Here is a 72,089-nt window from a genome sequence, read left to right on the forward strand (position 1 = left end):
ACTGGATTGTGGTTTTTAATTTGTGTTATCAGAAAGGTGAATAGTATTGTTAATAATGCCACATTTGGGGGAAATGTCTGTTTGAATGGGACAAATTTACCCATCAAGGAACACAGAAGTTTGGTTAAGTAGCCCAAAAGAGTATATCACTTGAGTATAAGTTTAATATATATATACTGAGAATATTATTTGAATTTTAATGTCTCTCCATTTATGTACAGTAGTTGCTATACAGTATTGATGCCCTGAGTTATATTTTCCACTCAAATGATTGGAAGGTTGCTTTGATTCTTTGGAGACAATCTGATCCCTAACCCTAAACTACCCAAACCCTGATGGCATGGTTGTGTTCTAATACAGAAATTTAATTTAGGAAAAGTGATTGTTCAATGTTATCTTCAAGTTGTTTTTTTCTTGCCTTTTGACCATGCAACCCTCCCACAGTACAATCTGTTGAGACCACTTCCGAGCAGTTTCCAAAAATGAAACAGTCCGCCATCAAAAAGTCTAAAATGGCCTCCATTTATTTAAATAATAGTTGCTGCAACAAAAAATAACAACAGAGCCACGTTCCTCTTTCAGCTCCCAACTGAAAACTGACTCACAAGCTTATCCTCTGCCTTTAATTAAAGAGGGTTCTCCCCTTTTAAACACCCACAACACTCTTAAAGAACCCCTCTACATAACAGTCACATTCACCTCAATAAAAACACAAACATTAAAACAAACATCCATTACCAAAGTCAATTATATTTCACATTTCCCTGAACAATATTTGAATTCCTTATTGAAACATGGGGGTTATTATTTTAAAACACTAGTGTTCAAAAATGGATGGGAAGACCAGCTCCCCTCCAGTCCACAAGAGGGCACAATGGAAAACATGCCGGTGGCCATCTGGTTATTGCTTCAAAGGCTTTAAATCAGGCCCTGCCCCTGAATGTGGTTTTGACTGGTAAACCAAAATGAGGTGAAGTAGCTGCAGCCAACAAATAACCAATAAACCATTCACAAAAAGGTAAGAATTATATTTACTTCAAAATTATAATGTAGGGGAGCAGGCCCATCACATGCCTATATGGCTCTATAACCTGCATTGCTCTAAATTGGAATGTTGACTTAATTGCCCTAAAAGCAAAAGATTGAAAGAAATGGCATCAGCTTTTCAAACTGTTGCATTTGTTATTTAATACACTGGAATTTTAACAGATACAGCTACAATGTATTGGCTAGTCCTGACCCTTAACCTATTAAACCCTGAAACCATGCAAATTGAGGACACCATTCAACATGAACTTTCTAATGACAGGATACTTGTCAAAAAATAATATTGCACCATAGGTCACACATTTTCTTTGGGTTGGCAAGATTATTGAGTGTTTTAAAGTTAATATATTGTTGCCCTGAGGTATATTTTCAGCTCAAATGAGTGGAAGGTTGCATTGATTCTTTGGAAACAATCTGAACCCTAACCTACCCAAACACTTAGCTGAGGTTAGGGTTAGGAGTATTGGAAAACATTGAGGATGTTTGATGGCATGGTTGTGTTCTAGGCCAGAAAGGAAATTTAGAAACAGTCATATTTCAATGCTATCTTGATATTTTTTTTCTTGCCTATATGGCTCTATACCCTGCATTGCCCTAAATGGGAATGTTGACTTAATTGCCCTAAAAGGAAAAGGTTGTAAGAAAGGGCTTCAGCTTTTCAAACTATTGCATTTGGCATTTAATGCACTGGCATTTTAATAGTCACAGCTACAATGTATTGGCTATTCCTGACTCTTAAGAGTCAGGAATAGCCAATACATTGTAGCTGTAACATTGAAATATGACTGTTCCTAAATTTCCTTTCTGGCCTAAAACACAACCATGCCATCAAACATCCTCAATGTTTTCTAATAATCCTAACCATAACCCCAGCTAAGGGTAATGGGTAGGTTAGGGTTCAGATTGTTTCCAAAGAATCTATGTAACCTTCCACTCATTCGAGTCGAAAATATACCTCAGGGCAACAATATATTAGCTTTAAAACACTCAATAATCTTGCCAAACCAAAGAAAATGTATGAATTGTGCTACAATTTTATATTTTGACAAAACTCCTGTCAATCGAAATTTTGTGATGAATGGTGTTCTCAATGAGCATGGTTTCAGGGTTAAATAGGTTAACCTGTTTAACCCTGAAACCATGCTTATTGAGAACACCATTCAACACGACATTTCTAATGACAAGATACTTGTCAAAAAATAAAATTGTACCACAGGTCATACATTTTCTTTGGTTTGGCAAGATTGTTGAGTGTTTTAAAGCTAATATATGTTACTGTATATATATACAAGTTGTGTTTGGCATTTAATGCACTGGCATTTTAACAGATACAGTTACAATCTATTGGCTATTCCTGAATCTTAACCTGCAGTGAGATGGACGCATCTTATAATTTTGAATTTTACCCTTATACATTGATCTTACAGTATATCTAAAAAATATTTTTGTTTCACCATCAAGCGATTTGTATTTGTTATGTATTTGTATGTGTTAAATGTGGTCATATATTATACAATGCACACTATAATATATGTTTTATCTGGATCATTACATAATGTACATACATTTAATAATATTGGAACATATTTAATATCAATATTAATATTAATCCTGGTCAGCTCAGAGATTTCAAGATAATTGGTTATTGAATTAACCAAACATATAAGGATACATTTACTTGAAGTAGATTTCAGAGTGGGATTGTATTTGGTTATGTTTTTCTTTAAGGCAATAACTGGATTATGTTAGCAACCTATTGACATCACCAAAATCTGTAATTATTTGAGATGCTTAGCCAAGTCTTTGGTGCAATTTTTTAATTTTTATATTTTTTATTTTTTATTCAGCATGTAAAATGTTTGCCAGTCTAAGGTTTTCTACCATTTTTTCCAGATGAACTCCTTGGTTGCACTTGCTGTATGTTTGAGGTTATTGTAATGAAGCACAGCCCAATGAGTGGATGCATTTTCTTCTGCATAATGAGGCATTTTTTCAGAAACTTCAGAATTTATTCTGATTCTTCCATCCTTAGTTACCTGACCAATAAAAATGTTTGAACTAGTTCCACTTACGATGCTATTTTACGATTTAAAACCAACCTAACCCTGCCAGGTGCTTCTTATAAGATATACATTGCACATATATGTTTTATGTATGTGCTGTACTGTATATATTTGTCCTGTGGATAAGTTGTGTGTACAGTGACAGGCAGAGCACTGAATCTGTTGCTGCATGATGCTGAATTCCTTGAAATCCACAACCAACCATATAATAATAACTGCACAGAGAATGATCAAGGCAGGGAATTATTCTGGAAGATACTCCTGTCAGAGTCTGTCGTTGTCAGCTGGCTCCTGTCTGCCCACGTCAGAGGGTGTCAGTGTGTCAGAGAAAGAGGGACTGACTGGGCTCGCCTGCGTCATGGAGATCAAGCTGTGATCTGTGTGCCTGACGGTCGTGCCCAGTGACAATTCAATCTGCGCTTCTCAGAGAATGCCACTTGAGTCTCATTTGGAGACGGCTGGGGTGCAGTGTGCTGTAAATTTCATTTTCCGGCTAGTGACAGCTGATTCTCTCAATGTGTCCTTTTTGTGCTAAGAGCAGTTAAGCACTTAACTGCTTAAGGCTATTTCAGCACTAGAGTCCCTTGGTATTTGGTATGGAAGGTGCTTTCACAGGGCAGCAGGCATCAGGCTGAAGAACACAGCCTGATCTCTCATCAACTCAACTGTCCTCAGTCAATTTGTGTCACTCCCAGCTGTGGCAAATGCTGTCTTAGCACTCATAATGGGAGATAGAACTGTGCAGGAAGTTTGCATTATAACCTTCTTGAAAGGAATTTTGCTTTCATAAAATCAAAAGCACAGGATGACAATGACTAGGACACTTTGTGCAGCTTAAAATTTGAATAGGAAGTCCACATTTTCCTGTTTTTTTTCTGTACTGTCTTTCAGGACCCAAAACACGTGCTGGTTGAGAGTGTTTTGTTCTGTTTGTGCTCAGTTTTTTTTGACTCCCTAGCATGATGGAGTAGATGTCTCAGTGTGGAAAGAACACCTTGTTTATTTTGGAATCATACACTGGCAAATTGCTCGAGAGGGAGTTATGCTTTCTGGTGCTCCTTTTGCTTTAAACAAAGGTAGAAATAAATGCTAAGATGGATTTTCTGAAAAGATCAACAGTTCTTATCTGTGGGGATAAAATGGTTCATTCCCGGCATAGTTTCTATAAGAGGGAGTTTCGGGAAAATGTCTTCAATGGGATACTGTTTTAGCGACTGCATGGGAATATTTCATGTGCTCAAAGTAGTTGCCAGTGTTTGGGACAGTTGGCTATTTGATGTGTATTGCAATTTAGGCCATTTGTTAGCAAATGTTAGTCTGTGAAAGTGCTTTAGCATTTGAAAAACCCCTTAAAACTATTGTGGCAATGTGGGGCCAAAAACATCATAAATGAGAATGACTGAAGGAAACAAATTCAATTCAATTCATGGTACGGTATAAATAGTTGTGAAGTACAAATGTTAAAACTGTTCTCTCTGCAATTCAAAAACCCTGTAGTGTAAGACATTCATCGACTGATTAATCAACACAATATCTGTGCATATAATGCTTTGTCATCAATTTAGCTGATGTCTTTATCCAAGGCAAACAAATGTACATATAATAATAAATACATCAATAATGATAATAACCTAGTGATTTATAAGTATAATAAATATTGAATGTTCCAGGAACAGTAATGTTAATCAGAATATATGAAATACAGATTGACGCAGTGGTGTGGAGTTTAACACTGCAGCCTTCCTGCTCTTGGGTCCTGAGATTGATTCCAGACTGGGGTTCCTTGTGTGAATTTTGCAAGTTCTCAATGTGGCTCTGTAGATTCGACCTGGGCAATCAGATTTTTACAACAATCCAAATGCATGCTGTGTAGTTAATTTGTCGTGTCTAAAGACCTGTTCCCTGTGCCTATGTGTCCAGTGATCGATTGGCATCCCAGCCAGGGTGTATCCCGCCCTTTTCTGTCTGTCTGCCAGGCTGGGCATATGTGAGGTAGTTTATGTTTTCCACTTGTTTTCTGTGTGCACTGTGGCTGGCAGTGCTTGATTTTTTTAAACTTGTTTTGAAGGTTGCGTGCTTGTTTTGATCAGTTACATAATGACATTAACAAAGCTTTCTTTCACTGTGGTCTTTTTATGTACTTAAATTGAGAAGATCTTTAACAGATCTTTTGTATTAATTTTGATTTGATGCATAGCCCCCACAGAGGTGAAATGAACTTGCGCATTGTAGGATTTTGCTTATAGTGCTTCGGAAATGTTCAAATACTTTTTATTTAACAAACAAATACCTGTAGTTCAGAATTTCCAAATATAAAATGCAAATAAAAACATACTGCACTTGAGACACTCACATTTCTCTCTCCATCTCCAAAACCACATGCAACACAGAAAATTAGGTCATCACACCATTGTTGTAACTTCTGTTGCTGCTAGTCAGGAAGCCCTTTCAGTGTATGGAATGTTCTTACACTGTTCTTACACGCTTGTAAAAGCAAGCCAGTCAACACTTTCCACTTGTGTCTAGTGCAGAGTGCCAGTAATGGCCTTTGATCTCACAGACCAGGGTTACAGATTATCAGGTACTGCGTAGGCACTTTGCTGACTTTAGTAGATGGACAGTGACCCCTCTCAAGTTTTTGCTCTTCTGTTTTTAATTCCAGAACAAACATACCCCTTCCAAATGTCAGTGTTTATTTCCATGTCATGCCTCAAGATACACTGCTCTGTACGTTCTCTCTTCAATCGATTTATATTTTATAACTACTAGATATGGAAGCTGGTTACAACTGCAGAACCCTGAATTGTTGCAGGATAATGCAGAGCAGCTGCTGTACGGTGCTGTAGAAAGATAAGCAGGATCTGAGGAAAAGTCCTCTTTATTCTCTGTTATGAGCTCTTTGATCTCCTGCAGTGGCTCAAGCATGTGAGAGGGGGTGTGAGGCAATGTGGCTTGGACAGCTGTGTGGAACAGTTCTATGTTGTGTTCTTAGCCTAGTCAGAACAGTATGAAGCTCCATGCTGCTTTATGAGCAAGGGAACCTTGAGAGGGATTTTTACAAGACCAGCCTGATGAGAAACACCCCTTTATGCCACGTATGTCTTCTGAATCCTTAATATTCCTCCAAAGCAGGTTTGCAGGCATGACTGTTTTTGAACTGATATGACCCACAAAACAGACTGTGTATCATTCTTATACTGTACCTTACACAATAGACCACAGTGCTTTTAACTTCATTTCTCTAAGTACTTCACATCGATCCCTTTTCTGCATGTGCAATAGTATTGGAGCAGAGATCTCATGGCACCTTGGCAGCAATGCTTTGCAAGACAATATCTAGCTCAGCAGAGGCATTTAATTAGGAAGCAAAGGTTCCTGTACATATACAGAAAGTACTGTTTGGAAATTGTAATTGTCTGACTTTATATTCAAGAAGTTTTGACAATGGCTTTATGGTACATAAAATAATTACTTCATAGGTCTCACATTTTCCAGTTCTTTCATCTCACACTTTGAACCACGTATTTGTAAAGAAGAGAGACTGCTTCTTCATTCCTCAAGCATTTTTTTAAATGTGCTTCTAGGAAAAAATATTTTAAAGCAATAGAAGGTGTGTGACTGTAATACGCATGTTCATATTAAACTACATCTATATATTTCAAACACTTTCATTTCTGCTGCATGAAATATAATAGATTTTATGTACTGTAAACCTAATCTAAGCATTGTCCATTATTAGCATGTGTTTTTTAAAAAAATAAACTATAAATTGCAAACTGTAAATAAGAGCCTACCAAAAACAAATGGATGTGGCAATAAATGTAGCAATATCTGATAGCAGGAAGTGTCTCCAGAAACATTCATTCAGAGAAATGAGGTTTAAAAACAAAACTCACCAGTCAGGGGAAACCGTTTCCATTGACAGGAATGAGGAAGGACTTGAGCTGGTTACTGGAAAGGCCGTAGCTGCTTCTCGGAATCTGGAACTTCAGAGATTACACAAAAATGCAATTAAGTTCCGAACCCTGAGCAGAAGTGTAACAGTGAAAGTGAAAGTTACAAAACTTTCACTACTGCAGGCCCCTATGATTTTGCACCAAAACATGAGCACTAAAGAAAACCATGAAATACAATAGAAATCAATTGTCAAGAGTGCAAGTATAGAATTGCTTTCTCTTCATGAAGTTTCCTTAGCATTCCAAAAAGACCCACCAGTGTCAGTCACTTGTAAGCTTGTTAATACCTGCCCATGTCATATCTAATCAAGCCAACATTGAGAGCAAGCTTTCAAATCAAGGTTTAATTTAGCAATCTTAGATTAAGCTTGACTTCAACGGTAAATAAATTAAATTATCCAGTTAATTTCAATGTTATTGAGCATATATTGAAGGAAGTATAAGAGGGTCCTGGGGCTGACTCTGAGCAATCTGAGAAGAGATCTCTGTGATCTTCTCCCCTACATTGGCTACATTGTGCTCTGTTTGAAATCCAGGGATCGCCTCCGTTCCTCAGTCCTTTTTGGGACTTGAATGGATCGGTTTGTCTTGGAGATGATACATGTGGCATTTGCACCATCTTACTGACAGCGTTCGTTTAACTGAATTTCCCCTTTTTTCTATACAGTTTAATGCCAAGCACTTATAATGTTAGGCGCAGAAATATGCAGCACATAAGAAGTCAATTATGAATTAAAAGCCATCCTCTCTGCATCAACACAGAGCTCTGGCACCTCCAGTCTGGTATTAAATATGACTGGCCAAGCAGTCCACACTGAGCTGCTGTGAGCACTTCAGGCAAGAGCTGCTACGCTAATGTTTTTGTAGTAATCTGGTTCACCTGTAGGGGGCGCTGTGTATTGCATAATCGAGATCAGGCCATTAGGGCAGTCTCTTGCTGATAGGAATGCTCCTCACTCATCCCTTGCACAGAGGATATTAAAAGAGGTATAAGCTCACTGAGCTCTTTTTTTTTAGTTACTCATATGTTTCCCTATATGTATAAAAATACAAGATGTGACATTATATGAAAATGTGCTGCATATTAGAAGGAGTGACCCAATGTAAATAATTTGAACAGGTACTAAAATGGAAGACAGTTCATTTTACAGTATATATCTATACACCTTCACAAATATGCTAGGCAGATCTGTTTTAAAATAACATACCCCTGACAATCTTGTTTAAACAAGACTTAGCTGCCCTTGCCTATAGCTGTGCTGCCTTGCAGCAGCTATAGTGCATCAGCAGCTTCAAACCAGTTTCCCCATGATTGAGGCTCCTCGGTGCACTGTAGACATGTCCTGACTGAATTCCTGTCATTAGATATCCCCCATTCAGGGCGAGAGTGATTTGCAGTTACTGGTGTTTTGCATGTGGTTTAATGAAAAAAAAATAGTTTGATCTAAATTTTATTAATATTTCACCTTGACAGTTATGTTATAATTGACTTATTTAGTTCACACTTTGTAACATACAGTGTGTAACAGCTAAGAGCAGGGAGCCTGCACTTATCACAGTAAGATTCAAAATCTGGAAATTTCTGGTAGGGCGGTGATCTGAGAATCGGAGTCAGACTTCTCAAATTTTTAGTCACAAAGAATGCAAGGAAAGATCAGACACCTCACTGTCTTTCTTTAAGAGGGTTAATCTCCTGGGTATTTTTCACTATGTACAGTACTGTGCCTACATTTGTGTGGTGCTCAAGGCCAGACCTTTCTGTGCATATACTTCTTTAGTTCAAATACTTGTGTTTATATGCACTTTGTACTTATTATTCATTTGTTTGATCATTTAATCGAGAAAGATTTAATTGTATCAATTTACTGTTTATACTGAAGCTGGTATAGCTCATTTATTTACTAAAACAGTCTGAGCAAAGTACAGTGCTAAAGAATACAACAGCAATGCCACACATTTTACACAGTTCCCTGGTTTTGAGTCCTGTGTCCTGACCCCTCCTCCACATTGTTGCTTCTTGAACATTTTATAGAATATTTCTCAGTGGTTTGTAAAACCCATCCCTCTCAACTGAAAATTAAAGGAGGAGAGAGGGGGTGGGAGCTAGACAAGGAGAATTACAGACTGGTGTAAAAAGCCTGGGGAAATTTTCACTTAATTTCCAGAGCTGTTTTCCACTGAGGGTGTCCCACAGCTACTCATCCAGATGGCATCTGAGTGAAATGTAATAACCTGACACTTTAAATCACAGAGGACACTTAACTCAGTTTATGCATGAGGCTGTGATGTTTTTCCCATAGAAATGGCTGTGCATGCTTGAGCATTTATTCCTAGCTAATTGCACTTCTGAAAAGACATACTGTAGTATCAGTGCCAGCATGTGCGATAAATAATTCTGATCAAACAAATCTTGAAACATGAAGGATACTTAGTTTATTTTTCTTAAGGCATGTTCACTGATGCTAACACATTTTTGATTTGAACATGATTTTGCCTTTCTGTTGGGAAAATGTTACTATTCATGTCATCTTGATTTCTTGAACCCTTTCACATTTATTTTTGCCCTTTGAGCTCTAGTTCTGTTGATTCTGTCTGGCCACGGTACAGTTTGTTCAGTTGTAAACCATTTTCTGTGGATTAGCATGATAATAGCAAACCAAAGAGTGGTCATTTCAGCATGAAAAAAATGGTAAAATCGTAGTAAAGCACAGAGAGGTAGGGTAAAGCAAGTTATGAGCTATGCTGAAGAGAGTAAATGCATTGTTTGACCTGTGAAATTGTATTCATTTATCATATAGACATCTCTCTCTCTCCCTGGAAAACAGTTCATTCTTTAACAGAAAAAGACATTTGGAATAATAATGTAATTTGTTAAATATTGCTGACAGTGGATTTACCAAGGGCTTAATCTTCTCAGAATAATTGCAAAACTCAGTGTGACTGTTGTCTTTACGATTTAACTGTTCAAGTGGTTTAATCATCTCAGACGATCTGCCTTAAAATAAGTGCAGCATAATATTATGAAACAAGCATAATTCTATAGAAAGCGGCACTGACCAGTTCTTTCACATATTCAGCAGACTGGAAAGAAATCTTTATCCTTCAGGAAGCCATAGAAGAGAGGGTATATGACAAATATCCATACAACTAAAAAGTTTAGTAAAGGAATTACTACTGATAAATGCTGCTGAAAACACCCCAGAGGTCTTGGCATTTTTTGATATTCAGGTGCTACCTAAATGAAGACTCAAACTCATATATCAGGCAATTGCTGCACACAGACCTTTACATACGTTTTCTAGTTTTTAGAAGTATCTATGTAGGTAGTAAAAGATTTAACATTGAAAAGGCAAGTCAACATTTCTTGTTTTTAGTAAATTGTTGATGTTGGCTCAGATGTTTACTAATCGTTTTTTTCTTTATTTTACCCATACTTGAATCTTTTGTTTATTTTCGAGTGTATCTGTATAACCGCACTCTGCATTTTTTTACTATATGATTTCCAACTAGGATCTTGTTGCAGTCATCCTTAAGGTCTTGAAAGAATATTCAGCTTGTTCATGTAATTGTCATGTGAGATGTCTGCTATGAGTGTGCACAGATTTAGTAAGGAGGCGCAAACTCCATGTACTGTAAATGTACAAGATACACTTTCTTTAGCTGCGCGTAAATATTTTTGATAATCTTTCAAAATCACACAGAAACTCATGGTCTCCATAAGATCACTGTCAATATAATGTTACTGAGGAAATCCCAAGTAAATATGGTCCTGTGACTGAGAAGCTCAGTTGTCATGGCCAACCTCATTTCTAAACGTACCTGGACCAGTAAGTGACATGGTCAGCAGTGCCATATCCCTTCTTTGGAGTTAGGGAGCATTGCATTGCATTCGTCTGAGCTGGCTTGAGATGTTCCAACCATTTTGATTGAAAATCACATTGTCATAGGCAATCGGGCAAAATCACTTCTTGCCACATTTGCAGGTGTGAGGGAAATCTTATGTCAAATGGATAAATGCAAATATATATTGCCCGGTCACTTGCTGACTGCATTTGACACAAGATAGTTACTGGAGCCAGTCATGGAATAAGGTGAAGATAGGTGAAGTCTGGAATTGTCTGTGCATTCTTAGATCACACAAATTCATGAAGAATTACATGTTTTTTAAGGATCTGAACAGGGCAGTGCAGTGGCTCTGTGGCTAAGGTTCTGAGCCTGTGGCTGGAAGGTTGCCGGTTTGTATCCTGCAGCCGGCAGAGGAATCCTACTCTGTTGGGCCCCTGAGCAGTTGTATAAATGGCTGACCTGTGCTCTGACCCCAAGCTTCTCTCCCTGTCTGTGTGTCTCATGGAGAGTAAGTTGGGCTATGCAAAAAGACAAATTCCTAATACAAGAAATTGTATATAGCCAATAAATGGATCTTTTCAAATGTAGATCTTTGTGATTATATCATAATCTAGCCAGGACACATTTCAATAGCATACTGGTTAACTAAGACCCCATTCTCCCGAACTGGCAAAGAAAAAAAGATAAGACTTGGAAAAACCTAGAAACTGAGTTAGACTAGTTCCACAGCTGATAAGGCCATTGTGTTCATTTTGTCACTGCAGAACATCAGCAGTGGGAGAGCTCTCACAAAGGGACACCACTGGAGCTGTGAACAGTAAGTGATGGACAGAAAGAAGCCTGATGTATCATCTGGCAGCTGGAACAAGTTCTGTATTCTGTGCCATCTGCACTTAAGCCAGGGTCTGCCCAGCCTTGACCGCTGTTTTGTGTGAAATGCCCTAACAGACCTGTGAAAGACCTGTGTGGGTCTAATAAAACCCAATCTTTTGGGGCTTAGACCTTAGGCTGTGAATTGAAACAGTGTCATTTTCTAGAATGGCGTGGCAAAGCTACGGATCAGATTTAGCACTGGGTAAATATTAGCAATAATTGGTTAGACAACTAAGGATTCCTAGCTGCCCTCACCAGTGTAAAAGGGATGTGGGCTGTGCTAAACATCAAGCCAGACAGAGGTGAAATAACATTGCTCAAGGACATGTAGCCTAATAGATGGCGATGTCATGCATTACAGGGCTCCTCCACAGAGACATGCGAAAACTGTTATGGCACCATAACCAGAAATTAGTAGCACTGATGTCATCTTCTCGGCCATTCGGCTGAGTACAAGTGATGAAGAAGGAAATATCCGCGCCGTGGAAGGGCACTGTGTCACTTCTCATTAGTGGGTGCGAGTGGTCCCTTGATAGGTTTTGGAGAGTCTGTGTGATTCTGTTGATGAGACAGCGTCCTCTAATTCCCATAGCGACCAAGAAGGAGAGGGAGGGAATACAAAAGCCTTCATTCAGAGCATGTTTAAAAAACCCTGCTGTATGTTTGCCTAAGAGTCAAGGTCCTGTTGACCTTGTTTCTCTGCTCTACCTTCTAAATTATTAGAAAAGTCTAGCATTAGTTATAACATACATCAAAATGACCATTTAAACAAAGTAGAAATCCATTATTTTCAATTAAAAACAGTTGTTTTTATTTTAAGAGACCTGCAACTAAATACCTATACTGGAGAAAAACTTATGAAAATAACCTAAAGGTTTCTACAGAAATGTTGCAATTCTTTGTGTATTTAAGCAAATATGTTCCTTTCTATAAATAGAAATGTAGGTCATCTATAAGTTATTTTTGTAAAGTTAATAGGTGGCATTCTCCTTTTGCCTATTTCTTTGTCCAGTTAGGTGACAAACAAAGCTTTTGTTGAATTATTAACCAACCTGTCCTTGCTGTATTGCTCTCCCTCACTCTCCATCTCTCTCTCCCTGTCATTTCCAATGTCTTTGACATGGACTACAGCCAAGCGACTGTGTAATGCAGTCCTCTCCAGTACCCCAGCATTGCCAGACACTTCTGATCTTACAGGTTGGGACTGAAAGACGGAATGTCTGCAGTACAAAAAAAGTCTTTCAGCTGAACCCATTGACAGTAAAAAAAAAACTGAAGTTTTGAAAAGAGAGTGCATTCTTATTGGCAGGAGAATGCCTGTAATTGCTTATCCACATCTCTGCAGGTAACTGAAACGACAGATTGGATGGCTGCTTTGCTGCATTACAAAAAGTGTACTGGGGGGATTCATTTTTTTAATTACAGTCTGTAATAAAGCTAATCAAAGTTCTCATTAAAAGGAATTCTGCTATCACAATATTCCGGAAATCCAAAATATAAGATAATGTGCCCCCAGTACACTCAACTGTACTCTTACATTTAGGAAAAATAAAAGGCAACAATGGATTATTTTTTAATAATGTTGCTCCATACTGTACTTCACCAGATTTATTTCTTGTTGAATTTGCCTTTACCTTAAGGAAGGGCTGTTTTATGCCTCTACCTGGAATCCTTTCAGGGATGCTTGCCAGTGCTCCCCTTTTAAAAACATGAATCCTTACTAGGAAAACCACTTTCTTCAGGCCAATTTTGGAAGAAGTGTTAGTGGAACCAGTGGTTTATGTAGATGCTTATACCCTATTATAGTGACGGGGACACTATACTGTAAAAGGTGCTGTCATTCAGATAAGATGTAAAACCAAGGTTCTGACTCCCTGTGGTCATTAAAAATCCCAGGGCGTTTCTTGAAGAGAGTAGGGGTGTCACCTCGGCACCCTGGTCAAATTTCCCCCTGGCCTTTACCATTCATGGCCTCCTAAGAATCCCCATCTATGAACTGGCTTCATCATTCTGTTCTCTTCCCCACTGATGGCTGGTGTTTTGGGAGTGTACTGGCGCACTATGGCTGCTTTGCCAGGTGGATGCTGCACATTAGTGGTGGTGGAGGGGTGTCCCTATTACCTGTACAGCACTTTGAGTCGAGTGTCCAGAAAAGCGCTGTGTATGTGAAAATATTATTATTAAGGTGCTACTTTGACAATCTATGTGTCTGCCCAGGGCCTGTAGTGCCTGGGAGGCCTGTTGTGTTCAAACACAACGGGGTGCATCTGATATCAGCTTGGCACTAAGCCCCTACTCTTCTCCATGGAGGCGCAGTTCATTGATCCCCACCTCTCTCTGAAGGAAAAGCCTTCGCCGCACTGCTAACCTCTCTTCTAAAAAAAAAGATTGTCTGTCTGAAGCTAATCAGCTTATAAAGCTATAGAGGCCACTTCAGAGTCTTTGCCAGCTCTCCAGTGCCAGCCTCCCTGGACAAACATGATGGCGGACTGCCTGGGCCGTGTTTCACAAAAATGTCCTCTGCGTCAAATAATCTATTTGTTTTGATGAAATGACTTTGAGGTATTTTGCAGAATGCAATTTAATGCTATCTTGAATTGTTTCACCTGAACAACATGCAGGCACCTAGCTGCAGGTGATCCTCATGTGACCAGCTTGGTGCAAGACGCCTGACATGCTGACGTAACAAAGGACATTTGCTGCATGAGTACACCGAGCTTCAGGGAAACTGTGTGACTTCTTACGGTGCGTTAATGTTTGTGCACATGGCCTCATGTGAACGATGACTTGTCTGATTGAATGCTTGATAGTGTGGGTGCGTGATTTTGAGTAATTCCATTGCAGTGCGTGGGTCAGGTGATCCGTTACATTGTAAATAGTTGAAAAAAAGTTAAATAGGGTTACTCTTCTGACATCAAGCTCTAGTAAATGGTTTCCAAGGTAACGGCGCCAGCAGCCGGCTCAGCAGCAGAGTGAAGCTGAGGCTCGCTGGCTGGCAGCCAACACCTTGCAGTGCAGAGAAGCACCTCCGGGGAACGGAGAGCGCCTAAAAATATCCACACTAACGCTGCGCTTGCTGAGTACCTGTGATCACGCAGGCAAACACACACATGCGCAAGCCAGGATGCTGCAGGTTGGGTTCATCTGAGGACAGTGCAGAGACAGGGATGGGCCGGCAGTGGTCAGGAGTCTGGGAGGAAAATCAGACCTGCGTTTTGCCTGAAATACGGGTTAGTATACAATGGAGCACAGAGCCCTGCTTTAATAAGCAAACAGCCTTGAGAGGGCATTTAGTGCGACACAACACGAAGCCCCAAAGCGGCGACACTGCAATGTCTGTGCAGTTTGGCCTTGTGAATCAAATAAACTCGTGGGCAGAATCTCAGGCACAACACAGGTCTTTATACCGGGATATAGAAGCATGGAAAAATGACACATTACATTAGAAAATGATATGAATAATGAAAAGATATTTGTTTAGATTTTAATACGGACGAGCTCTCCATTAATCCTCCTCCCACCCAGCTTATTAGAACCAGGATCTAAATGGCTTTTTTCCTGGTGATTCATAGAAATGGGATGGAGTTAATTACCAGTTGTAGTTGTACTCTCTTTTGTTGGCAGTCCCACTGGGTACTGCAAGCAGCACATGCAGCATGAAAACCATGCATTCAAATAGCAGGCACAGTTAAATAAGTGAAAGGTCTATGAGTTGAAGAGTGTATCTCCTTGGAGGGTGTCGATGATGGAAGGCCACTCCAGATTCTCATTCACCGCTCTCTCAATTGTTCTGCAGACTGATAACACCTCTCTCTCTTAGGAAGTTCATAAAGGCCTCTGTAATGGATGCCGGGAACAGTGGCTTTTCAACTTCATGCCTTTGACCCTGAACACTTGGGCTCCTTACTCCCTGAAGATGATCGTGTTCTTGTTACATGGATGCTTTCAAGTTCTTCCCTCCCTTAAAATCTCAGAGACGAGAAGCCTCACATCTCACTTCCATTGGCTTCAATGTGCATGACCATTGACCTTAGAGGTGGATGGGCTGGATGGGAATCTGAGTTGCTTGAGTGCCATTTTAAGCCTGGGCTAGTATTTCAAGGTGATCCTGTCACCCATAAGGCTGTTGAGTCTTTTACAGATGTTGAGTGGCAAGGGAAGAGAGAAATGGTACTGCTGGAGAAGCTGCCCTATAGATATATATATTGAAGTCATGGCTATATAATAAGCTGGGGATGACATTATTTGTCTGCATTGTGTAGTACTCCCCAACAAATAAACATAACTCTACATAACATTTATCTTGTTCAGTTTTACCTATCTTCTTTCTCTTTAATAAGTAAACATCATAGTCGCGGGGTCTCTCTAACGAGTGCTGAAAGCTGTGATGGCATGCGCTGGCAGCAAAGATGTAAAGGTTAATTCTGTGCTGAAGGTTAGAAAAAAAAAGCAAAATGTGTTGTATTTCACCCAAACCCCGCATTTTTATTCTTTCTACTTTTCAGTGTGAAGTTAACCTTTGTCTCTCAAATGCCTTTTGGGCTGTTAGCTTGAAAATTCTTTTTGGCAGTTTTGGGAAGGTGTGGATCAAGGGAATTATTTTGCTTTTGCTTTCAAAAATGTGAACAAACTGCTTTTCAAAGCCCCAGCAGAAAATGTTGCGTGATTCCAGCTCTTGTAAAAGCTTAAAGATTGACTTAATATCATCACTTCCTGTTTTGGTAATTTCGTGACCTGGAGTCATTTGCTTACTGTTGGTTAATTTATTGATGCATTGGTTAGAAATTCACAGCCTGAACCTTCGTCCCTATTGCAAAACATACACTGAGGACTCCAACCCCGTTCCATGTGCCCCTCATTAATGTGATTTATCTCTGCAATGTGAGCTCATCCATGTGGCCATGCCCACTCAGAGGCAAGGATCACTTGAAGAGAGACGTGAAGGTGATGAAAGACAGTCAAATATTAGTTGTATCTGATGCCGTGGCTGTGATGAGAAAAGGTTGAGTAGGAGGGTAAAAAAGAAAAAGGTGGAATAAACTGTTTCAATGCATTTTTAGACAGTGTCATCATTCCACAACAGTACGCTATCAGCAACGTGGCGCGGAGTTGGGACGAATAGTTCACAAGACCACTACTGGACCACAAAGCTTGTAGTTGCAAGGGCTGCCTACAGGGGGCACTAGGATTCCTTTTGAGACTTGGTCATGATAAGACCTGCATAGCAAGTATTAAAAAAGCAGCAGTCACACAGTCTGCTTGCAGAATTCACCTATCCTGTCCTCTTTTATCACAGAGAAAAATTCTGATGATGATGCCTAAAAATCATTGGAAAACATTGTGGGGTCTGTGGATTACTCATGAAATTCGTGACTCAGTAAGGTTATGCTGACCTATCCTATCAGTTGGAGAGTGTATTTGCGTGTATATGTTGGGGGGGGGGGGGCGGTGTGCTGGCAGGGAGATTCTGGAACAAATAGTCATCGTCATTTGACATTTATTTTCATAGCATACACTGGCTGGAGAAATCTGTACGGATCTTAAATCAACCATGCTCCTGTTCTTCAGCTTCAAAACGTTTACATTGCTATGCTATACCTTGCTAAGCTTGTACTTTACTATGCCTAATCTTGTGGGGTGCTCCTCAGCTATTTATAACTGCATGGGATTTCACAAAGCCTTATAAGGATTCCACTGTTTCCCAGATGGGTGCTGCTGCTTCTTTGTCAGTTTGCACTCACACACAGCAATTTAGAGCAAATGTGTGTGAATTCTGTCAAGCGTCCCTGTCAGTTCACTGTAGGCAGGCCCCAATTTAATTGCAATCACATGTCCAGCTGGCATAGTTTGCTTTTTTCTCTTGAATCAATGAAAGTTAAAGTGTAGTTCATGATGCCCCTTTAACAGCTTACATCAGGTCAGTTCTAGTGGGGTCATGATAGCCCAGGGCAATGTTGAAAACAAAGTTTAAACTAGTAACATGTTCACTCTTCAATGCTTACACCTCAGCGCTAGAAGCATTAAACATAAAATGTAAGAACTCGTTGCTACTACATTAACAGCGTATGCCATTGTATGAATAACCGAAACAAGGCTAAGGAAGGATGATGACTTCCTTCAATGGATACACATTGTTTTCAGAATGATAGGCAGAATAGAAGGGGTAGTGGGACAGGACTGTAAATCTAAAATAACCTGCAACTTAGAGAACTAAAGCTAGAAGGAGCAGGCATTTTAGAATCTACATAGGTTAAACATACTGTAGCTGTGTACAATAGAATGCTTAATGTAGACATGGTTGCAAGTATCTTATTATATAATGAGCTCAGGATCTGTGTTGCAAAGGTGATATTAAGAGATTTCACACAGAAACTGAGAGATTGTGATGAATAATACAAAAGCTGAAATTGGAAATATGGTTAAAAATGGTTTATGAGGGCTTCTTAACCCAATTTGTGAAGGTACCTACAAGGGAAGATACTCTTATTGACCTGATCTTTTCATACACTAAGGATATAATAAGGGGAATAAATGTGATGGAACCACTGGGAAATTGTGACCATGATATGGTTGCTTTTGATGCATAGTTTCAATTTCTCAACCTTCCATCTAACATTAGGGTTTATAATTTTAGAAAAGCTGATGTTGAAGGAACCAAGCAGAGCTTACAAGAGGTGAAATAAGAGCAGGTGTGTTCAGAATCAGTAGAAGGATGGTTATACCTCAAAAACAGAATGTTAAATGCTCAAAACATGTTAATCTGTAAATAAAAAATTAGGAAAAGTATCAGAGGATACCACGGTAACGTTAAGAAGGGTATACTTTCAGCTGAGACTGAAGAAACACTCAGCCTATGGTCCCTGAGCAGGCTTGTCAATATGAAGTGGTGCATGAAACAAATGTTTTCCATATTTCTTTCTCTCTTAACTATTAGGCCTGCCTGGCTCTACACTGTAGAGATTGTAACAGTTACCAAATAACAAACATGGAGAATCTGACTTATTGTAATCAGAAAAGATTCATAAGAAACCAAAAAAAAATATTTAAAGTAACCATCAGGTCATGCTGCCTCACTCATTGTATCTATATCAGATGAATTCAATCTGTTTTTTGGTTCCTTCTAACTGCTGTTTTATCTCTTCATGCTCTCTGTTGGGAGTCTCCTAGAATCCATTCAGGCCCAGCTATTCATTCCTGAAGCGGCTGCGCACTGTGAACATCTGTGTAAAGGAAATTAGTCAGAAATTCCACAAATACAGACCAAGGAAATAGTCCAAGGTGTATTGTAACTGTGTGCAGCTCCCACTGTATGGTTTTAAACCCTAAACATGACCCAGATTCTCGCCACCCTCCTGTAGCCTCAGTTTCCTTTGAGAACTACTTCCACTAACAGTAATCGCTCCTGACTGGTATTCTTTTCAGTGAGTGGCAGTGTGGGGGCCCGGTGGGGTCCGAGCGACCCTTGGGACCATGGGAAGCTGCCTGATGCCCATCTCTGAATGAGGCCCCAGGCGCCTTTGATCTCTCTCTGAGAGGTCTGGATCCCCCCAGTGAAGGAATGCTGCCGGCAACAATGTCCCGCCCACCCGTCAGGCTTTTCCTACAAGGCATTGTGGGTGGGATTCAAAAGGGTCAGAGCCTAGGAAATGAACTAGGAAGTTTTCTCAAGAGTTTAGCTTTTAGTGTTTACCGGGATCTCTTTATACGACTTGAGGGGGCCTCTGCCCTGCCACTGTGGATTTATTTCAGCAGAACAAAGTCTGGAGCAGTCTTTTAAAAGCAAATAAAAGGAAGACAGGGGGACACTTGTCTTTATTTGCTGCCTGAATACTTATTAACTGCTATTAGAGCTTTCCAATATTGTGAGTTATCTTTTCAAACAGTGTTTTAGTGTAAGTATTGGCAAATATGTTGGATAGAAAGATGTGGAATGGAAAAGATTTTAAAGCAATCAGTTCTGTTTCCAGTTTTATTTTTGCTAATTGCATGTACTGCTATTTTGAGGAACTGAATATAATAAGGGTTGACAGGTTAAAAACACCATTAGTTGTTTTCTTTCGACAACGTGATTTTAAATATTAACATACAGTACCATTGAAACATTATTTTACTCATAAGTCCTTTGTTTATTCTCTATGCGTTACACAGAATTCATTTTATGTGGTCCAGTATGTGCATGATAATGCCTCTGACCCTTTATGAAAATTGGAAACCTCTGAAAATTTGCGAAAAGGGGGGATGATTAACAACAAATTTAACATCCTGCCGTCCTTCCAATCCATTTACAGCTCCTGTCACAGCTGTAAAGAGCTACGACATTTGGAATTAAAATCTTTACATGCAAATGCAGAAACATGGGCCCTGCATCTAGTGACTTATAGCTTCTATTGGCAGTATATCACCTTGCATTAAAAGGGGGGAAAAAAGAGCACTGTGAGTTCATATTGGCTTCCAGCGCCTTGGAACTGATTAATGGGGAAGAGACAGATTTGCATCTCCTTGAAGCCAGGCCCTTCGTTTCTCCATGAGCAGGCGTTGGCAGGATGGGAAAAAGCTGGCGATACACAGCAGTTTTGGATTATTTACCTCCCTATCAGGGGGCATTTTGGTGACGATCCAACGTGAGCCAGTTCACATGAATACAAAGACACAGCGAGAGAAAGGAGGTGGGTAGGTGGGGGTGGGGTGTGGTGAGAGTGAAGGGAAATAGAGGAGAGAAAGGGAAGGAGAGAATTAATCTTAAATGCCTGTCTTTCTGACTTCATTTTTTTTAATCCCCAAAGCCTTTGAATTGAGGTACCATTTAGGATGAGCTTTTTGATAGCAGGGGTTTTTGAGCACATAATTGACCTTTTTCCCCCACAAAACAGGATCGACAAGTTTTTTTGGGGGTATGTTCCATCTCCACTTGGAACTGGTACTGTAGCGGTTTAGAATGGAGCCATTCATCTTCTGCTGCAAGCCCTTGTCAATGATTGGAGGCTTGACTTGCCCAAAGCTGTCATCACTGCAAGCCTGCAGGCCTCTGTTTCACCAAAGGCCAAGATCACTCCGGGTGACTTGAACTTATCCAGAACTGTCAGCTTCTTAGCCAAATGTGTGCTGCTGCTTATGGTGTCCTGGTCTGTCAAATACCCAGACTGCCTTGGCAGTGCTCTACTGATTATTTGATGCTGCCTAGTGAAACCCAGCCCCAATCATCTAATCACAAGTCCTGAAGCAACAGTATCTGAGCTATAGAACTCATGCCTCCAGAGACCCGTAACTGAACTAAGCTTTATGTGCTTCTGCTCAGTGCATTAATCTTCAAAAAGGACATTTTCAATGCACCTGAACACGTATGTCCAGTAAAGCCTGTGTATAGGAAAATGCAGAACCAATTTAGATTTTACAGATGAAGCGGTGAAAATTTGTGTTACAGGTATATGTACAGATGCTCTTTTTATAAAAAAAATAACGTAGAAATGTCCTTGCATGTCAGCCCTCTGCAGTCACTGGCAGGTTATGAGCAGCAGATATTTCTGGGAGGTGTCGTAAGGAGAGAAAATCATTTGCCATGTTAAAGCCGCTTATTTTAATTTGGCTTTGTTTCAGTATGATTGCGGTCCCTTTCTCCCCCCACATGCATCACGTCTCAGGGTACTAGCATGCTCCGAACGCTGCTTACCCTCATTAGAAAAGGAATATATCCTCCTCCGGTTTCATTGACAATGACAGATGCTTGACTAATTTTCTCTGATGCTATTAAATAAAAACCAGGACATTGACTCCAATTAGATTTTCTTAGAAGAAAAGCAGATAGTTCAGAACAGACTTGTTTTGCTGCCGCATCCGTTTTATCCTCCTGGCTGGCACATTACAGACTTATTGAATTAATGCCATTAGTGACCCAGGAATGGGAGCTGCAATAAACACCTGCAGATGGTACCTGCAATGTCTGGCAATGGCAGCAGCAGTATTAAGAGCAGGAGGAAAACATAAGAAAGGGCATGAGCAAAAGGAGGTCATTCGGCTTATTCAGTTGCTAGAAGCAAATTGACCTAAAGATTTTTTACAGCTGCTTTTTGAAGGAAAAACATTAAATTGGCTTTGACCACATGGTCGGGTAGCTTGTTCCAAGCTCCCGCAACCTTTTGTGTAAAGCAGCACCTCCTGTTCACAGTTTCAAATGTGATTCCACATAGGTTCCACTTGTGCCCTCTGTTTCAGATTTTGCTGCAGGTTCTAAAGAAGCCCGATGGCCTTGTCAAGGCCTTTAAGCATTATGAATAGCTAAATCAGATCCCTGTATGGTCTTCTTTGTGTGACACCCCTTTCCTGGTGCGTATGTTGATGGCTTTTTTTCATGCTCTCATATAATGTAGTATTACCTTCCCCTTCCCCTCCACGCACTGTGTTGTGTTGTTGCGTGGATGCTTGTGTTGTGTTTTTCATTTCTGTTCAGCCTGGGTCATCAAGGAAGTAACGGATGCAAATTCTTCTGTAACCGGGACACACCTCTTGGGCCGTGTTTCCCCGGATTTCAAGCCCTGGAGACTGGTTCTTTCTGAACTCCCTGGACTCGTAGCGCTTGCTCTGTCTCGTCCGCAGCGGGCTCTCAGGGGGCAGCCTGAAGAGAAAGTTCCCATGGGTCCTCCTCTTGGGATTCCCGCCACTTCACCCCGTCAATCCTGTTTCACGGCCAGTGGCTCTCAATAGCTGAAGGGAGGAGGGGGCTCAGCTGAGGGGCTGCTGGCCTATGGCTCTTCTTCACTGGTTGGGCTCCTTCACTATTGTAAGGGGAGGGGGATGGGGGTGGGAGCTAAAATCACTAGACAGTGAGACGTGAATGAATTTTGGTCACACAAAAGCAAATGGATGCTTTTTTATGCATATACTGTAGTTGGATGGGGTCAAGGGCTATCTGAATGTCTGTAAGCACTTTGATTACTTGACAGTGCAGGGGGAATGACAGGAGGGAGATCCAAGATCCCATGAGTATGAAATGTTCTGTCTCTGAATTTTAATCTGACCCCCCCTTTACTTGGTTCTTATGCAACAGTACAGTGAGCTAAAGAGCAGTGCATTGCGTGCAAGACTGTCCACGCTCCACTATTGCAAGTCTATTTATAGGCTTCGGTGAAGTACGGAACATTGCTCATTTGCCCTTACAGCAACTCTGTTTTTAAGTATTTTCTTTTTAGAACATATACAATACTTTTAAATGTTTAAAAGTTGTATTTGTTCCATCTCTTATAGGAGTTGCATCGAAATTATCAGTAGTACAGTATGTGATCATGTCAGTGTTACCTAAAAACAGTTTTATTTCCTTCTGCAGAAGTAATAATTATCAGTAACTACAATGTAGTACAAGGTAGTAATTACATTAAGAGACAAATACCAAGAGCTTCTATTGAGGTAATGATTCATGGCAGGCTGGGGCTTGCCAGATGGGGTCTTCCTATCTTGGATTAATGAAATTCCTTTTAACTCTAGAGCAGGGATGCCCAGTGCTTGTCCTGGAGGGTCAGTGTATTTGCACATTTTCAAGGTTTCTTTAAAGTGGACCCTGCCTGAAGAGTAGCAAATGATATTGAATTCTTCCAGTTTAGGCAGTAACCAGCTTGTTCAGCTCATTAACAGCTGAATTGGAATGAAAACTTGCTGACACACTAGCCCTCCTGGATCAGGACTAGACACCCATGCTCTTGAGAGTTTCAGTGAATGAAATAGCTGAGAAGATGCATTGAATTAGTGAAGGAACCTTACATAGATCTGAGCCTTGTGCACCAGAGGAGACACTTGCCACTGATCTTTTAGAGATCCAAGTGGCTTCAACCTTAGCATTGTCAAATCATAGCATCCCTTTTACAATTGGAAACCAGAGTGCCATACTTGTGGTTATTGTGATGGTTTATGAATTTGCACGTGAGGATCAGGTACACACTGTGGATTATACTAGATCTGTAGGCAGAAAGGCATCATTGATGCCCAATGATACTAAACTCAACTAGCCTAGGAAAATTGTCATCTGACATGAACATCGAATTAATACACGCTTAATAAAACAATGAAGCGATAAGTAAGAGAGCTGAGTACTCTCCTTCTGCCCACATATTTTTTCACTGGCGTTTTCAATGTGTGCCATCTCCCCCTCCCCCTGACCATGTGATCACAGTGATCGCTTTGTTGTTTTTCATCCTGTTCTCTCCCACCTCCAAGGTCTATTACTGAGAGACTGAATGGCAGTGCGTTAACAGATCCTGAAATGTTAATTAGTGAGTGACTAACTCATCGCTTCCCGCCACATAACAGCTGATGATTAAACCCCAGCGAGGAGGCACAAATCAGCTCATCAGAGGGCAGAAAGATGAATATTTCCTGGAACAGTGTCTGATTTTTCAGGATCTGGGAATGAGTCAGTGTTCTTTTAACAAGGAGTGTGGTATTACTGTCTCAACTAGACCACTTTGGCACAGAAGATGCCACATGTTCTGATAACAGAGTCAGACAGTTCAAGTGCATAAATATATCTTTATTTACAGCAGTGACTGACTCAAGCCGTTCTTAGTCATTGTGGCTTGTCCTAGTACCTAATAAACATGAAGCTTTTTAAATCTTATGATGTTTTATGTATTTCCCTTCTGGGGATCAGCAAGCATCTTAGTGTGCAAAGTGTGGAGACGTCTGCTTATCACATGACATCATCCTACAGTAGGTCATTTGCTAACAAACAGCATTGTCATGGTGCCATACTTCAGTATGACTGTCTTCACTGCTGTGGTCAGTCACATGTAGAACTTGTGAAAGAAAGACATCCACAAAAAATGTCAGGGGACCAAACTGGAAGAAAGAAAACTATCTACAAAATTACAGCAACAGCAAAACCTAACAGGAGGTTTACCATTCTGACTCCTGTTTTTAGGGTCCCAGGAACAAAGTTTTTTTGCAGCAGTGACTGACTCAAGCTGTTCTTAGTCATTGTGGCTTGTCCTAGTACCTAATAAACATGAAGCTTTTTAAATCTTATGATGTTTTACAGTATGTATTTCCCTTCTGGGGATCAGCAAGCATCTTAGTCTGCAAAGTGTGGAGACGTCTGCTTATCACATGACATCATCCTACAGTAGGTCATTTGCTAACAAACAGCATTGTCATAGTGCCATACTTCAGTATGACTGTCTTCACTGCTGTGGTCAGTCACATGTAGAACTTGTGAAAGAAAGACAGCCACAAAAAATGTCAGGGGACCAAACTGGAAGAAAGAAAACTATCTACAAAATTACAGCAACAGCAAAACCTAGCAACAGATTTACCATTCTGACTCTGGTTTTGAAGGTCCCAGGAACAAAGTTTTATTCCTCTCAAAATCTCCAGCCCTGCTCCTGGAAAGCCCTAGTCCAGCAGGTGTAACCATTAAAGTATGGATTTTGAAAGACAACTTCATTGCAGTCAAATTAAGGTGATTGCTTTAATTTAATACATTAGACATTATTTGGAGTAGAAATTGCCCTCAATGATCAGAGGTAACCAAGTCTTGCCATTCTTTATGAGAGCTATGAGACTGGATCAGGACTTTTCAGGTTTAAAGTTGGCGAAAGCTTCTCTACATAAGGGTTTCCCTAATACTGAGGAACTATAGGACTTAAAATGCTAAAACTAATAGTCCTGTTAAAAGTCTATTATACTACATACAGTACACTTTACTATGCTAAATGTCACAGGACACCTCCAATACAGTATATATCCAGAGGTGCCTATTTACCTTGGTACTCATAACTAATCCAAAATGATGTGGGAGCTGCTGTCAGTGTCTCTTTGCCTCTGTTCCATGCACGGCTTGATGACCGATTTGGTCCCAGTAGGATTTTTGTATTTTGGGCATTTTAAATGTTGAAAAGCAACATCTGTCTGTGGAGTCATACTGTAAATTTAACATTTGCATTCCTTAGTACATATTTCAGTGTTAAAAAACTGTGCCCTTGATGTGTTGGGGGCAGCAGAAGCTGTTTCTCCAGGGAGTGGGAAGACAGGGTGGTCTTCCTTTCCTTGACCTGGTATCCCATTGAGCCTCTGTTAGCACTTTTTGATCCTGCAAAAGAATGGCCATATCCTGGGCATCAATCACAAATATGTCCATATGTTAGAGGCCTGAAAGGAAGGAGCCTTCTCATTTAAAATAATGGGTTAGGGAGGATCATCATGTAAACATGAGGCTACTAAGTCAAGGTATTTCATCCAAATTGAAAGAATTTTATTTTGCTGTTGCCTGTATTGAATGGGAGGTGGTTGTCAGATTTTTTTTTTACTAACTCCCAGAGGTGCTCATCAAGTTAGGGGCACGAAGAAAGAAAGGAATAGATAAAAGCTTCCTGTGTTGCTCTTAAGTGGAGTAGATGGAGGCCATGTGACTGGAAGAAATATCAGAGGCAGGCTGGGAAGCACAGGGAGTCGTTTCCCTGAGTGATTGTTGCCAGCAATTAAGCAACGTGATGCAAGTTCCCCATGAAAGAAGTGGAAGGTGGGCTGGGGGGGGGGAAGGGGGAGTGGGGGAGATGCGAAATGGTGTGCATGCTTGATGTGAAAGCCTTCGGTCCAATTTTAATCACGGCCAGAAGAAACTCGTCTGTATTCATTTCACTGTTAACTTTCCCGTCCGTGGCTTCCCATCATGCAGATCAGACCAGGAGCAGTCCCAGCTGCAGGCCTGCACGCGAGAATGAAACGTGGCCACGAGAATGTATTCCAATTGCCGCAACCACAGGGAAGGTGGCCCAGAGTCCTTTCATGTGCAATATGTCGCATGGCTGCAAATTTTTATCTTTAATTATTAATACAACCCTCTTTAAGTAGCAGAGCAGCAAACAAATCACTATGCATCTACCAATGGCAGTAGAGCAAACTGAGCTCTAATCTTTCATTCATCTTTTTATCTTCCACTAATCGGATTTTCTTTAATGAGCAGAGGGTGGAAGGGGAGTAGCTGCCTGGTTGTGGCAAAGGATTAGTTCTGTGTTCTCTTCCAGAAGAGATGGGATTGTTGTAGTGCTGTTGGGGGTAGGGATCTGACTATCGTGAGTGAGAATTTCTCTTTACAGTATGAACAGGAGGAAAGAACGATTTGAGGAAGTGTTTGCTGGTTTTATATTTTTTGTGGTTCATTCTGAAGAACTTTGCTGGGTTGACTTTATCAGTGCACATTTATGTTTGCCTATGTTGTGCAATGTGACCAAAAACACAGTTATACATATACCAAGAAGGTGATTGATAATATTGTGGAATACAGAAAATGCTATAGCTAAATCCTTACAAATGAATTAATAATCATAATCAAAATTATTGTGTTAGTAATAACTGGAAAATTATTGTTGCTTATAAAACATAATTACACTGTGTAATGTTTCTCATTTGATGTGTATGTGAGGCCATAGTTGACATTATAGGCTATGATATTCCATTCAGTCTTTTAGAATAGCACCATGGAGGGTTAAACAAATTAATATTGCATTACTTTTTATTTAGTTTTTAATTGATATATTTTAACCCCTTCCTCACATGCAGCGTGTGAGATTTCTCCAGCAGAAGCAATCTAAGATCTTCTTAAATCTTGACTTTCATGCAAGCGATTAAAAACAAAAAGATTCTGTTCACATACAGTACATAACAAATGAAAAGGACAGAGGCCATTTTTCTTGTTAAACCAGAAGCTCTTTTCTGCTTTCCGTTTTTTTCCCGAATAGATATTCTGTCTTAGTTTGTTACATGTTGCAACTTTATAGCTGTGTCTCCAGCAATGATATGAGAAATAAACTTGCCCGGAAGTTAACTGCTCACTGCATGTCTGTAGCTCAGTGCAAGGACATGAGCTGCTTGCTGAGGCGCTTTTGTCTTCCGGATCATGTAACCTGCCCTTGCACTACGTGACACTGAGTACTGGCTGCTCCTTCACGGATGGAGTCTCCTTGTAGCAACACCCAGGGAGACGGGACTAAACTTCCTCTGGAGCGTCAGTCAGTGCTTTTGCGTAAAGTGCTCCTCCCTCAGGCAAACCCAGCTTTTCAGAGGAACCGGAGAAAACAATACTGTATGTGCGCAAGACATGCTGTGGTCTAACCAAACAATGGGCAATGAAACAAAGGACTTTGATAAGGTCTTTGCTGTGTCCCTGACACAGTGCTGTGCAATGTGTTCAATGTGACTAAGGGCTGTGTTATTGCCCTTGTTGAATGGCCTGTGTGGCCTAGCATTGTGCATTTCGATAACGTTTTTTGTTGTAAATATTTAAATGTGTTCTGTGATAAATGTGTGTTTAATGTGTTACCTGTTGTGGATCCACAGACTCGTCTTATGCTGTCTGTTTTGACATCTTGGATCAGGTTATTCAGCCAGTAGCCTTGCCCTGTGAAATGGGGTTCACCAGTAAGTCAGGTGGGACAGGGGGTGAGGCTAAGAGTATTAAGCCTGGCCTAACTGGGGGGACCAAGAGAGTGTTTTTTCTTATCGTTGTTTGAGTCATCCTCCAGTAAAGTTTTGCACTCAGCTAACTTTATATTTTGGTGTCCTGCCTTCTTCTGTGACCTGGCTGGCCACAGGTGGCCACAGGTGGTTTGTGGCCATGTCACAGTCTGGCTCATATCACTCTTACAGTACCACATCCTTAACCATGTTCTCAGACACCTGTACAGACTGGCACGAATGCATTCTCTCCAGCAATAATCATGCATACCTCGTACACACATGCCAAAATAAACCACAAGTCCCAAACACCAACTTTCTTGCGTGTACAAAAATTACTTTGAAGTCCTAATGTAACTGCAGAGGCATGAGCAGAATCTGTGCATTTAGGCAGTCTCCACATATGTCATAACTTGAAAAGACAAGATGTCCTTCCAAGCACATTCTTGTAAATTGTTCCTGACACCTACACTGGAGGTCACGTCCTGCCTGGTTTAGGTAGTTCTGCTACAGTGGAAGTGATCTCTGGATTTTCCTGGAACTTCCATTGACCGTATGGCAGCTGCATTAATCTCGTTCACGAGGCTTGGTCTTTGGGTGCTCATCTTGTTTAATGTGGCTCAGACAGAGGTGAACCGCTACTGGAAATTCAGTTGCACGTAAGACAGAGGATACTGCTGTGGAGCCACAGCTCTCAGAAAGACATGTGGGACATGTTTCCCATTATCTTTTCAGGTTGTGGGAAAATAAAATGATAGGTTAGGGAAAACCCGGAAAAGCAATTGTTAGGAAAACAAATGAAAATATGATAGGAATTGTCTCTTTTTAGTGTTCTTGGTTTTGGAACAGTTTTAACAGTTTAGCATAGAAAAGGTACAGTATCTTGGGAAAAATTCAGCACATTAAAGTTCATTTAAAAAAATGTGTTGAAATTTACCGAGTTTATTTCAGTTGTCTAATTGGTGATGAAAATATGATAAAGTTTGAAAGAAAATAAAATAAAGTTTTTTATGCAATTAGAGGTCTTATGAGAATAATGTATACAAGTTGACTTGCAGTAAGAAAGGTTACAGATGTTAAGATACTATTTCACAGTTTTCCAGCCCTTCTGGTTAAGTGCTACCTTGTTCTGAGTCCATGTGCATTTATCCACGCAAAAGGTATAAACAAGTGTACTGTAGGTCAGAGCCTGCAGCATTCGGAACTCAAGATGGATCTAAACCATTTACAAAGTGAGTCTTATTTTCATAACTGCAAATAGAATCCTTGTTAGGCTGGGTCTGTAAGAGACCCAGTCACAGATCTGTAGCTCTGTGTTTAAAATGCCAAACTGGCCCAGCCTGGATCTGTGCCTTCAGAGCTATACAGTGAGAAGTTTATTTACCTTTGACATGCTCTATAAAGAGTGGTTTCAATCTTAAAAGCATTCTGGAAGGGGGACTAAAAATACAGTGAGATCTAGGCGTGAGGGACACACTGACGATGACATATTGCTACAGCTTTGTAGCAGTGTCTGTTATGTTCCCATTTAGCTGTTAGTGAATTTTCACACATCAAAATCAGTATCTTGGACCTAATAAGTCCATTCAGATTTATTGTAAAAGTAAAAAACCAGGCTCATTTCCTTAATTGCCCAGCTGAAGCACACATTGCCCCAAGGTTTTCTATGGACTTTAGTTTTCTTGCTTGTCTCCTTATTAGAAAAGGACGTACTGTTTATTCTGTTACACGTTTGGACTCAAAACAGGATGTGACAGCTGGCTATGGGAGCAAAGGTGTCTGCAACGAAACCCCAAGGCTTTCACGAGGGTTTTCAAAGGTTTTTGGCACCTGAGCCAAACTTGCTCCCTTTTCTTGTGACAGCAACAAGAAACAAAGTTCAAGGTGATTTTTTTCCCTCACTGCAGCACTGTTTTAAGACTGCTTTCTGGCTTTTGACAAAACACTGCAAGATTGTCTCTATGGTGCACCCAAATCCCCCAAGGACCAAATCCCCAGCCCAGCCTCTGCCACTTTGAACTTAGGCTTATGGCAGTACCCTGATGTTGCACGAATTAGCTGACCACAGCTAATTCTTACAACATCATAGGGGTTTCCTTGACTTGCCACCCACCAGAGACCCTTGGGTCCTACAGGACTGGCTTACTTTAAAAAAGCAAATCCTTAATTTCCCTAAATCTCAGTAAGCAAGTATTTCTTCCGTCCAGTAATCCTAAGGACACTCTCCTTCCCCATAGTCAAGAAATGTGTTCTTCCTGTACCCTTCCTGCCCTGCAGACCCCACAACTTCAGACAGATACCTTTTACAGGGGGTGTGAGTGCCCATTCTCCAAGTGCTGTAAAGGGGTGTTTCTTCATAGTGGCTGAGATTCCCAATTGGGCAGGTACAATACAAAAAAGTATTTGTTGTTTCAACATTACAAAACTCCATTATGGGCAGAAGCAATGGTTTGAGGGTTGTTTTTGTTGACACTCTAGAGAGAGGTACTGTAGGTAGTTTCAGATTTTGGCAAGGTTATGTTAAGCGATGGGATACAGTCATTGTCACTGGCTACCAGTTCTCAGTAAAGAGGGAGAGACGCTGTCACACGCCTGCTGTGTGTACAGATGCAAATTAGTGCAAATCTAACTGCACAGCACGTCATCTCTGAATAACATGCAGTTCTCCCATAATGGAACGAGATGTGCGCTGAATGAGGTGGGATCGACTTCATTAGATTGACATTTTTCGATGTTACCTTAACAGAATGTCATAATGGATGAATGTGAACAGGCTCAGATACTTTGTTAGAGAAAAATACCAACACTGTCCTATCGCACGGTGAAAGGCATAATGTACAGCTGTGCAAGAAAATTGCAATGCTTTCATTATTTTCACTATTGCTCTGGGTTGAGCTGCTAACTTCAGTAACCTCATTTATCGCTGATGACCATTGTAGATGTACGGCATGCGCAAAGTTTGGGTTGCTTTAATTTTTAACAACATAAATGTTTCAAACTGGAGGAGGCCAGTCAGCCTCTCTAGCTCATTTGGTAGTTAGTAGCTAAATGATCTGAGGGTCTCATCCAGCTGGTTCTTTAATGAATCCAGTGTATCAGCTGCAGAAAATTTCTCTGGCAAACTTGTGCCAGACCCCCACAATCCTTTGTGTAAACAGTGGCTAAATTCCCAAGCTCAGTTTTAAATGCTTTTCTTCCTATTTCCCATTTTGTGTTGTCAGGTTTGTGTTCTTCTGGTAAGATATAGACAAAATGTAATACAACATATTTATTAGCTTTTCACTGGGCTAATGCTTGCCTTTCCCCATAGAGATTGTATTACTGTATATAATAGCTCAGCCTTGTAAGACAAGGCAGCAAGGGGTTACTTATCTGTCTGGATAAAGATCCTTGCTGATACACTTTTATGCTCTGTGTCTGCGTGCATATGGGTTTGGGGAGGAGGGGGGACTTCAGGAAGAACTCCAGCCAGTCAATCTAATTTTGAGTCATTGATTTTGTGCTGCACAGAGAGGAGGACATGCTGACGCGGTGTCTCCTTTGAGCAATAGTGGGCCGAGAGGAATACTGATGAGGCCGAGAGGGAGGTGGGAATGCGCCGCAGACACCGGCTGTCTCGGAACGTGAGTGGCGGAGGGCTGGGTCGGGTGGCAGTGCCCAGAGCACGTGTCTAATCGGCTAATTACAGCCGGCAACCCCTGTGTGATGTCTCATAGCCAGGAGGATGGATTCTCCAGGTTAAAGGGCCTTCTGCCTGCCTATCTGTGGTAATCACCCCCCTCCCCCCTCCCCCCTCCCCATCTGCCAGGCATTAATTGCTCATGTTAATGAGAAAGCTGGGTCTGTGCAGTGCTGGAGTGGCTGGTCCAGGGAGACGCGGATGATGGCAGGTTCTGTAGCCGACTTCCAGTATGAAAAGTTCACCCAGCCGCTACTAATGCCTGAAGAGATTGTTGAAGGGAGGTGGCACGCATATTGAAACAGAGCAGCGTGACTTTCTCCTTTCCTGCGAATGTGCTCAGCTCGCAGAAGGCTCACAAATTCAGGAAGGAAAACCAGTAAAGTGCTGAACTTGAAATGAAAAATAAGAATCCTGTGTCATCCAGGGTTAAAATTGGCATGATTACAGTTTAAAGCACAGTTTTTATATTATATTATCTAGATACATGTTAAGGTCACTTTCTTACTCTAATCCCTGGCTTTAACACATCTATAAATAAAACATCCATATGATACTGTATATCCCAGTTTTGTATGACATGTAGATGCTAGGTCACCTTACCCTACTCCACCATGGCAAACGTACTGGCAATTTACTTCCTGAGAGGATATGTATTAGCCAGCTGTGACCAGGATCTCTGAAGTGGTGGCATATTTCACGAAGGAAGCATAAGCTGGCCAAGGTACAGTATCCTTGTCTTGCTGTTCCAGCAGGGACACCAGGAGTGTTCTGAGCAGCAGTAAGCTTGCAAATTTTTCATTTCATCAATGAGAGCTGCATCTACCCTCGCTTATGGTGGACCTGTAGGCTGGCGGTGGAAGAAGAAGGGACCTGATGAATGTTGCAGAGCATGAGATCACACCGTGCCAATGTATGGACCGAAGTGGACATAAAATTGATTGGAAGAGCCTACAAAATGTAATTCGTAAATATTGAATTAAAAGGACCTTTTCCAGATTATTGGCCCTAAGCTTATTTCTGATCATGTTTTGTCATGTGAAAATTAATTTGATAGTGAGTCAAAAACAGCTTTACATCAATTCTGGAGCAAAGAAATACAATCTGCAAATGTTGATGAAGAATGTGGTAAATTTCATGAGACTTCCCAAGATAATTAGTTTCTTACATTTCTTCATGCAATGTGCAGATTCATTTGTACAAATTCTTGAAAACATTTGTTTTAATTTTAACTGTATAACCTCCCTTAAAAAAACACCCCCTATAATAAAATAAATGCTTTGTGCAGCTCTTTTGCTGTGTCTTTAGTGCTTGGGGGATTGGTCTGGTGGTGGAGATTTACAGATCATAAAGAAGTACAATATCAGTATTGATCGTCTAACTAAAGCAAAAATTATCTGCATGCTTATAGTTCTCCTGGGCTGCCACATCCTCAGTGCACGCACACACATATGATCACATCTACACATACACATACTCAGTATACACATACATTTGCACAATGTTTGATCACAAAACAGACATGCTCAGTATACACGCACGTATGCGTATATTGTTTTATACACATGGGTTTTTCCAAGACACGTGTATGCACAGTATTTCTTGATCACTAAAAAAATCATTAAAAGGTTGTGTAACAAATATAAAAGAAAATAAATGTTGGTCTTTCTGCCTTAAATATTTCAAGCTTCTTTTATCTGGTTCTTTGAAGATTTCCATTAACTAATGGTGATAATGTAGCTGCTGATATCCACCAATTACATATTTTAACATTTTATATTTTAGCACTCATTTATGGTTCTAGGGCAGTGCCTCTACTGCGTTGTTGTTCTTTCTTTGTCAGAGTTATGGCCTGGATTAGTTTCTACGGATTTTATGTTGTAAGTTGCCTGGATGTACAGTATATCCTTATTATGGTTTAAGATTTCTCTTTAAACAGATATGGAAATGTCAGAGTGAATCATGTTTATCCTATTGGGCTGGTTTCTGAAAGTTGTAATCCTGTGGAAACAATCCTGTTTGTATTGGAAAGATAAATAAAAGAGCCCATCTAATGTCTTAGAGCCTTTCAGCATTTTATATTAATATCTCCACAGCTGTTTTTTTTCCATTCAAAGATTTTTTATCAATACTATCCTCCAATAGTTTTTAGAAGTTGTACTTATGTGAACAGGAAGACAATAAGAAGTCTTGTCATGTCTATCATCATTACTAGCCCCTGGAGCCAGGTGTTATCACAGGATTTTCAAGCCTGTCTAATAGCAATATTCTTGACCAGATGTGGGAGGGCTTAAAAAAAATAAACCAGTTGAAATTCATAAAGCATTTCTGTGAGATCTATCATCTGCCTTGTCATTAATTATAATTGCATCTGAAAGCTCCAAAAATTAAACCTGGAGTCAGAACTTGAGAGCTGGTATTATTTGGCAAAGACACGTAGATCACAGCTAAGGCTGCACCTTCTCCATTCTATCTATGCAGATTGAAAATGCACAGTGCTGTCTTGTACATCTCTGACATGGGATGGTTAATTAATCCTGCATCTTTAATTAAAGAAAAGTGGTAGTAAATGTAAGATTGAGGCTCGGAGGGTTAAAACACTATGATCATAATGTTTGAATGCCTCTCAGTAGCAACCTGTGGACAATTGCCTTAACTTCACATTTCCATTTACATTGTGTGTAGGCTTCTGAGTGCAAGCTTGATAAAGTTTTATGGCTTATGCCTTTTATTTTGGTTTGCTGTTGTCTACTATCAAGTGATTTATTTTACTAACTTTTACTAACAAAATGCAACATGTTGCAAAGTGCAAATAAAAAAAACATAATTCCCTCCCACCCCACACAAAAGACCAATTCCACTCTCCACTCTCCACTCTCCAGTTCCACTCAGTGCTGCTGTTCTCCAGGATTCTGCCTACTTGGTCTACTAAACTGTGGTCCAACAGCTACAGCAGAGCCCCCTTGCAACAAGGTTTGGTTGTGCCAGCAGCAGCACTCCAAGCCTCTGCCAGCCCCCACTGGCACCATTGATTCCCACAGTCGCAATCCTCCCATCGGTGATCTCAAGACAGGCCAGGAGGCCTTGACGCCAGGAGAGGGGATGTGGAGCAGTCAGACCACCCAGCCAGATCTCTTCCTGCTGCTGTCGGAGGCCCAGGCCCAGGGGACCGGCCCCTAGTAACAGTACAGGTGGACAGGGATGATCCCTCTTGAGGATAATGCACAAACGAGAGGAGACTTCTTCCTAGAACATGACCACTATCAGTGGCACCTGCAGTGTGTGAGGAGGTGCCCACAGGGGACTCAGAACCAGCTTCAAGTGCTTCCCTCTACGAGGGGTCAGGTGCACTCTGTGAACTTCAAGTTGAGTGTTGAACTTAAGGAAATTTAAGTGGATCAATGGTTTTGGAGTTTTGGAAGCAAAGTTTTTATAACCTCAAATATTGTTCCATGACATACTGTACAATAGTTAAATCTGTGACATTTAAGTCCCTTTTCCAGGTTGAAACTGCTGCTAAGGGTTTACTTCATGCCTACGATAAAAATAAGCAAAAACTGAAGAAGCCAATATCTTTCATTAGCTCCTGAGGCCAAACGGATTATGCTTTTTGTGCAAAACCAGCTTCGCCACCCAGAACTATAAGCACACAATGCGTGACAACTAAATCAGTATGAACTAGTTGTTTTCATTTTCTGATCTGAATGTGCGTTTCAGGCTGTGGTGATACTGAAACTTCACATCTTAAACAAATAACAGGTTGCAACTACAGGGAACCCTGATAGAATTATTGGTAGTTTTGTGACACTTTGTAGTTTGAATAAAATAAGCTTCTTAAAAGTGTCTAGTACTGTATGTGTTGACTTACATTTTCTGGTGGATAACCTTGTGACTTAAAACTGTGTGTCTGCTGAGTTTATAACAAGAAGGCCCTTGTTGCTGGCAGTAACACAGGGCTTGTAAGTGGTCATTTCTGGCAGAATCATGTGTTCTATTTCTGCTTGAATGGGAGAGAGATTCAGTAGGTGGTCCTGTTGGCTTTTCTTTACATTATGCAAAGAAATGGCAATGAGCTTACCCCTTCATTACTGTCCACTTTACATCATCACTTTAAACAATAAGACCGACTGGGTCAGGATGATGGGGTGGCCTATGACTAATTCAGTTCAGCTCCTTTTTTAAAACCGCTACATCATTTAAAGGCAGTAGCTATGAGACATGGGAAATTAACTTCCCTGATTAGAGGTTAATGGAAATCACTAATCATGGGAGCTGGTAGGAATGGCTATTGCAGAGCTGTGCAGGTGTAGACAGAGTCATTTGTCTCTGTTCGAGGAGACGACAGGGATCTGCGCTCCGTGAGGTTTGGGCTGCTGCCATCAGAGTGTTTACAGAGCCAGGGAGTTGAGCAGCACTTCAGACAACCAAAAAAGGAAAGGGTGTTCAAAGCGTTCCAGCTCGAAATTCTGAAGGCTCCAGGGATGGAGAATCAGATTGAGAGAATTTCGAACGTTAGTGAAATTCCTTCTAGGAAGGGTCTTTATATGGAGCAGAAAAGGAGTGATCTGCTGGCCAAAGATCTTTTCACAGGAACAAGATGAACATGTGACAAAGGCAATTATCTAAACAACTGGCCTGCTGTCCTTCTATTGTCTGCTGATTTAAATTATAGAAATTCTATTGTATTATTATAAATATACAGAATATAAAAACTAGCATTGATTCAGACACTATAATTCCGTGTTCTGAGTCCCTGGGAATAAAAATAATGGGTAGATAAATGTTATTTTCTGAAGGGAACACAAATACAGTATGTATTCTTGATGTACAGTAAATGAAAACTAAATATAATAAGTTGCTGCATGAGAAGCAGTAATGATGCTTCAATCGATATCTTCCATTGATTGTAAAAATATTTTTATGCCATTGCTTAAAATAGTCGCACCAATGACCCTTTTCCCCTTTAATCCTCTAAACAGAGCTTCCCTGTTCAAGGGTCTCTAAAATGTCGGCAAAGGATCCCAGAGGAAATGATCACAAGTGTGGCAATGAGAAGTCAGTGACTCTGTCACATGGTTTTGTCAAAGCACTGTGGTGTCCACATGTAGGAAACTCCTATTCCTGGGAGGCTTCACATTCCACAGTCACATTCCACCAAGACTGATCTTTTTTTTTGTGCCTGTTTTTACTGGTGTTTGTCAACCTCCTCAACTGAGTGTGTCAGCCTTGGTCCAGCATTGGAGCCAGTAACAACCGAGCACTAAGCAAACTACTAAGGTTATAATTAAACCTTTGCCTTTCAAATTTCAAGTGAATTTAGTTTTACTTTTATTTGTCTCCCTTGTATTTATAAGACTATATTACACTAGTGGATTACGGTCTTATATTGCATTATATATTACATCAGTAATAAGGTTATAGGTGTTAAAAAGTAGACTAGAAGAGAATTGGACAAAGATATATTTCTCAAATACAGTAACAAAGTTTATTCTTAAACCATGTCCTTTGTTTGCATTCTGTTTCTGGAACTGCATTTTGACAGACTTTTCAAAGGTTCAAAACCAGGGCTTCTGGATTTAACTGCGACAGTAAGTGTGTCTGCATATCTGTCTTCTTAGCATATTTCACATCTCAGCCAGGAGAGAAGGAGTTCCAGGAAAACACTCTGTGTTTACAGAAGCACTTGCATGTCACAGCCAAAGATATTGGTTACTCCTCAGTGGACTCAATGAATTCTTTCACTTTTTGGTTGTTTCTCAGGAAGTCTACAGATAAAAACCACCTTGAAAAAAAGCGGTGTAACTTGATAACTTAATAACATAATGACGAGGTAATGCAGGTCTATGAACCGAAACTCAACTTAAAATACGAAACTATAATGCCAGAATTTAGTTCCTGTGATATCAAGGTGGGACATGTCTTGGAGACACCCGGGAAAGTGATCTCTTTTTCCAGAGAAGATCTTATGTAGGAGTAAAAGGAAAGTCAAGTAGTGTTTGGAGAAGAACTGGAAGAAAACTGTTATCCATGCCAGTCCCAGTCAGGAAGAGTCTAGCTAACATCCCACATACAATATCCTCCCAGGTAGTCTGTTGACCACAGATGCTCATTGTGTGTATCACAGGTGTTTTTCTGGTGATGATTAGCAAAAAGCCAATGCTGCTATTTGCATGTTCTGTTTTAAAAGATAGCTGTGGCATCTGGTAAGAAAGTTACAAAGCCTGAAGATTTATCCCAGATGTTTTCTTTTCATGCTTGTCCTTAAAAGTGCTTTTCATTGTCATCTTAAGGCTTTTATACTTGAATCCCTTTATTTGCCGTTAATTAACAGGGTGAGTCAGCTGAAGGTAGCCACTTGCAGAGTGTATAAGTAATCGCCTGCAGTAGACATGTGAATAACAGAAGATGATGACTCCTTGAATTTGTAAGGATATGGGTGGGTGATAATGGTAGTGCAGTTCTATTATCTGTGAACTTAAAGTTCTGTATCATAATACAAGCAATAGTTGTTTTTTTATATTTATATAAATAGCTACTTCCATCTGGTTCATACTCTATCATGTACAGTATATACACGAACTCTATATATGTATCTGGCCTTGTTTCATTTTTCTACTCTACTGTATATCCTTTGTATGAAAGTCCCACACGAGGATTCTTTGGGTGAATACTCTTTGGGTGGTCTGGATTCTGTACACTGGTGGTTTTAACAACAAAGTTTGTTTCACACGTCTGTAAATAATACTCCATCTTCAATAGCTATAAAGATAACATAGCATTTGGCAGTAATCACTTAGGCTACGGAGGAGATTTCCATAAACCAGAAAACAGAACAAGAAAGTAATTTCCTGTAGTTGGGACCAATGTGGTCAAAACCCTTTTTTTTTCTTTTCAAAAGACTTGCATGAAACAAAAGCGCTATTGAATTCTCAAGACAGGTCTGAGCAGGGGCGGGACTGTACAAGACATTTCTCTTTGCCCTGCTATTATTCATTTTCGGCAGTATTACCCGTTTTCCTGACACTAGGTCTTCTGTTCACATCAGTGAGGTCACTGCTGTTTAGCTTTCCCAGCTCTCACACCTGCCTGAGCCTCGCAGCAGACAGATTACAGGCAGCTAGTTAACAGCCAACATAGATCCTCACTTCCATTTATTACTGTGTGTCATGACTTAAATATGCACTGCCTCTGGCCAGCAGGTAATCTCAGGCACTCAGAAATTACCCAAAAAACTCAAAGATCAAGGGCCCCGTGGAGAGTTGAAAGCCGTTTGTCTGTAGTCTGAAGTGTACGAAGCCAGTGGTGGAAGAGCATGGAACTCCTTCCATCAATTTGCTGGTGTCATTTAACCTCATCCACTCCATTGTAGGCCCATCTGACTAAGAGTGTTATTTCCCTAATAACACTACACTAAAAACAACATTTTTAAAAATCCTTTCTCACAATATCACAAATGCAAGTGATCTCCATTTTCCTCTTAGCACAACCGTCATTTTATTTTTACAACCAAGAAAAAATATTTAGTAATTAAAAAAAATCGATAGTATAATGCCGACAACAACACTCCAGATAGAAACTGCACAACAAGGGCATTATAAATATTTTAACCAGCAAAATCCAAACACAACACTACAATCCATATACCACAACAAAAAGGACAACCTAATCTTTTAAGCAGTGACTTTTGCACAGTAAAACTTTCCCGTGGAAATCCATGTGAAAAATACAGTAAAAAACTGAAAGGACCCCATGTGTTTTCAAACCGACTGGGCTACTGTTAGTACAGTCTAATGGACGATTATTATAACTAATGTCTTTGATTTTGCAGTGTTTGAAAGTGAGCTAGTCTGGACACATTTAATGTTGAATGAACTGCAAAATCATGTTTGAAATGTGTCCAGGCTGATTAGTCATGTGTTGTTGTGAGCCATTCCAAAATGTGTAGAGGTTTTTTTAGCATGGCTTTTACTGTAGATTTTTTTTTCAGTTGAATGAGAAGTAACTAGAAAGTGACTTATACTAATTATTTGCAGAGCAGAAGCTATCCGTATGTTTTAGGCTTGAATGATTAAAATAAAATGCAAAGATTGAAATAAATGCACACAAAACACAAACCTGGATTTCATCTGAAGAGTGGGGTGGAGGGCAGAGGTTTATACGCATGTTAGCAGCAGTGAGAGTGGACTGTAATGGTTGTTGATTGGTGAATAATACATGAGTTACAACAAAATCAGCTGATGACACTGAAGCATTTATGAATATTCTACATCTATAACAACTAAAATGCTTACTGTATGTCAACTCTTTTAGCTTTCTTGCACTGCCTACCTGGGGATTTCACAATCAGAATCTAAATACTGTTGATCACATCACCTTTAAGGGCTGAACAGTCTGGCTCATGACTGCATCAGTGCACTGTTTACCCCCAATTCCCCTACACTCCACCTCTGGTCTTCTTTTGTTTCCCATTAAGAAGCTCCAAACACTGGGAGATGCCAGGGAAGTGTGATTTCTGTCCTGACGCTCTTAGACTGTGTAATGATCTCCTATCGCATTTCAGATCTTGCAAGTTAGTACTCTCAAAACATCAGAACATAAAAAATTAGTTATTAAAGAAAGAAGACTTGCTTTTATACTCTAGACTTTCATTCTAGTTATATTAGTTTGTTGCTTTTCTTGTACAGTGCCTTGAGGTAATGCACCATGAAAGGTGCTATATAAAATATATATATAAATGTTTACCATTATTACATTTTGTGCAGATGTCATATCAGGACTTAAAAGCTTAGTAGTGCCTTCAGAGTCTAGGCAACAGGGAGATCTGAAACTAGTAATCCTGTTACTATGATCTGTGATTGCTACAGTAGGTACAAAAGGGCTAAAGGACAAGTCCACAACGATTCTGAGACAAAGTGGACTGTGCATGTTCTGCTGGAACTTATAGGAGAATAAAATATATTCTAAGAAGATGCAGCAAGCCCCAAATATGGAACTGTCTGGTAGTTTGCTTTGTCTGAAATAGGACTCTGAAATGTATTCCAAGAGCGTATACCGTTGGGTTTGTGGAACTCTAGTTTCACTTGGCATAATACCGATTCCTTTATCTTAATAAAAGGCAGTATTCTGATGGCAGTGATTACATTTATATGTTTGGAAAACACAAAAATGTGTCTGTTATAAGAAATACTATTTCTGATATATATGACATTGAGAATTGTAGTTGTGTGAGGAATGATTTTAATAACATCATCAAAGCATTGCTTCTCTGGGGGTTGCCATTCTGATACATGCAAAAATAGATGCTAAGGCAGATCCAAATGGCCATTTTAATATTGTTTCTGGGCAATTACTTCAAATCCCAGTGCTTTTAATGTTTATGAGGCCAGCTGGGATGATGGAAGTTTTTATGAAGGCACCATTATCATCACTTCCTAATTTGAACTCCCATTATTTGATTGTTGGAGGTAATTTTAACTGTGGGATGAATCCTAGATTAGACAAGTGCTCTCCAACTTCCTTTTCAGGGGCCCTGTCTGTCTATGAATTTCAATGGTTGTGTAGGTTTTTGCTTCCAAATGCCAGGCAGTTCTCTCTTTTTGATTCAGTTGATCATTTCAACTCCTAAATTGATTTTCGTAGATAAAAAAATCTTCCAATACCGCTTAAATCAATTGAATTTTTAGTAATTGTCATTTCCGATCACACTCCCTTGCCTCTCAACCTCTATTTTTACCTTGATAAGCCTATTTGGAAGTTGTGGAAGTCTAACTATTGTACTTAAAAAATAAAAATTCAGAACTCATTTGTAATTCAAATTCTCCTTTCTTAGAGACCTGCACCTGACAGTACCTGTTTACCCAGAATATGTAAGCTGTTCTGGAATGCTGTTCTTTGGGGTCAGATCATTTTCTTCCTGCTTCTACTTTCTTAAGCATCATAGAACTAACAAGCAAGCACTTATTGAAAATAAATTAAGAATATAGATTGCCCCCTTCAGGAATGACATAAGGAATTGTTGGCAGCACAGACTTGGTTTGATCTTTTTTCTACAATTGTGACTGGGAGACTACCACTCCAGTCTCAGTGATCCTCTATGTAAAGATAAGGCAAACAGTCTTCTCTCTCATCAGCTTAGAAGAAAGGAAGCCTCCCTTCTCATGACTGGAGTATGCAGGTCCTTCGGGAGTCTTACAGTTAATCCATTTGGGATAGATGAAGTGTTTGCTTCCTTTTATACCAAGCTGTACAGTTCACAGTTCCCCTGCTGATAACTCACATTTGTGGGAGTTTTTTCATCATCTTGTCTTTCCAACAATTGATTCAACAGTCAACTGGAAGCCAGAACAGCCTTTGAAGTTGAATGAACTACTTTCTGCAGTTAGGTTGATGCAAAATAAGAAGGCGCTATTCAAACGGTTCCCATTCAAAAGGGAAATTTATTACCTATGCAGTAGTTATTTTGCCAATCTTCTTCTTTGTGGTCTAGGAGAGTAATTTGGTACAAGTTTCTAACCCTGACCCTCTGTGGCAAGCTTCTCCTTTACTGTCACTTTAAAAAGATAAGCAGCCTACTGACTATGGTTCTTATTATCCAATCTTTTGCCTCATCTCTGGTGTAAAAGTGCTGGCTAAGGTGCTTGCTCATCATTTAGAAACCCTACTTCTAACAATAATCTTGCCCTATAGCTGAGATTATTCACAGCCCTCAATCTTTTTCTATTTTCATAGACTTTTTGTTTAATAGAATTTAGTCGCCCTCGACCTCTGCTGAAAAGGCTTCTGATAGAATAGACCGGGACTATTTATTCTTTGCATTTTTGAAGTTTGGTCTAGGAGATTATTTTCTTATTGGATTTATCTTTTGTATATTCCACCACCCTATCTTTAGATGAATATGGAACGACTGGTGGTTTTAAAGCTGTCTTCTGGTACACATCAGCTGTGCTCTCCGGCTCCTTGTTTGTATTGGCAATTGAACCCCTTTCTATTGGCTTGAGGAATGAGTAGGAGTGTAGAGTATTGTTTTTATATGAAGATGATCTCTTACTGTACTTCTCCACCCAGGTGATCTGTATTCCAGCTACTTTGCCTATATCTGGGGATTTTGACTACTTCTCTGGGTATAAATTCAACAGATGAATGCTTTTCTAATTAATAGTGCTGGAAGACTGACTCAAGTTACATCAAGCACATTCGGGCTTCACAGGCTTGAGAATATTAAACGCGGCTCTCTCCCCTTTGCTCAAAAAAGGTCTTAACCAAAATGGACATCCTGAGGTAGTATATTCCTTAGTTAGCAGATTGTGATCTGTGAAAATGAGGATTTTTCTGAGCATTTCTGTATAAATTCCCATTAATACCTGGCTTTGGTCCAATTCATTTCTGATTTCTTTAACCAACGAATTCATCTCATCGAACAAAATCCCACATATCTGAAAATAAAATGAAATGAAAAAATAAATAAATGAAAAAGAAATCGGATAGTGGTCTTAAGGATTTAATCTTCATTTCTTCTTAATTTTATGTATTATAATTGGCCTGCTAATATTGAAGATATATACAGTATACCAATATCTTGTTTTGGATTCATTGTTCAGTGGGAGTCTGAAGTGCAAATAGATGCACTCTACTCAGATCACCTAGCTCCTGAAAACCAAATGACCAAGGTGTGCCTAATGGCCTCCTGTCATTTGCAAACCTTCTTATGTGCTTAAATTGTCTCTGAATTGTCCGTGTGAAAGCACAATCTGTTATGGACAAGCGTGCCATCCAGGAAGTAGTCCCAAATAACACCCTGTCCTGCCGGGATAGATTCCAGGTTAATGTTCCCATTACCAGCAATGAGCTGCTTTTTGATATTGAATGCAAAATGTTAAAATGGCTTGCCATAGTGTACAGCCCCCAGTCTGTGACAGACAGCCGAGAAGAAGCTTTTCCTCTGAAGTCGGACCTCCAAAGCTCTTTGATGAATAATACACCAGGAAGGATAGAGCAAGGCTGCCAGTGTTAACCTGATCTGTACCTTGGAAAGACATAACAGGAGTCTAGTTCATTAGCAAAAAGCCCACAGCCCTAGTTGGTTTAAAGGTTTTCCATTTCCCAGAGTGTGAGGAGCTCCTGTAATGTAACACATATAATGGGTACATAATCAGACTCTATGAGAAGCGACATTAATAAGGCAGCGTAATAGCTGTTTAATGGGCTACAACATGCGTTGATAAAACGCACCCACCCCTGAAATAAAAATATTTAGCTTGAATCCACCAATTGAATTACCATTATATAAATACATAATAAGTACCAGGACAAAAAGAGTAAATAAAAATCACCCAGCTGATAATGTATTCAGTTTTAATTTGACACTTCCTGTTTGTGTATGTGTGTATTAGAGTGCAGCAGAGTGACAGCTGCATTTTGCTTATGCTGGAGTAAAGTGCAGAGCCTCTGAATTGATTTAGCTGGGGAGCAGGAATGAACCCTTTTTAACTGTATAGTAATCTTTGATTTAATTTGCTAAATGCTTCAAGAACAAACAGTTGCGAATGCAGTCTGTAACACACTGCAGCTCCGTGGTGAGCTAAATAGAGCCCAAGCGATAGTGTGGCATTGAAGCTTACTGTAAATAACTCAGTGACTACAGGGTGACAGAATGAGAGCCTCCCTTGTGGAGCATACTGTATGTAAAAGAGCCTTTCTTGTGATGCATTTGGAGTATAGCTGCCCTGTAGTGATTCCATCAGAGACACCTCCACTCTGTTAAGCCTAACTGTACTAATAAGAGTGGCCAATATTACTCTTTTTTCATCCATTTTTAAATAAATTTAGAATCTCCGATTGTTTCACTTACTGAATATCCACCAGATTTCGGAATAGCTGTCTGTGGCTTGCTGGCACAATTTCTGAGACTGCATGCATGAATGAATGAGGCAGTGGAGGCAGACTCCTCTGTCCTACCCACAGGACACGGGTAGGCACCACAGCCCTGTACCTGAGGTTCAGTGCCAGGAGGAGGGGAGAACACACATTGACAGAACCACATGGCTGCAGTTCCCGCTGTGTCACTGAGGGTCCTGGGAGTGGGGAAATTCAGGTCATAGTCAGCAAGTAACATGACCCAGTCTCTAACCTGTGATCACAGAGCTCCGTCTGTGCTCCCGCCAGCTCCTGAACTGCTCAAGCCACTACAGAAACCCCTCTAGTCCCTTCTGTCATCTGTCTTGCTTGCCCCCCTCCCCCAGCCCTTCTCCTGTCAGGTCCAATAAGGTCCATGATGAACAGTGAGGCCTAGCCATGCTGACTGACAGTTGTACATTAAGGTACGGCCTTCGTTTAGCACAAACCTCTCATCTCTGAATAAATGATGATGGCTCTAAAACCCACACTCATCCATTGCTGTCACAAGCATTTAAGGGTAGAAGAACTATCAATGAGTTAAAGAAGGTAAAGGACATTGCAGCTTGAAATGAATGGCTCTTCCTCTGTAGCTAAATCATTTTTCCTCTCAACCCCTTCCCCCTTCTGCTTTCTGCCTGTACACGTTCACAACACACTGCACAAACGGCACACACATTAGGTGTTGCTGTCATTGTGGGAAATTCCTCCAGACTTTTGTGACTTTTTAATTCAAGTTTGCTAAGTAAAGGAGCCCTTAGACCAGATAAAAAAATAGAAAAAGCCCAAAATACGTTTAGGATCGTGGTCTCAGCAGTTCATTTAAAAAATGTCTTGCTGTAGAGAGAGCTGTTCTCATCTAAGCACATATGACCTTTCCCAGGACTTACATACCTCTGTCATTCACAGGAGAATGCTCCACAGCAAAAATGTTGTGTTTTAACCTTTGCTTGCTCTTTTGCGGCTCGTGCTAACACAGCTCCCCACTCTGTACCCTTTGTGGTGCTGGTCAGGGGGATTTTTAAAGGCATGTGAAATAGGTTTATGAAATAAGGTAGACCTTTGCAAATGCTAGTAGGGGTGCTACATCATGTATAGTGTAAGTATGGAATGTGTATTTAAGAACATTGAATAACCATTAGGATATTGACTGGCAATTTGTTTTCTCTTTCTTGTGCTGTACTAATGTATTGAATACATTTCTTTTTTTATCAAAGGGCCATACACTATATGCTTTTGGAACAATTAATCTGATACCAAAAACAATTCATAATACAGCACCCATAAATAGCACTGTACTAATTTGTAGACACTCACCTTAATTCCGGCAATTATAAAAAGAATACTGCATTTTCATTAAGATAAATTGTTAATGTTGACAGGTGAGGTCACATTGTTTACAATGAGTCATTACAGACGAGAAATGTGGCTACATGGGCTGAAATGCAGATAGGGAGAAATAAGATGATAATCTTTTAGCACCTATGCCCATTCATGTGAAATTTAAAACCCCAAATGGTCTTATAGAAGCTTAAAGAGTTCACCTGCTGATGTTTTATCTTGCCATGTTATAGAGAAAAACAATTAGTCCTCTGCTCCCACTCAGAATCTCATGAAGTGTAAAGCCACTCTGTTTTGGAGAGGAAAAAACCATCAAAGACTGAGAAATTGGCAAAAGCTGATATATATATATATCGAAATCTCACTGAAATGCCTTATCAAGAGGACTAAAAATTGTTATGGCAAGGATGGGGGTGTGTAGAGATTGGGATCTGAACTCTATGCTTCTTCTCCCCCTCTGCTGTTCCTGAGCTCTCATGTCCTCTGTCTCCCCCTCTACTGACTGGAGACCATGGGATCCAGTTATCTCTCACTCAGGGCCCTACTCTTTCCTTTAATGCTCATTTTTAACTGTGTGGAGAAGGAGGCGAGTTGGAAGGTTTGCTGTCCCTCCATTTTAGATGCCGCAGTGCCCTGTTGCATTAAAATGAGCAGCCTTACCATCGAGGCAGTGCTGTTGCAATGACACCCCACTCCCCTGTAGCCTGGCCATGCACAGCCTGGGGAGTGCAGAAGACAGACTTCTTTTCATGAAGTAATCCACTAAAAAAATCAACTTTATGTTCTCTGCATTTAGTAGTGATGCGATGTGAAGTCGGATGACAAGTTTGTTGTGTGAATTGTGAGATGTTTTTGTTCTGGTTTCAGGCATTAATTGTGGCCTTGAGGTAATATTGATAAGGTAATAAAAGTCCATTTCTATAAGCTCAGCTATCTCCTCAGACTTTTTCCACATCTCTGGTTCTACTCTGTTTGCTGTGTCTTTACATGGTAAGGAATACAGTGACATCCGAAATGTCTTTGTGTCTTTACAGTATGTCTTCTTTCTTGTAGCTTTAATCCCCTTGAATCCGGAGGGTTTATGGGTTAGAGAATGATGCTATGTACAGCCTGGAGTGCCTCACACTCTCAGACTCTGGTTCTTTTTAACTTAAAAGCTTGGAGAGTTGACTGATCTAACACTGAATTAGACCCAGCATAGAGTCCCAGTAGATCTCTCTGTGCAGAAAAACTGTTAAAACCCAGAGATATCCTTTTATCAGTCTGTACTTGTAATCATTTCATGGATGCAGCAAAATTAGATTGGCATTATTGTTTAAGACACTTCACTGTTTTATTTCATCCACATGCCACAAGCATGTAAGTGACAAGAATAAATGAAAAAACGTGATGTCACTGTGGTGCATTAGTTAGCATTGCTATCTCACAGCTCTGTTGCACTGGGATTAATTCTGGACCTGGAGTGTGATCTCCATGGAGTTTGTATGTTCACCATTTGTTCATGTGGGTTTCTTCCAGTTGCTCCTGTGTTCTTCCATAGTCCCAAAATGTGCTGGTAGGTTAATTTGATTCAGGGAAAATTGGCCCTGGTGTTAGTTCTTTCAAATTATTGGAGCATAAGAAATTGGTTACAAATGAGAGAAGGCTTGTTTTAGTTAGTGCATACTTGCTTCTGTTGTACAGTGCCTTGAGGTGATGCACCATGAAAAGTACTATACAGTATACAATGTTTACTATTATTAAGCTTAGTACTGCCTTCAATGTTTAGGTAACAGGGAGATTTAAAACTAGTAATCCTGTTACTATGATCTGTGATGCTGAATACAAAAGGGCTGAAGGAAAAGTTCCTCAGTTCCACAATTAGGAAGAGGAAGATGAAGTGGGGCCATACATGTGCTGTAGTAACTGAAAAGAGACGGAAATATGAAGCTCTGTCTAGTTAAAAAGAGACATTTTCACAAAGATGATTTGTAAGGAGGGGATTCACAATGACACAGTAGTTCGTATTGCTGCCACAGAGCTAGGACCCTGAGTTCAGTTCCGGACCTGTTGTGCTATCTGAGTGGAGTTTGTATGTTCTCCCAATGAGTTTTCGTCAAATGCTCTGGTTTCCTCTCACAGTCCAATAACATATTGGTAGGACTTGGCTTCCAGGAAAATTGTCCCTGGTGTGCCTGTTTGTGTTTGTCAGCCTGCCCTGCGATTAACAGGTGTACTGTTCAAGGTTTACCCTGCCTTGTGTCTGTTGCTCTCCTGTGAGCCTGAATTGGAAGAAGTGCTTAGAAAATGGATGGATACAAAAACAGAAACCATTGCATTTATGCAGTTTCAAAGCAATGTGTGGATTTGTATCTCTGTGTTGTGCAGAATCTTGTAACCATCTACTTAAGCTAATACAGTAACTACAACCCAATGATATGATGTGCTACAAGTTTGAGGTGAAGTAGTAGAATCCCATATGGCCTGATGGTGGCTGAAGCACAAGAACACAAAACGGTTACCAATGAGAGGAGACCATTCTGCCCACCTAGACAAATTGATAGCTAGTAGCTAACTGACCCAAGCATCTCATCCTGCAGGCAACTTATTGAAAGATGTGAAGCTATCACCTTCATCAACGTGACTGGTCAACTTGTTGTATACTCTCACAACCCATTGTCTAAAGAGGTGCCTCCTTGCCAAGGTTTTGTGCTTTGCCTTAATTACCACCTGGTTCATGTTTCACTGTATTAGTTGATTCTGAAGATGTCCGCTGGGTTGACTTTGAGGATTTTGAAGGCGTACATGAGGTTCCCTTATCATCTCCATAAGCACCCAGAACTTGTATGTTTGTTACATGGGGTCTGTCCATTCGGGGCTACTCTTCACAGTGAGGCATTAACACAGGGGGATCCATAATTCATCAGAGAATAACGTTTGCAGGGGAGAAGCCCCCTCTGTCTTCTGATGTGCTTTTAATTTGATGACAGGTCTGAAGCGACTCTCTTCAGCAGTAAGAAATGTAAGTGCTGTTAACAGTGATCTGTCTCAGGATACTTACTCTGAAAAAGAATCAGGGTTAACCCTTAATGGCTGAACCTGGGGAGCAACCAGGGATTCAAAGATTGACCAGATGCTTTCTGTTTGTTATACATTTGTTCCCAGTGTCATTCCAGCCCTAGTGTGAGCAGCTGGTAAGGTTTTTTTCTTGCACTCTTTCAAAGGTAACTCATTTTAGTGAACATCAGTTACCATCAGCAACCTGATTAAGGTCAGTGAGTTGCAATGCTCATTGAAAGGGTTTGTGTCAGTAGAGCTCAATATGATCGTAGCATTGATATTAACTAAAGTAAAAAAAAATCAGTCCTTTTTTACAGCTAAGAAAACAAGGCTGTGTGAGCTTAATTTATAATTATACTGACGAGCTTTGTAAAGGAACATTAAAGGATCCATACCCAAGATCATTAAAACATTAAAGATTTGAGCATATTTGATTTGAAACCATTTATTTTGCTGTATTCTTAAACTTGAATCAACTCTTCAAACCCATTTTTTGACATAGTCCTTTGCATTTCACTTTCCAAAATGCAACTTTAAAACCCAACCGTGTAAGAACATGTTGCTGAGGGATGGCACAGAGCTGGGTCACTATTTTACCTCGTTAACCCCCTCCTACCCTGCCTTCATCTTTTTTTTTCTTGATAAATGAGGCACAAATTGTGAGCTGGACCTCCTCAGCTTCCCTATTCTTCCTCCAAATCTTCTGCTGTCGCTTCTGCAATAAATAGTGCTCTGTAAATGTGGCCAGCTGAAACATTTAATTTCCCAGCAAGGATGAAAGGCTGACGTGTTTATTAGACAAATACATTTGCTGTCTGTATCAGTGCTCCCGCTGAAACTAAGCAGTTCCATTTCAATAATGGTAACCTTCATCTAATGAATGTTAGGGACATTTTTCTTCATTTCAAAATTAAATGCATCTTTATAAGTGCATCTCATCACCTCTTGGTTTCATTGCATTCTGGCTGTTTTGTGCAGAGTCAGACCTGAGCATAATGGAAGGCCATTATGCATTTGTAATTATTCACTGTGTAGTATCTGCATACTGTATTCAGTAATTGTGATTTATTATCAAATGAACTCAAGTCACTAGGCTCACATTTAAATATAGATGTGTCTCTCTGCCACATTGTAATTGCACAAGCCACATGATCTTTATAGTACAAGTACCTAAATTGAAATTTGCGTCTTATAGAGAGGTGCTTGGGGATTTCAGCCCAGGTGAGTTATACGTGTTTAGCTTAAGATGACAATATGGGTCCTTGTTCACCATGACTCTTAAAAATGAGGAGATAAAGAAAATTGGTCCTTAAGCTAAAATAAATTAAGCAGCTGTTTGAGTCTTTTACACCTTTTTACAGTAAAAATGTACTTCACAAATGAATTATTTGTCTGGTACAATTTCTAAGCAGCCATGGTGCATTTGGCAATGAGTAATGGTTGTTTTGTATGTTATGGAATTCTTCGTAATGGAATTTTGAAAAAACTGCTGCCCGGCCGCTCAGTGTCCCCATGAACATGGAGGCACGGGCTCCTCCTGGCTGAGATCAGTGAGGTCCAGGTGTGAGTCTGATAGCGGACACACAGAGGCTGATTGGCCCTCATTCTACACAGCTTACCCACAGGGGTACAGTGCTATTCAGTGGAAACAGCTCATAATCAAGGTCCCAAGCTAAGCAGGTTTTAATCTTCCTCAGCAGAGCATAACCAATTTGCATCTGTTTTTCTGTCCCAGTCCCCCTGTACATGCTAAATTGCACCTTTTTCATAGAGGATGGCTCTGGGAAAGCCTCATCTGGGATGTGTGTTTCTCCTCACCGCCTTCCTGAGAGCTTCAGCTCACTGTGGGGATAGTGTTCGTCCTGAGTACTTAACAACTAACTGCATAGCATCTCACATCATCCAAGAAACAAAAAGAACAGCACTTGGATTTTGCAGCCCTTTAGCTTTTAAGAAGCTGTGGGTTTCTATATGGAAGCAGAGGGTTTCTAGACAAAGATGCAGGTTGATTTTCTGGATTCCTTGGAGACCTTGCAGTCATTGTGAATATATTTTAATGTGTTTTGTTGTTTGGGGGAAGTAGACTATAAAAGCCTTGGTAGCACACAGCCCAATTTCAGCTCTTTTCAAGCTTTTGTGTGGAGGAGCTGCCACATAAGTTCTTGCCATTGTTATATTCTCTTCATTCTTTCTTTTGGAAGCAGCATTTTCAGAACTACCTAATTTATTCAGAAATGCACTTAACTGCATAACTTTTTACAGTGTGATTGAGACCACATGGCCTACACTAGCCAGGCACAGATTATAGTCTATTACAGAGCTGTATAGCTATGTATGTGTGACAGAAACCTATTGGGCTATATAATAGTTTAAATATGGTAGAGCAGGATACCGATGTCAATTTTGTAGACATTGTGCTCCTTGCTATAGCAAAATCTAAGACAATGCACACATTCCACACAAAATCGAGGGTAGGAACTGTATTGTTGAAGTGCATAGTGAACACACTACATCATATACTGTTCCCCAAATCACCTTTTCACATGGATCTTTTCAAACATTTAGACAACAGCAACACTCTAGCTTTGTCCCTGAAGATTTGCTATAAGTCCTAACCTTCTACTAGTAGAAGCATGCTGCATAAAACCCTTTAAGAATTAAAATTTAGTTTGACTTTTGCCTTAATTGGGGTACTGACTCCAACAAGTAAATGAGTATCATTTGGTATAATATTGGTCTTGAGTTCTAGTAACTGTAGAACACCTCATCATTAAAGGTGTTTCAGTAGTTCAAAAGAGATGGAATGATAGAAATAATTACATTGTATTTTAATTATCTTGAAATCTTGACTGATGGAATGACAGTAAGGCAGTAAGGAGGACACCAACCCCACTAGATATAATGAACCGATGAGCAAAAGAGCAAGGGATTAACACTTAGCTGTGCAAAAAGTAGACAAGATCAAAGTTGTTACTCTCCAGTACTTTCATTGAAAAGTCCTTTAAGAAGCTCTGCACAACATCCTTAAGGAAACCTTCAGGATAAATCACATATGTTTTGTGCATTTGGTCACAGACTCTCAGCTGGTGCTACAGCTGGGGCATTGGAGCAGACCAAGAGCTGCTGATGAGACCTGTACCTCGAACTTTCATTTCTGCCACACTTTCTCTCCTCCCTCAAATCGCCGTAGGATGCCAGGTTTATAACTACTTTAAGAACTTCTGTTTTATCCTTCTTTTTATAAGCATCTGACCAGCCATGATCTGATTTCCATGTTTAGTATCATTTTGCTCCACAAAATATATTTTCATGCTCATGGAAGTGTTACAGGAGAGGTGTCATGGGCTGCAAGCGCACGCCTTGGATTCAGATCAAAGCCTGTCATACTGGCCCCAGAAGAACCTCAGTTTTTCTCATTTGATGAACTTTTCAAAACAAATTTTTGAGAGCTCAAGGGTGCCTCACCATGGCTTTCAAAGAAGAGCGCTGGAGGCCAAAGCTCTAAAGTAGGGAGATAAAAAGAAAAGGGCAGGGAGAGTCCATCAGGGGCTGTTTTCTCTTGTCCCATTACAATTTGCGACTTGCTCTCCCTCTTGTTATTGCTCATAAAGAGAGACGTTTTAATAAAGTTAAATGGACTTTGAAATTGCCTGTGGGTTGCCAGGAATGAATTCCCATTTTCATTTTTACATTTTATTACACATTAATATAAAGGGGGAGTATTGAAATGAATGTATGGATGGAAGATGGAAGTTTGATATTTGTTAAAAATTACTCAGTCCTGAGATGAGCTTAATTATAAAAGATAACAGAACAGCTCCACAAGTCATGGAATACAGAGTGTGACCACGTGGTGTCTTGTTTTCTGTGATTTGGTGGTTAGAGATTTAATATGTGAAATTTTAAATTCATATTTACAATTGTAGTGAGTTCTGACATAAATATCTGAGCAATACCGGGGCTGTCAATATTAAGGTTGCTTTTACAAACTAAATTCTTCACTTCAGGTGTGCGTGCCCTCTAAAACTCTTAAAACTCTAAAACCCTCTAAAAAAGATAACATTTTAGATCCATAGAAAAAGGTTTATCCACAGAAAGGTTTATCCACATAAACAAGCCTGAAATTTGCAAAACCAATGCCCACATTTTTTCCTGATACGAGCAATTGCCTTAAATTTTTAAAAAATGTGCAAAAAAATAGATTTTCAACACTTGTTTCCCCTATGAGTTTTCTTATTCCTGGTCTACAAGGTTCTCCTTTCCAACACTAGTTATTATTCGGTGGACTGCAAAGAGGAAGACGGTGATTAACGAGACAAAGCAATAACGGAGGCCTTATTATTCTTCCAGAAACCCATTAAGAAAATTACGAGAGTGTCGTAAGGTGAACAGTGGCCTACATGACCTACGGCTGTTTGAGACTGAGGTCGGGATGTCATGGCCAGTGACGCTCATGTCATGAGGATGCCACGATGGCACTGCTCCCCTGGAGTTTCCTGTCACCAAGCATTGCCCCAGCCGACACTGACAGGGAGCCTGATTGTCAGTTTGTCTGACACAGGCCGAGTGGAGCATGTGAAGTGGGACACCCTGGTGAGAACCCTGGGGCAGGGATGAGGGGAGTTTTTGTGTGTGTTTGTTAGAGTTGGCGGTGGCTGAGGGGGGTGGGGGGGAGGGGAGGAATGAGATAAATAAAGCAGCTCCGGCATCAGTTTCGTTCCCTGCCTCAAGACAGTTTTGAATTCTCAATGAATACTTGTGGAATGAATGCCTCATGAATCCATTCACGAAACTCACACTAGTTGTGGTTTTAAGAAACTTAGTGGTTAAAGCTATAAGGCTGTACGTTTGATCCTCTCAAAATCACCTCTTATCATCTCGAATGGGCCAAGGACCTGCAGAATGAGGGTGTTTGTTAGCCATATTCGTATTTGGCTACGATTTGGCAAGCACTTCCTTTATTTACAACAGCTAGAAACTCCATGTAGGATCAATGGACAAAGTTGTGCTTGATTTGTTGGCCCGTGATGCTTCTTCTTTATTGTTAGGTATTTGAAAATACAGACATCTCTAACAAAGATACAATTCATAAGAATAAAAGCAAAGGATTGAACTGTCTTTTGGAATGTTTTTGAATGACATACAGCAATTTGATCGATATTTATAAATACACTTACCCTCTATTACTATTACATCAAATGTGATCATTCTATAAACTATTGATTTTTCTCAGTTTCTTGCCCTGCACTGAAAGTGCAAAACGTATTTTAAGAGTGTTTCACTCCACATTCACATGTTTCTCAATGACTGTATGGAACCACTTGAAATGGGCTTTCGGTTTTAATTTGCCACCAAACATTTTCTTCAGGTGGGGAACTGAAAGTAGAGTTTGCAGAGTCGTTTTTTTTCTTCTGATTTTAGAAGTGTTATTTATCCCATGAGACAAAAATGTAAAGCAAGCAAAACAGTAGGAAGGCACACAAGCCTTATTTTTGCTCAGTCCTAAAGGATTCCTCCACTGTGTGTGCACTGCATGTGTGCTGGGAAATCACTTTCCCCCTGTTACACAAGGCCAGTCTTCACCCTCTGGAAAGGTACCTTGCAGGAGCCATCAGGGCTCACTGTAATTGGGTTTGACAGAGCCACAGATTAAGTGGGGTCATCTGTCTCTAATAAGACCACACAATCTGCTCCTTTAACATTTTCCCCCAAACTGTCAGTGTGAGGTACAGGGTCCTGTCTGTGCTCTGTCTGTGATATCAGGCACACAGAGAGGAACCGCAATTAAAGAATGGGGAACTGCTCCGCTGCGCACTGACAGACCTCTGCTGGGAAGAGAAGCAGACAGATCTCTCTTCCACTGCATTTTGAAGACACCCTTGCAATAAATGATGGTCATCTAGTGAGCACAAGTGGTGCCAAGGTAGATAAGAGGATTAGAACGTTAGAAAGACTTGAGATGCGACCTGACTGCTCAGGCCATCAGTGCTTGTCGTTTTCAACATAGTCAGGGGGTCCATTTTCAAATGATTGTGGAATACTGGTATCTGTATCAAAATGTTGCCTCACACCTGCATCGGCGCTACGGTATGTTACACATGCATTTTAGCTCATTAATTCAAGAGCCTGTTATAGCAGTGATGCCACCCCCTCAAAACCTGGACTGTGTAAAACTTTTGCACACGGGACCCAGTTGTTTGGTCCCAGAGTCTAGGGAGTAGAGCAATATGATCTGAGCCTGTGATCGAATCTGGTCAGGGAGCATGGGCAGAGGGGTTCTCATCACACTCTGATAGTTCAAATGCTCCCTTCTTGCCTGTGTTGAAAGCAAGTTTAGTAGCTGGTGGTGAAAGACAGGTGTGTGCTATGTATAATGATCACCTCATACACGCCTTTGCCATTTGTATAGCTTTTTAAATGGAACCTGCACTTTCTCCACAATGCTGGAAAAATGTCAGGACTAAATTCAAGTCACTACACAAAGCCAACTAGAAACAAAAGAATGGTCTTACAAGACAAGTGGATCATTGATCATTGAACCACTACCTGAAAAGTCTGCATGCTGATTTGGTGATGAAACTGCAAGACCAGGCAGTTGCGTTAAAGGAAATGTGTGGAATTAAGTAGGTGACCAATTAAAGAAAATCAGTTTAAACATCTACCAAACAAATCAGAAAATGAAACACATTTATTTAAAACATAGACCAAAAGAATAACAAGAAAAATACCACTCCATGCATTGACTACTGATCTCTGTGCTTACACTGAAGGTCTGATAGACCTTGAAAGGAGATTTTCTACTGCTAAGATATCAAAATGCAGCTCATGGTGTTAGTGTGAAGTATTCACTACACCTCCAAAACGATAATGAGAACAAAAAAGAGAGGGTAAGTGTATTTATAGATTAAGTGAGGGATGCAGTAGAACACAAAGTGTGTGATATTACTAAACAGCAGTTTTGCTTGTTTGAATTACATCTGGGACTATTTTAGTGAATAGGAAATATTGTGAACAACACATGACTTGATATTTGAGTCTTCTGTGTAGCTTTATGCGTTTCCTCAATGTGTGGAAGGGATAAAAGGAGGAGAACAAAGCTGGAACTAAATTCACATCTAAAATAACTTTGCCTTTTTTTTTTTCTTCTTTGGTTTTCCCTTAATACCCTCTTTCTTGTGTGAGAAAATCACACGAAGGCACATTTTGCATTGGTGCCAGATTCACCAACAAGCGTCTCACTGACATTAGCATGGAAAGCTGCTTCTTGGTCAATCATATTTTGATTTGATTTCCAGCGTGGCATATACCATGATATTTTGCTGATTTAGCTGCTGTGCATTTCAGAAATCCATCGTAAAGACTGAGGCATTTAAAATGAGCTTTCAGCATCCCAAGGCCCCTTTCAATTGTGTTCCTGGTGGTACAGTGTGTTTCACATTATGTTGTTTCTATATCACCTGTGAAGGAAATAGAAATGCATTTTAATCTAATGAAAGCATCACCTACAATTACATTGTTTTCCTAATAGCCAAGCACCCTCTTGGGCATTCAGCACACTTTTCTCTATGTCAGGCTTTAAGCATCATGGCGTGATCTGGGATAATTGGCTAGAATGTTGATAATTCTGCATGAAGTGTTACACATCATCTGAACATTTAACATCTGAATGGTTTCTGAATGCTGCTTCATTTCAGCTGTTGGTTTAATGGGTACATGCGTGCACTCTATTATTTGGTGAAAATCTACAGTATACTGTAAAGATATATTTATACTTTGCAGTTTTTTTTCTTTGAAACAGGGAAATTAATGCATTTATTCATTTTTAAGGTAAAATGTACTTGGAAATTGAAAATATTGAAAGAAACTTCCCATTCTTCATATCTGTGAAATGCATAAAGATAAAAATGCAAAGCTGCTGGAAATTTTGAGATCAAAGGAAATGCATAATTTCTAATGAGAACAAGAAAGCTTTCAAATGGGAGAAGCTCATTTGACCCATCTTGTTCATGTGGTTTATTAATTCCTAAGTCAAACTTGAATTGCATCCTGCCATTTCTAGTAAGTGTCCAGAGTCTGGGTTTCAACCACCTGCCTGGGAACTAGAACTACACACTACACACATCAACTTTAAGTGTAAGGGTACATTTCTTTTCTCGTTGCTCTCCTAAATGAATTCCCTTTTATTTTCCAATTGTAAACTCAAGCTGTTGTATCATTACTAAGTTTGAAATATATACATACTGTAGTATCAATCCATGAGACTCCCTTAGGATTTCATGTTATTGAATCAAATTTACTATCAATTATTTTTGTTATAGATCAAAGATATTTAAGTTCTTATACAGTACCTGTCCATATCTATCTCCTTAGATGAGAAAACGTTATTTCTGACTCCCCTTTAAACTCTTTCTAAGGCTATACTATCTATAACTTTTTGTGATGTGATGACCTAGGACCACACTAAATAAGGTCTTTCTAGGCCATCATAAAGTTTGTGCATAACTTCTGCAGTGACCTATGGTTTTGGCATTTTATTCGTTATGCTTCTAGCACTGTGGCATTAACATTTAAAAATGAATGCGTTCTTTGTTTATAGTGTAATATCTAATTTTCATGTTGATCCTATCTAACTGTTGTGTTATCTTAGTCGTACGAGCTGTTCTACTGTTATCACACACATCAGGCGGTAATGAGATAGATCTGAGTACTTTAAAAGCTTTCATTGTGAAAGATGGATGAACAGTGAAAAATGAAAATGCACGGCAATTGGGGAAGCATCTTGCCAGATGCAGACGTACAACAATGAACCATTTTAGAACAATTTTAAAACAACTTGGCAAAGGGCAAAATCAGTGGTTTTCTCTGAGTCCTGCCAGGTGAACAATTACAAAAACTATTCTGTTAGCATAAAACATAGATAAGGTCAAGGGGTGCAAGAAGGCTTCAGCTTCTGCAAGAGCTGAAAAGCTTCTATATGGTCGACTCAGAAGGTTTGACTGCTATGTCTTTGTGCACAGCATTGTTTTGGCAAAAAAAAGTACTTTATGCACACACTGGATAAATACAAGTATGCTAAACCTCTTGCAGAAGATGATTGAAACCAGAAAGAAGAGGCCTGTGACTTTTCAAAAGGCGGTAACGGAAGTCACTTCATGGAGTGAAGTCTGGCCAAACCACATTGTGTGGACTGGCATGGATGAAGTGAGGTGCAGAACAGGCTAGACTGGCTCTGTTTGAAGTATCTCGATGCTCATTGTTTGAGGCACAACTGAGGAGACCACAGCGATGAGGGACTAATGTGTACTCAGTGGTCATAATGCTGTACTGCAAACTGTAATGTAACCACAAGAGAGAAATAATGCGCTTAGCTTGCTGATACTCAAATCCGGTTTGTGGTGCACAATAATCTGGATCCTTTTTCGGCTTTTTTGTTTCATTTTTGTCTTGCTCTGACTCTTTAACTATTCCTCTCACCTCAGATGAACTCTGCGTGGAGAGGCGCTACGTGCATCTCAGTTCAGAGTGGTGAACATTTCCTTTTGCTACAGCCTCTTTGTAAAACAGTGTTCAAAGCTTTAGTCTCTTAGTGTGCAGTACATATTAGTTGAATGTAGGCATGTTTTAAGAATAAGAATTATGAGAAATTTGCTTGGTCTATACTATTTCTTTTTCATATTATTAAAACATGGGACCCTGGTTCTAGTCATGAAATCTTCAAGTTATTAAAATATTGGAAAATGGTTGGTTCTAATTAAACAATTCAGCTTGGACAAATTTAACCGCTTTCTCTAGGTATTAAATACCACTACTGATTCCTCAACCGATTCTATGGTACCAGGTCATACATAAAAATTGTCCTATTATAACATAAAATATAAGTGGTTATATTATCAATCAAAAATACCCTATTACACTTGTTGTATCTGTGGGAGTACAGGAGTCTGCACTGTTTGGGACTCTACAGTATTTGATTTTACATGCATCGTACAAACATTGCTTGTACTCAGTCCTGCACATTGCAATAATACACTTTTATTGTTTGGAAGTATGACTGTCAATGCCAACTAGTTGAGCTGCAGAATAAAGAATAATGCTAAGTACATTATATTTATTTTTCCTTCTAAATTCCCATTACTTAATACTACATCCCATCAGTTGTTTCTTTAAAAAAAATTAAAATACAGCTGAATATGATGTTGATCATAGTAATAAAATTCACATCTGTGACTTTGATTCTGATAGCTGCTTGTCTTGCATTTTTAACAGTATCGTCAGTGCCAACAGCGGAATGTTTTTGCCAAAATTAACATAACATTCATTCCACAGAAAATTTGAATGGAAAATGGATGCTGAAATCCTTCAGGGCTGATCAGAAGATGAAAAAAGGAAACTCTAGGTACTGTAGATTTTCTTTCATTGCTTCAGAGAAGCTGTTCAGTAAAAAGAGCAGAGATTTATCTGATGTCTTTGCGGGTACAGTAGGGCAACTTCCAAGTCAGTTAGCTGCGTCACAAGAATTGTTCTCTTCAGCAGAGGCTGTGCTTGCGTCATCAAGCCCCCATGTGCCTGCAAGGACCCTGGCCTTTCACCGTGATGCAGGCCGGTTTTATAACTGTTCCGAAGCTCTTCTCTTTTGTGCTCACCCCCTCCCCTCTCCCTGTGCTGTAAATAGGCAAGGCTGTTGCTCCTGGTTGCCCCCCCCCACCTCCTTTGTTTCTGCTCAGGCCACAGACATCACGCGCTCTGACGCCAACCTCATCCCGCTGCTCCCTGCAGCTGTGATTCATCTCGCAGCCCTGCCAGCTATTTCTTTCTTTCTGCATCTTTCCTACTCCCCCCTCCCTTTTAAATTGGGGGATTTTATTCCTTCATCCGAGAGCCGTTAGCAGAGCTCGAGTGTGTCTAACAGACCTGGCTGCTCGTTGCTTTGTGTGTGGGACTGACTCATGGAATTAGAAAGCCAACACTGTGAGAGTCCAGGCAGATTTAACAAAAAAGGCACTGTTTTGAGGACACCACCAGGAGACGGATAACAATGATTGCATTTCGTTTTCCCTGTCTGCTGTTTCTATAGTTGCAGAGACCCCAGATCCCCAAACCCTTTGCGTTCTGTTCTTTTCACATGGAGGGCATTTTTGGTTCAGCCCTTTCTCTGTCCCTGAAATGTGTTTGAGGCACATTTCACAGTTTCTGCTGGACATATTCTGACCTCACTAAAGATAATGCTGAGACTGGACAAGCTTAATGCTTATGAATCTCTTCTCCTATGCCCTGGTAACTTGAAATACTATCTTGTGTGAATGTTGCAGAGTGCTGTACTTAAGGGATTTTATATTTGTAGTCATCTGTGTTCATGTGTGCATATAATAAATATTGGCAACAGCTTATGGAATTCAGAATAAATTAAGTCACTACTTCTGCAATTGTGTGTAGTAGTTACAGTAGTAACAGTAGTAGTATTGAGCAGATTGGATGCAACAGGATTGTTGCTGAAAGCCCCTAAAAACTCCTTTGGGAGATATATACTCCCAAAGTGGATGCTGCACATTGGTGTTGGTGGAGGGGAGTCCCCATTACCTGTAAAGCGCTTTGAGTGGAGTGTCCAGAAAAGTGCTATATAAGTGTAAGCAATTATTATTATTATTATTATTATTATTATTATACTCTAGGAGCACAGTATTGACCATCCCACACAGGTCCTCAGCCTTCGACTTCATGCATGACAACAGTTCTCCCTTTCTACAGGCATCCTTCACCCCGTCTCTCCTTTTGTGTTTTGTTCTCACTGCGTGATGTGTAGGTTACCCCTTTTTACTCCATAAAAATCCTGAGGCCGTGTTTGCAGGGACTGTGTGGTAACCAGCTGCGCCTGTGATTCCCACCCTTGGTGAACTAGGCTCTTAATTGCGTGCTGTATGGCAGACCCACTCAGCGTCACTCCTTGTTGAAGGCCTTTTTTTTTAATCGCTGACTGCGGAGCTGCAGTGTTCTGCACCTTCAGGCTGATTGGCTCATTTGTCCCCTCACCACAGGTATCCCTGAAATTGTTAGTAGCTAGATGGGCAGCCAAGATGCAGCTGAGCACCACTTGAGGTGCCCCCCTTTAATTGGCAAATCAGGGAAACAAGCAACAGGGGACATGAGGAATTTTATAGTATGCAATATACAATATTGTACGTACATTATTGCATTGTAAACACTTGGAGTATCAAGTAAATATTCAGGCTGTTTTAGTCTCAGCTGCAGATCTAAATTGTAATTAAAATAGAATTAAGGATGTGAATTCTATGTACTGTAGATTTATGTGCCTGTGCCGCATGGAAGTTGTAGTGCTTATACAGTAAATGTAGTTGTGGAGAGGGGTAAAAAGATCCCAGCAGTTACCCAAGGGGATGTCATGTGTTTGATTCATCAGGTCAAGTGCTCCAGGATTTACAATACAGGATGTTCCTTTATGTTTAAAATGTTTTGCATTTTTGTTGGGGGTTTCTGACTCTCATTTGTTTGAATCATTAATGAGGCTAGCATGCAATATTGAAAGCTTCCTGTGTAGATGGAGCTGGGGATCGCCTTGTGTCCCTGGAGTTCATGCTAAATCTGCAATGTCTGCCCCCTGTGCGTGCTTCATGGGCTGACACCTGACATTCTGACCCCTGCTAACCTCTGCTTCTGAGAGAGTGCTCGGAGCTGCACACCCATTATTGAGCTCCTTTCTCTGTACTAGCACTTAAATCCAAACACCAGCATGATTTCTAATTTAATGTTCTGGGAGACTACAGCCATCATCAGTTTTCCTTCCATGACATGGGTGTCTTCTATAACCCACAAGAATTTCCTTTTGTTGCCCCAGTTTTTGAGCCTGAGCTTGAAATTTACATTTGGCGGCCAGTGCCCGCATATATCGCTGGCCAAAATATTAGTTATCCCCAGTCACCTCTCAGTGGCTGGCTTGGGAACTATGCTACAGATATCCATCACCTTATTTGGAGGAACAGTGCCCGGATCTCAAAGAGCTACAAACTCAATTACCATCATCACCACCTGAGCTGAAGAATAAAGTGGAATTGGCAGCACATTTTCTTGCATACATGCCCCACAAAGGAAAATATATAATTTCTCCCATAAAGACACAGCACATGCGTCACTGGGAATTCCTAATAATTTGGTCTATGAGTATACAATTTGCAGTGGACACAGAAAGCCTGTTGCAGAGTGTATCGCACTGGTTGCTTCAATATGGTTATGAAAGCCTGTTGCCATTGCACACCAATATGAGCTGATGATGAACTCCGGGGTCAGAAGGCAGGGTCACCAGTGTCAGTGCATTCATTGAGGACATCCCCAGGAACCCCCCCCCTTCCCCTCTGCACATTTCTCCATCTGTTCTGCTGGGAAATTATATCGATTTTTGATACCTCGTTGGCCACATCTTAAAACGAGTGACTGTTTGTTCAGAATCAATTATCTGTGAATTAACATCTTTTCCACTGAACTTCTTTTGTGCTGTGGTGAAGTGGTGAAGTAAGCGATCAGGGCGAGTTAGTGTGCAATGATTAGAGTTGAAGCCAAAGACTAGAGTTAGACATCGCCTCATTGTTTATTAATATGTGTTCACAGCTCAGGTACACATTTTGGATGGTACTGAGTTCATTTTTTTTCACTATATGAGATGGTCTTATGCTGTTTACATTTTCTGATTCTCAGTCTCCATATCTGCAGTATTGGGTAGTGTATTTATTGAACTCCATTGCAGCATTCATAAAGTCCAACATAAAAGAATTAAATGTTTACTTGAAAGGTAAGACAATTAAAGTGTTTGGGTCTTTACACTGCTCATTAGTAATAACAGTAACAGATATAGCTGTAATAATAAAAAGAAAAGGCCATTCAGCCCATCAGAGCTTAGTGCTTTCCTATACACAAACTAATTCTATCAGTGTTAAGTTTAGCTTTAAAAAATCCCAGCCTGCCTTCTCATGTGATCTTCTAATCTGTTCAGTGCCTTGATATCCTTTTGTGCAAGAGATCTTAATAATCATAATGAGAATAGCATGGTGTAGCGCAGGAGGTTGGCTGGCATAGCCTCCAGCTATGCCATAACTATCCAAGCCCCATCTTTGAAAAAAAAAATCAATGGTAAGAAGAATAATGTTTTAAAACGCGTGCATTTTACCTGATCAGTTGGCCCTTCATCAGTTAAATAATGAAAAATTAATGCCAGCATTCCCTTGCAAATCTTTTTTTTAAAAAGACCGGAGTAGTGCACCTCCTTTAAAATTAATCAGGCGTTGGGGGCTACAGTCATGAAACTGATGCCGTAATGACTGCAAATCTTTTATGGCCATTACAAAGTGCTGCTGTTCTGACAGACTGCAAAGTGCATTGGAGATGCAGACAGCGCAGTGCGGCAAATGCTTGCAGTCGACTCCAGACTGGTCCCGGTGTAAATTGAGATCGCCTGTCAGAAGGCAGGCAGCTCCAGCTGTAAATCTTGTCATTGTCCCCACCACCACCACTATCACCCCCTCCCTGACCAGTACTGTGGGCCAACAGCAGGCTACTGTCTGGCTCCTCCGTAACTTCCCTGTCTCCGGCAGCTGAAAGGGGGGAAAAAGGAAACTGAATTTAAGACTTGAAGGAGTCTAAAAATGTAAACAGAGTGTGTCACAAAAGAGCCCCCTTTCAGAAAGTGTTGTAAACATGGCCTGCTGGTTTTAAGCCTAGTGATCTTTTGGGGCTATGGGCCAGGGCGTAGTCAGTATTCAGGATTCACCCCTGTGTCTGTGTGCTGGGGAGGTTAGGGGTTGGAATGCCTGAATCACTCTGCTTGAAGAACAGATGTGCAACTGAGAAGAGCTCAAGATTCAGGCAGCTGTTTCCATCTGCACTGGACTGAGGAGAATCACTTGTTGGGTTTCTTCTGTTTCGGTCGTCATTATTGTAATTAGAAAGCTTCGAAAAAGAACCACAGTCTGAAGCAGCGTGCAGTCAGTAGAACATTTTTTATTTTTGTATTAACATGATAAAATATGCCTTAAGTATCAGGTAACTACCTGTGTGCCAAACGTTTGTTTCACATTTTAAATTTTTACCTTGTCTTTTTTTTACTTGGGACTGCCAGTGTTTTCTTTAACTATTCACCCACTCAATTTGGAACTGCTAGTACGTAAAGACTCAGCTTTTTCGGTTCTTACTCCTGTGAACCGCTCAGGAAAAAGGAGGGCCAACAGACCCTAATCGGTCACCCCCACTGGTCAGAGTCATTTACCTGTTGTCACACTGAAGGCTCCAGGGTGCCTTACGTGGGCGTTATTGCAGATTGGTGGCACTGTGCATCTCTCACTGACATCCCTGTAAGTCTGCAAGTTCTCAGAAAGTTGCATGAATTGCCGTTTCAACAAAATGCAGAGGGGACCCTGTTCAGGGCAAACCCACCCTTGAACTGGCCACACTCTGCCGCCTTCTGGCGAATCCTGGACAGAATCTGTGAGCACCACATGACCTGGGACATTGGGTTTTATTAGATTTCTGAATTATTAGCAAGTCGCTAACTGTGCAGTAACCAAGTAAGCAAGATGGGGCAAACAACATCCTTTCATGTTTAACATTCCTTACTGTTAATATCATAAGGAAACCTTAAATTCCTTTGAAATGTATGTCAGGACTGTATACAAGATTTGCAGGGCTTAACTGAGCTGTGGTCAGTGAGGCCAAGTTAATGAACGATAATGAATGATAAGACTCCAGAGGAAATCTGAAGGGCTGACACGAGCAAAGCTTCCCAGCCTCCATGGATAGGCTAGAAAATCAATACAGCACTGAGCGGGGACACGGTGTACCAGCACAAAGACATAAGCGATGCGAAGAAAATGATTATCAGTGGCGGCTTTCTGAGGTCCAGAAAACATGTTGTAGCTGTTCACGTCAAGGATAGACTTACTGCTAAGGCAGAAAATTACAGTCGTATAACCAGAGGACATCAGGACCTGATCCGCTGTCTCAGTGATGCGGCCCAGAGAATTAAGTCCTGTCACTCAGCTCGTCCATGTGTTTGTCGACACCGACTTTAGCCTTCAACAGCTTTTATGCAGGAATTCCCCGTGTGAACCATATTCACTGTCAATTAATTGAAATCGGAGGAGACGGCCTCGGCAACTTCAACCAGATGACTCGGCAGGGAAATTTTAAAAGGTTGCTGCACTCAATCCCAGAAATGAACCTCCTTGCTCTGCCCCTTTCCAGCAAATTCCATCTGCATCTCTGACACCAGATGAATTAAACTGCCAGCGCGGACACTGCTCAGAGCCCTTTGCTGCTCCTTGGAAATTTTATAAGCCTATTAAAAATCAATTTTATGGTCACTCTCTCTCTCCCCGACAGTCTTTGTGTTCCAGTCTATTAAAATAAAACATCAGTCGGGTGAGGGGAGGGTAGTTTGACATGCAGGGATGATACAGCCTCATAGGTCTGGCTCCCTCTCTGCATCCTCTCTGCCACACCCCTGACAGAAGCGTTCTGATATGATTAGAAATGGTCGCACCTGCAACACAGTACCACATTAATCTTTCCTTCGCTTCAGCCATCAGGGAGCAGAGGGGGACCCAGACAGCCACAGTGGAACTAAAAACATGAAAAAGGACACAAATGGAAGAAAGGCCATTCCACCCCTCTAGCCCATTTGGTAGTTCGCAGCAAATTGATCCAGGCCTCTCATCTAGCCCCCTCAAAAAAGAAGGCAAATTTTCAGCTACAGCAGGTCACTTGTCCTGCCATAACCAGCCTTACCACGGACATAGGACAACAGCAGAACATCTGGGCATAAAGCACATTAGGGCATAAAAGCCAAACTATCTGATCATGTAGTTTGGCTTTTAGCATCAAGCAGTGCAGAAGGAAGGGTTTTAAATCTGTTTTTAATAAACAAACAAATCATGGAAAAATCTGGTAGCTCTATCTCCTCCTTTAAGAAAGCCGCCGTACTCAATTTAATATGAAGGGCTTGTTTGTGAAAATTGGTTCATTTGTGCACTTACTCCTACTGTCTTTCAAGAATGGATTTTGGCATTACAGTATCGTTGTAGACACGCATTGTCATTGAGCTTCATGTCTTAGGATCTTTTGATGAAGTTCAGGATCAATAGGATATCCTTCTAACAACCAGATGAACACAAAAGGCTTAATGGCCTCCTCTCATTTGCAGCCTCTTTTGTGCCTTTATGCTCTCCAGCTAAATGCACAGTAATGGACATCTTCTCTAAACAAACAGCCCCTTTCAGAGCACTGAGAGGGAAAGACCTGTGTGTGTTTAATGTGTATTGAAGGCTGATCAGTCAATATTGGTACAGTCTGGGGGGTTATCAATGGAGACAGTGCAGTGTTAATGTGGGAAGGGTTAAAATAAAACTGCCTGAAGCATTTGCTTAGGTTTTGTTGGCTTGTGCTGAAAGCAATTAGTGGTGGTACCGTTGTCAGTAATAATTCAGGTCTTAAAATTAGAATATCAAAGCTATTGTGTTCAAAAGCTTTTACAGTGTTTTTTTTCTTTCCCTGAAAACAAAAGACATTAGAATACATTTGTAGCTGCTACTGTGGATCACAAAGAAAGAGAGAGGATTTGCATGTTACTCGAAGGATCGGGGTTGGCCGGGTGGGCTTTCGAGAGATGGCGGCTTTCTTCTGTTTCTATTGAGATGAAGGATTGTAGTGATCGGAGAGTGGACAGAGATCAGGCGTGGGGAAAATAATACAACACCGAGCACAATGGATATTTTATTTATTGAGGGACTGGGGGGAAAATGGATTGAAAGACTCTTAAAGCTCCTAAGCAGGGGTAGCATTGTGGGTAAACCTGCCATGGGGTTTCATTTTTATGTCTTTAATTCGTGTCAGAAACAAGACCCAGGGGTTAAAAACAACAATGATAATAAACTGACAGGAGACAGGGAGGCTCTAGAATCCCCCCTAACAGCACATACACATCCCTCAGCTAAACTGTGATTGATGGAAAACTTTTACCAAAATGGCCCAGCCTCTGGTCCCTCACTTCTTCTATTCATCATTCAACAGTAAAGTGTCTCAGAAATGTGACATTTATGGTATGATAATTCCTCTCTCATAGAATTTTATGCTAACCTAATGTGATTTCTTGTCCCTGTCATAGGTTTTTTTTTTAACACAGAAGTGATTTTCATTTATGTGCGAACATTGAAATGCATGAAAAAAAACATTGTAGGTACATGATATTCTTGCATGGAATTTATTCCAAATTGCTCAGATCACCTAGAGTAATCTCTCACTGTCAAAAGGATTTATTTTTGTTTGCTTGTAGTCCTGTTATTCTTAAAGAGGCTCCTGAGCGTGAAACACTACAACAAACTGTAGGGTAGGAGTAGGGCTGCAGTCCTGTTGATAAATGCCATTTAGACCAATTAAGTCATCATTAGTTACAATTAAACGATTAAGTGATTACCATTTGAGGTGGAATGAAAGTTAGCTTGTCCATAGCTCTCCAAGATTTGAATCAAGTAGCTGTGCTTTAAGCTGGGTTGCTGCCCAGGATATGGATCTACAGACCCATCTCACAGAGTCTGACAAGAACCAGGGCATCTGTATGCCAGTTTGGTCAACACTATTTCAAAAGCTCTAAATCTCATCCTAACTCAGTCTCTGCCCCACAGGTTTTATAGGCAGCAGAAATTACTGGGAAATTGTAATTAAAACCAAGTTTATTAGAACTTAAGAAATATTTAAGGGTCGGTTGCTAATTGATCCAGAGTCATTATCTAACAGTTTCTTGAATGTTTGTGGAACTTTTGGAAATAAAGACATGCCTCCTATTCACAGATTTAAAGGTCCTTCCACATTGTAATTAAAAGATTAAGAGCTCGGGTAGAAAATCCAAAGACCCTGTAGCTCTGAACACGAGTGTGAATAACTGTTCTCAATAAAATTGTCTGAGAATAAGGTATGAGGCCTTGATGGCAATCGAGGAGTGATGATAAAGTTGCATTAGATGGATGTACACAAGACGCACATGCAATCAAATGCACACAAAAATGCTCCTCTCACCTGATTCCAAAAGCCTGTGTCAGGTCCGCCAACAAACAGGTGTGTGGAAGAAGGAAAAAGGACACCATCAACACATTTTAAATTACTGCCATGCACAGATGAAATGTAAATGTATGTAAATGGATCATTCAGCTCCATGTGTAATTGTTGAGCCATACTGACTAGTATCTTGTGCTGTCTGGTAAGGTTCTGTGTTCTTCTCTCCATTCATGTTATTCAGGGTGGGTGTACTGTTTTGTATCATATCATTAGTTTCGTCTAACCGAGTAGATGGAGCTCAGGATATAAAAGTTGTGTACATCTGAGTTGGAGCTGATAATGGAGGAGAGTCATTTGGCATGAGTTACAACATAAATGTTTTGCTGAAGGAGTGAACTGTTTTGTTTTTTGTTCCATTGCTTTCTCTTCCCTACACTGTATCTCTCTTTACCTCATGACTGGACTGTTTTTGATGTTTGTTTTTGTGAATAGGGTTGCAGGTTGTCAAGTATGCAGCAATGTCACACATATTGACAGACAGAGCCAGAAATCACAAAAGCATTGTGGAGAAAATTAGAAATATGCTCATCAATCCATATCTTTTGATGACAATTCAGGATTATTTTCAGAAATGGACACCTTTTGATCTTAAGGCAACAAAAATCGGTCTAACTTAGTATAGCACTCCCAACAAGACAAAGCTTTGCTGGTGCTGATTGCATTTAACACTTGATGTGTTTTCAGGCACACTTTTGGTGTTAAGAATCCAAGTGTCACGCAAACATATTCTTACTGATGTGTTTACGTACAAGCAGACTTTAATATTCCTCAGTCAGCGATAACAAGCAGAGAGCAATTATCTTGAATACCGCCCTCCAGTATGCACAGCGAAAATGAACTTACATTACAGGAGGTAGGGTCATATAAGGTGAGCCCAGTTTGATATGGAAAAACTCCCTTCTTTTTATATCTATGGTTGTAATGCAAATAAGGGAAATAGCTACATATGCTGACTCTGTTCGACAATTAGTGGTTAAAATTTAGTGTATGGCACTCTGATTTAAAACATTTTGCTACTGTGATTGTCTGGAAACATCTATGTCTTTCATTAATGGATATTAATAGAAAATTTCATGTTCTTGCTCTGGTGCCTTTGATTATTATGCTGATGTATCATGGCTTTGTAGAAACTGAAAAAAAGTGAACCACTTTCCAGACCCTCATTCTAGTCTCTTCTTTCATTTAACAACAATGGCTCACCAGTGAACAAAACAGACATGCAGTACAGGCAGTGGCAAGTGATACCATTACAATGTCTACCAAAACTAATATTCCACTAACAAGACCTCAGGTATCTTTGTACTTCACATATTTTATGGTGTGCATACACAATACTGCTTGCATACAGAATAAGTTGTCTTATTTATAAGGAGTCCAAGTGTAAATGTACTGATTGTTGAGCTTATGATAAGGAAGGGAATGTGTAAATCTTTGGGATGAGTCTGTTTTAGTCTCGCCTCACACAGATATTCTATTGCAGCTACAGCATGTCAGCTGGGTACAGTTGGGTAGACAATACTAATGGGATGAGGACATTCTCTGCTGAGGTGTCAACTTTCCCCAATGAGAAATGTTTGCTCTTTTAGCCACATTTTGGTATTAGAACTCTTTGCAGTCTACCCTAAATGCCTCAGAACCAGAAGAGCATTTTTAAGGAAATATTTTTGCATGAGAGGCTGCTGTAGCAGTATGCAGAATACGATAAGTGTGACCTTTACAGAGTCTAATATATCAATTTTCATTAACCCAGCTCATGCAGAGCTGTTACAATATGCTCAGACACCCAGGGGTATAGGGTTTAGGAGCCCCGCTCAGTGAATATTTGCTGAATTGAGTTATTGAGGAGAGAAGACCGTCTTTCGAAGGTTATGGACAATGTTTTCTCACATACCACATTAATGAGAATTGTGTATAGAATTTCCCTGTCCTCCTAAGAAATTCTCTTCTTATGAGCTCATCTTAGAAAAATGTTCACTTTTCTGTGTTCTTAATAGATCACATGCTAAATAAAGGCAGCGGAATTTCAAAGGAGTTGTCCCTGTCTGGTTTTCATCAAGAGGTTGTGACGGCCTTAGCTACTTGTGATTACAGACAAAGTGGTCTCATTATTTTTCAAAGCCTTGTTTAAATTTAATCCACTATTGGTTTATATGAGGTTGTTTCAAAAAGTAAAGGCAATTCCTAAAAAATGAGTGACCTGTTTTTCCGTTGACTGCATCACTTTTCTAAGTAACCCCACTGTTCTACAACAAGCCGTCCATGGCAGTGTCCTTGTAGAAGCTTTTTGGTTGCAGTGCAAGTCTATATTTCAAGTCTTTGACCTTAGAATCCATCTGTAACAGGACACCAGTGCGACACTGTGCAGTGTCCTGGTAAATATTATTTGGTTACCTCTTAATGAGCTGATCAAAAAATATTTTATGAAACAGCCTCCTATCATTACTCTTCTTTTTCGACTACAGCCCTCTGTCCAAGAATAGACCTGCTACTGTTTAAAGATGCTTTCCAATAATGGCTGTCTACTCCAGAGATCCACCAGATAAAGGAAAGGCAGCTGTTGGAATTTAAATTGCCAGCAGTGGCTTCTGGTGTGTGTTGGTTTCACACAGTGAAACAGTGCGGAAGTACAGTATATGCAAGATGAGCCTAAAATGAGAAAACCAATGTATGGTCCTGGAACTAGAACAAACCTATTCACAGGCTAAACATAGTCTCAAACCTTAAACTTGAGAGGCAATTAAAAAATGCTGTCCCATGTTTTTTTTTATCTATAGTCAAGCCTTTGTCAGATTTTAGGATTTATTTCAAAATTTGGTGCAGTTTCTGTGTATAAAAGACTCTTGGAGCTGTGTGATGTGCTGTGCTCAGCAGGGCTGCAGTAATTGGTTATAGGGGGTAATTGTAGGAAGGGTCTGAGCCCATCTATAATGTAGCATGACAGGAAGTGCAGGGTGCCTGAGCGTGTGGCGTGACTGATGGTATCTTAGGCCATTATCCTGTGACTGGGCGGACTGAGAACTCAGCCTCTTTGCTGATGAGCATGTGGCTCCCCAGGGGAGAAGCATCCAAGATAGAAGTTAAGATGTCCCACCCCTGGAGAGTGGGGGAACCTTTCTCCTTCCAAATGTTTTGCCAGATGAAGACAGATCTCTTACGCTTTCTGTTTTTGAATCCACAAGACATAGTGTCTTTTCAACCCTGTTCCATTTAAAATACTAGATTCTGCTTTTACATTAAGCTGCTTTACATTTAACTTTTAAACTCAGATGTGCATCACTGCTTATAGTAAAGTGATGTTTTCAGGAGGATTTATTATTTTAGGTTTGCAGTGGCATCTTCAGCAAGTTACTAACCTTTTTAATGCTCTGTCATTAGGATGAGATGCCTGGTTTAAGCTGTAGATGTACCCTCAACATAAACACACACATCAGAGACACACAAAGACAAAAAAATAGGAATTCATCTCATTCATTTAGGGTTTGTGTTATCACTTTCACTTATTTTTTAATATCATAAATGCTTGTTGTTTGCTGTTACTCAATACATTGTTCCCTCAGTATTGCTGTAAATCACTTTGGATAAATGCATTGCCAAACAGCTAATGGACTAACTATAACAATGAAAGCCGTGGAGTTTTTTAGAGTGTCTAGACGCCCATCCTCAGGTTCATGTGTTTTTCAAATAGATGTGTCAAAAACCTATGAAGAGATAAGGATTGTCCTTGACTGCCATTGCTGATTGGGCTAGACTTGGACAGAAATCTGTGTATTCCTTAGTAATAGATGTTTTTAATAGTGTTTCCAGATATACCAT

The 72,089-nt window shown here is 40.3% G+C and overlaps 1 long non-coding RNA gene across 1 annotated transcript; it reads left to right on the top strand.

Annotated features, from left to right (window-relative positions):
* The first annotated feature begins 954 nt into the window (after nt 1–954).
* On the top strand, nt 955–33,643 carry LOC107076849 (uncharacterized). Its single transcript, XR_001477971.2, has 3 exons — nt 955–1,018; nt 31,730–31,842; nt 32,654–33,643. It is a non-coding gene; the product is annotated as an uncharacterized lncRNA (long non-coding RNA).
* The last annotated feature ends 38,446 nt before the right edge of the window (nt 33,644–72,089 follow it).

Source organism: Lepisosteus oculatus, chromosome 5 (genome assembly GCF_040954835.1).
Source record: "Lepisosteus oculatus isolate fLepOcu1 chromosome 5, fLepOcu1.hap2, whole genome shotgun sequence".
NCBI lineage: Eukaryota > Metazoa > Chordata > Actinopteri > Semionotiformes > Lepisosteidae > Lepisosteus > Lepisosteus oculatus.